Consider the following 72,089-nt stretch of genomic DNA (forward strand, 5'->3'; position numbering starts at 1 on the left):
GCAGCTGAATCTGAGGGAGGAGGTCCAAAAAGAGACAAGCCATATGGCTGATCAACAACAACTAAGCTCAGAGAAATGGTAGATTCTGGAGGGGAAGATGGGGATCTTGGCAGAGATTGACTGCCATCTTGCCTTGCCACTTGTCAGGATGCCAGGATCACCAGTACCTGACTTTGGTGAGAAAGCATCTCAGATGGTGCCTTGATCTGGACATTTTCACAGATTTGGAACTGTAAGCTTTTACCCCTACTAAATTTTCCATTATACAAGCCAACCCATTTCTGATACTTGGCATTGGCAGCCTTTGGCAAACTAAGACAGGCAGATATTGCTAAATTGACTTTAAACAATTGTATCTCAGTATGTTTTGTTCTTGAATCAACATTTAAGAAACACTCTTTGAGAGTGGGCTTTGGTTTTGAGTTATAAAGAGGGAGTAAGGGGGAGGCAAAAAAGCTGACTCATTTTCCAGAATTATACATGTTGAAGAGAGCAGCCCAGCTGAGCATACAGCTCCTGACATTTCCAGTGAACGCTGAGGGAAAAGATTCATGGCAGCATGTACTGTCCATCATGCCCTCTCTCACTTCTTAACTGACTAGAGATTGGCTCTTTTTGTTTTCTATTTCTGCCAAAGATTTACTTTTGTAGCCCACGAACTCTCGATAAGATAAGTAGAACAATATTAGGAGTATGAAATTTGGTATTGTTTTACTGAGAGTTCTAGGAAGTAGGACAAGACTAGGATATTTTGCAAAATTGAATATGACAAGATATTGAGGTTAATACCATGTTTTTCTTGGTCAACACAAAGCTCTAAAATCATAGACTTAGAGAATGTTTAAATACAGTGGCTCTTAGAGAACCAATGGAAATCTTAATTGTTTATTGAACATCTTTTCTTTGTGTTGTGCATTGTGTGGAGCTGGCCCTGCAGTGCAACACAAGAAAGACACTGGCCTTATCCATTTGAACTTTAACAGCTTAATGGGAAAGACAGCTGGTTAAGCAAGAAAGATTTGCTTACTATGCAAATACTATTTGTTTATCAAGCCTTCTCATTATCCCATCCAGTGACTGGGTAATCCTCAATGTTTAAAGTACTTTAGGTATTGAGTTAAAATTCCATTTCCTATAATATGCACATATTGCAGGGTGTTCGAGAAGTGGGAGTTCAGAAATTGTTATTATGAATACAGATTACTCTTTGGAGTAGTTGGACACTGAACAAGGAGAAAGATGAGAACTTGATATTACCACACACCTTCCCTGGAAACCTTATTTTTGTAAATTCTAAAATGGCTCATTTTTCTTTGGTTAGTTTTATTAATTTGACTTATTATCTATCAATATCTTCTACTGATAGAAGAACTTGGAGACTTTAAAGAGGCAGAGATTGAAAATTCATATTGTTCATTTTGTATGTTTGGCTTACTTGGGCAGTTCAATTTTTTGTTTGTCAGTTTTCAATCCTAACCTTAATCTCATAAGTCTTGTGGAAAATTATTCATCTTTGTGTCAGAAATCTACTGGAATGGTTGATATGCACCTACAATGCATAGCAGTATAAAAATGAAGTGGGCCATGCATGTAGCAATACTATCACTTGTTTTCTGAAGCAATGCTTTCATGACTAAGGACAGACTCATCACTTGGCATCTCATCTTAATGAACTGATATTTTTATTTCAGCTAAAAGCCAACAAATTACAGTCTGGCAACTCTGAAGATGGAGGCTCTTCAAATCAGATACTTGCAGAGCTTTTTGGACATGTGCCAAATCATCCATGACAATGGTGATTTGAAATTAACTAGGATGATTTTTACATAGCAGGACAAAGAGGAATTGGAATAAAACTATATAATTGCATAAAAATAATCAAAACAAAAACTGTGCCACTAAATTGTTAGACCTGGGAATTGTGAATCAGAAATTTTACCCCCATCATTATCCTAGTACAGTAGAGTTGGCTAAAGTTATTCCTATATCTCCAGCATGTCTAATTCTTTAAATCCATTGAATATGAAATTATAGTTAGAGAGAAAAATTTTATGGCCTCTCCTGGCATCTTGAATTTGGGGGAGGGACTAAATTTTATTTTAAGGGAGTATATGGGGAGCAGGGAGATAAGAAAGGAAAGGAGGATCTCAAAAGAATAAACAAGACAAAGTTGGGACTGGGAAAGTAAAATTTCACTCACTTTGATATTTTGTCTAGGGGCAACTTAGGTGAGAAGGAAAAGGCAGATGAGGAGGTATTGTAGAATTTTTTGAGAGGACATAACAGTTATAACCACCAGTTACTGAAAGTCTGCTCAGAGACAGTGTACTAGATATTTATATATACTAACTCAATAGGGTTATTCAATTTGGCTGTACATTAGAATCACCTTGGGCATTAGAAAAAAAATAGTGATGTCTGGGTCCTCTCCCCAGAGATTCTCATTTCATTGGTCTGGGGTTAGTCCTGAGCATCTGGATTTTTAAAACTTCCCAGGTGTTACTAATGGGCAGTAAAGTTTGGGAACCACTCAGCTCAGTTCTCCCAACAAGCTTAGAAGATAGGCACTATAATACAAAATTTAAGAATGGCATAGGTAAAATTCAAAAGTTACATTACCCAAAGTCACGTAGCTAGTAAGTGTCAAAGTAAGGATTGGAATTCTGCTCTGCTGGACTCCAGGGCCTGTGTTTTTTCACTTGCTGAACTGTCGCTTGGATGGATTAACTTGGAAGGGATGGTAGGGAAAGGAAGAAGACCCTGCCAGAGGTAAATGAGAGTTGATGATGTAGTTTTGCTACTCACTATTCATCTTTTATATTAGAAATGGATTGTACTGTGAAAACTGGCACTCCAGCAATGTAAAAATTGTTACTAACATTTTATAACTCCTCGTTCCTAAGTTAAACTGATTTTGTCAGAAGACGTTGAAGGTGAGGTTGGTTCTCCGAGTTCCTTGACAGGAAGAAAAACAAGGTTATATTGGAATTATGCTTCAAAGATTGAAATCAGTTCACTTCTGTTTTATGAATGAATTGCAGTGAATATATTTGGCATTTTATAATTTTTCTTACCATTCCCATTATCTCTTTTCTAGCTCACTTTTCAAGTGACAGAGTGATTTATTGACTGTCTTTTAAAAATTCCATTTTACTGAACAAATGGTGAATATAAAAATTCACCACTTGACCCAATACTGACTCAGATATTCAAAAAGCTTAGTTTAAAAAGAACTCATGGAAATGGAGACCAGTAAATGTTAGAATATAAGAAATGGAGAAAATTCTAAGATTCGTACTTTCAAAAAAGCAACAGGAGGCAATCTAAATGACGTTTTCTTTTAGGGTGAACAAAGGCTGGGTTTCCTTTTTATTTCTAAATTGCCTGCTTTATGACACATTTGTCTATCCTTCATTGACTTCAGTTATATTCACCTAAAGAAGCCAACACATATCAACATATTGCAAGAAACATCTCAAACATATCTCCTCTAATCCACCTGCTAAAATCCAGAGGAGGTGAGATATAGGGCTACTTAAATGTGTAAAACAAGCATACATTGAAAGAGGAAGCCTCAAACCAGCCTCAAACTAGTTAAGTGCCTACATTCTTTTAGGAATTATGCAGTTATGAAAGAGCTGATAATGACTTATAATCGCAAAAGACTGGAAATAACTCAAATGTTCTTCAACACAGGACCAGTTGAAAAACTATGAAAAACCCTTATTATCCATGCAGTATGCGTTGTATTAAATTTTTAGGTGTGATAATGATATTGTGATTATGTGAGAAAACAAGGCATATTTTTAGTAATTAATATCAAAGTACTTTGTGCTGAAATGATATGATGTCTGTGATTTGCTTTAAAATCCTTAGCTAAAACAAAACAATACTCTCTCATAAAATGACAAAAATAAAATCTCAAAAAAGGTAAACAAAGATGAAAATTTTGATAATTCTTGACTCTGAGTGATGGATATATGGAAGATTATTATACTATTCTCTCTAATTTTATGCATATTTTAAAGTATCCAAAATAGAAATATTTAAACACTATATTTAAGTATTTAGATATTTAAACTAATATATAAATACATTAATCTTTAACTATTAATATTTAATTAATATTTAATTGTTTGACTATCTAATTGTATTTACATATACAACCAGATAAGATCAAAAACTATCATTCCCTCAGGGGTATATAACCACATATTGACATTTCCTTATCTGTGTTTCAATATCCTTATATAACAAAAAGGATTGTTAGAAACATGGAAATAGGCCACTTAACATAGTGCCTAAGTTTAGCTAACGATATGTGCATGGAAATATCCCATACATCAAGATAAGTATCTATGACCTCATGGAAAAATTGGGCTACAAACTCCATAAATGGAGAATGATCTAGTTCCCATTGGTCTTAGGAGGTATTACTGTAACCTTCACTGCTTAAAGTAGCCAAGACACTGTTTAGCTGCCATGACTCACATCAGACTGGCTAGTATTCCAGCAAAGCAAGAGCTGGTTATTTTAACACTGTTACTAAGATGAGAGAGGAACATTTCAAATGTCTGAAAGTTGCCAGAAAGGACTTTTTCCCAGGTTGGCCTTAGGCAAAATTTGAGGGAAGTTATCAGTTTGTCTCTGGAAAACTCCTTTCATTCCTAAGCTGGATATTACTGAACATTTTCTACACGTCACCCTCCTATTTGTTTTCTTAATTTTTCCTCTTCCTATGGCATATATAGTGTGTGGAAGTGGGGAGATCCAGTTTTATGTCTTTTGTCAGTGCTGTTCCATAATTCCAAGTCACTCAGGACTTTTTTGTTACTTTGTGATTTGGATTGAATCATGTCCCTGATAAAGACATATTCAAGTCATAGCCCTTGATTCTGAGGATGTGAACCCATTTGTAACTAAGATCTTTGAGGATGTTATAGTTAATAGCTGGTGAGGCCAAACTGAATTAGGTGGGCCTTAATATAATATGGCTGGAGTCCTTATTAAGCAAAGGAAATTTGAATATGGGAATGAGTGACAGAAGGAAACAGATGCCATGTGATGGAAGTAGAGAAAGTTATAGATTGCTGGTAAGTCACCATCAGAATACTATGGACTTTAGAGAAAGCATAATTAAGTCCATCTTAATTATGGACTTCTAGGCCCCCAAATTGTGAGAAATTTGATTCCTATTGTTTAAGTCAACCGATCTGTAGTATTTTTTTTAGCAGTACTAGCAAACTAAGACAATTTTGGTACCAGGAGTGAGGTGCTACTGGAACAAATAATTAAAAATGTGGAGGTGGCTTTAAAATTGTGTAGAGACTGGAAGAATTTTGAGGTGCTTGATAGAAAAAGCTAGATTTCTTTGAAGAGATTGTTGGTAGAAATATGGACATTAAAGTTGTTTCCTGTGAAGACTTAGAAGGAAATGATCAAAGCATTATTGGAGGGAGTGGATGTGGCTCAAGCAATTGGGCGTCCATCAACCTCCCACATGGGATGTCCCAAGTTTGGTTCCTTGTGCCTCCTAAAGAAGACAAGCAGACATCACAACAAGCAGATGCCCCAATGAGCAGATGTTGCAAACAGCACACCACTGCAATGAGCAGATGTTGCAATAAGCAGATGCCACAACCACCAAGATGCCACAACCAGCAAATGCCAAAATGAGCAGATACCTTAATGAGCAGATGCTGCAACCACCACAACAAGCAGATGCCAAAACCAGCAGGTGCTGCAACCAGCAGATGCCACAACCACTGCAACGAGCAGGTGCCACAACCAGCAGATGCCACAACCAGCAGACAATGCAATAAGCAGATGCCACAATTGGCAGACAATGCAACCAACAGCGAGCAGAAGTGGCTCAAGCAGTTGGGACCTCACCTCCCACATGGGAATTCCCAGGTTTGGTTCCTGGTGTGTCCTAAATAAGATGAGCAGACAATGAGCAGACAGATAAGGGAGCCATCTGGGGGGTGATAAAAATAAACACACAAAAACAGTTATTAAAACTGCAAAAAAAGTGTCATTAGAAAATGGAGGAAAGGTGATCCTTGTTATAAAGTGGCAGAAAATCTGCCAAAATTGTGTTTTGATGTCTTCTGGAAGGCAGAACTTGTAAGCGATGACCTTAGATGTTTAGCTGAGATATCTAAGCAAAATGTGTAAGTGCCATCTGGTTTTTCCTTGTTGCTTACAGTAAAACGTGAGAAGGAAAGAATTAATTGAGGACTGAAATGTTAGGAATAAAGGTACCAATACTCAATAATTTGAAAATTCTCAGCCTATACAGTTAGCATGCTCTGACTCTAGGACCAAAAGCAGCTCTAAAAGTGTCCTCTTTAAATTCTCAAGAGGTTGAGTTCCAGAGAATGGGCTGTGCATAATGGTGCGTTTGAACAAATATTTGCTAAAAAGATTAGGTATATGACTCATGGAGCTAATCAACAATCTCAAAGTATGTCAGAGATGGAAATGCAATTATCTAGGAAAGATCTGTTGAAAAGCCTTTGGTCTGATGGCTTATACTCCCTTCAATTAAATGGATGACAGGCAAGGTTGTAGAGAATTTTGTATAAGCAGAAACATTGCTAGCCTGGACTAGAAGGGACAGAGACAGGATGAAATGAGGGAAGAATGATCCCAAGGGGTCTTGATCAAGTTGGGTTGATCTCACAAATGTAGTGTAAAATGGGACACTTGGTTATCTAAATAATAGAAAATGAAATTGGATTACTACTTTATGCCATTCACCATAAATAGTTTATGGTTAAATTCCTAATAGATTACATACTTAATGTGAAATTAAATTCTTGATTAATCAAATATTAACTTGAAAACTTTTTGTGAGAATATGGGAGAAATTTTTAATGATACAAGGATAATGAAGAATTTCTTAAACAAGATACATAAAGTACCAAAATAGAAGAAAAGACTGATAGATTTGACTAAATTAAAATTAGAAATGTCAATTAATGAAAACACTATAAGGAAAATGAAAGACAAAATTCAAATTGGGAGAAATATATACAACAAATAAACCAGTAAAATATTAGTATTCAGAATACATAAGAACTATATAAACCAATAAGAAAAGTATCAACTCACTAGGAAAATTCTGTATAGAATTGTACAGAAAAGGAAATACAAATATATGAAAATAAACTTATGAAAAGATGCTCAATCTCATCGGTAATCGGAAAATGCCAAGTAAGACCACAAAGAGATACTATGTTATATGTACTTGGTTGGAATAAAAAAAAGAGAAGCCTGTGACTCTTAAATGTTAGTGAAAATAAGGAGTAATGAGAGATTTTGATACCCTACTGGAGTTACCATCACTTTGGAGTGTAATTAGATATTATCTGGTACAGTTAAACATTCATATAACCTATTCATCAAGCCATTCCAAACTTAAAATACATGCTACAGAAACTGTTGCTCATGTTAGAAGATGTATATTAAATTCTATTTGCAACATTCTAATATCAAAAAAAGAAATCACATATGTAATTCATGTCTATAAGTCAGTGCTGTTAATTACTTTCACAATGTTGTGCTACCATTGCCAACTTTCATTACCAAAACTTTACGATAAACCCAAGTAGAAACTCTGTACAATTTTACGTATGTGAATGTGATTAAAAGGCGGAAATTTTAGGTTGTATATATGTTACCCGAAGAAAAATAATAAAACAGGACTGAATAACACAGTGAACCCTATTGTGGACTCTAGTTAATAGTGCAATTATAAAAATATTCTTTTATGAATTGTAAGAAATACACTACACTAATGCATGGTGTTAATAATAAGATGATATCTGGGAACTCTGTATTTTATGCCTGATTTTTCTGTAGACCTAAAGCTTCTCTAATAGAAAAGAATGAAATCAACCTAATGTTCATTGAGAAGAAAACAGATAATTTGCTGTATATTTTATATAGTGCAATAATACATAGCAGAGAAAATGAGTGAAATATATTTATATTAAAAACTTGCATCCAGCATCCATGTGGAATCTAAGCCCCCTCTTGATATAGATGTGGAGTGGACACAACCATTCTAAGGTCCACAGGGTGGAGGAATAGAGTATGGATTAGAGTGGACTTACTCATACTCTATTCATGAACTATTGTGATTAGTAATCGAAGAAAATGTGGCATTGGTGTGGAGAAAGTGGCCATGGTGGCTGCTGGGGGGAGGGAGTGGGAGGAAGAGATGAGATGTGGGGGCGTTTTCGGGACTTGGAGTTGTCCTGGGTGGTGCTGCAGGGACAGTTACTGGACATTGTATGTCTTCCCATGGCCCACTGGGTGAACTGTGGGAAAGTGTGGGCTATGACGTGGACCATTGACCATGAGGTGCAGCGATGCTCAGAGATGTATTCACCAAATGCAATGAATGTCTCATGATGATGGAGGAGGTTGTTGTTATGGGGGAGGAGTGGGGTGAGGGGGATGGGGGTATATGGGGACCTCATATTTTTTTAATGTAATATTAAAAAAATAAATAAAGACAAAAAATAGTAAAAAAAATTTTTTTTAAAGTAGAGGGGAAAAATATTTTTAAAAAACATGAAGGGGAACATGAAGATAATCTATGAACAAAGCTAGAAATTCCCTTAAAGGCCACCGCCCTGTTGATATAGGTGGGCCTCATTTGGCCAATGCAAAAATGAGACAAGTTGGTCAGTTACTCAATTCACAGTCCACGTTATATATATATATATATATATTTTTTTTTTTAAACAAATCCAAATGCTCAGAAGAATTACAGTTGCTCTTAGCGTTAAAAATCAGATGGAATTTCTCCTGGAGATGAACAACAGCCTCACAACTTTCTTACCTGTAAACAAATTTCATGAGGCTGGTCTTTCCCAGCTGTAGCTAATACAAAACCCCTGTCCCATTCCCACGGAAACATGTTCACTCGCTCTAGCCCTCCCAGGGGCTGTGGACCCTAGCAATCACACAAGCCAGGACAATGGAGCATATAAAACAACTCCTTGAGTAATGAAATTGTTCTAAAATTTTTGAGATGATGGATGTACAACATTGTGATTATACTAAAAGCCATTGATTATACACTTTTGATCAAATAGCCTGAAACACCAGCTAGTACAGTAGGGGAAGCATAGTGAGATTGAGAGGTGAGGAATTTTCTTGTTTGTTTGTCTGTTTTTTGTTTATTATTACTGAAATAATGAAAATGCTCTAATAATGATTGAAGTGATGTATGCACAACTATGTGATTATGCAAATACCATTTATTGTGCACTTTGGATGAACTGTATGCTTTGTTAAAATGTATCAATAAATGGATTTGTTTAAAAACAAAACAAAACACACAAAAAACTTATGTGACTCAGAAAAATCATATTGATGAAAAAACAAGTCACATTAGACAACCTTGAATGTGGCATCATTTTGTAATTTTTTTAAAAGATTTATTTTATTTATTTTTCTCCCCTTCCCCCCCTCCCCAGTTGTCTGTCCTCTGTGTCCATTTGCTGCATGTCCTTCTTTTTGTCCGCTTCTATTGTTGTCAGCTGCACGGGAATCTGTCTTTCTTTTGTTGTTGTTGCGTTATCTTGCTGCATCAGCTCTCCGTATGTGCGACACCATTCCTGGGCAGGCTGTGCTTTCTTTCGTGCTGGGCGGCTCTTGGGGCTCCCTTACATCAGGGACACCCCTGCATGTCAGGGCACTCCTTGCGCGCATCAGCACTGCGCATGGGCCAGCTCCACATGGGTCAAGGAGGCCCCGGGGTTTGAACCGCGGACCTCCCATGTGGTAGATGGATGCCCTATCCACTGGGCCAAGTCTGCTTCCCTATAAATTTTAAAACAAATGTTTGTATTTTATTTATCATATGTTATTACATTATTTTTAAAGCAGGTACAAGTACACAATTCAGGGTAATTATTGTCTTTGTGCGTGGTGTAGAGGTGAGCAGGTGCTGGGTGATAACATAAAGAAGAACCAGTATAAAGATTCAAGTTTCTTGGTATGTCCTAGATCTTAAGTTATGGGTTTATAATGGTTCATTTTAATATTTTATTTCAAATTTTCATATGTGGTACATATTTTTCATGTTTCAAATTTAGATAAGAAAAATAATAAATGGCCCTTGTAGAGAATTTTAAAAAGAGAGAAGTTCTAATATGTATAAAATTCATTTCCCTTACCTCATGGATAACAATTGTGCTGTCAATACCCATTAAGAAATTACATAATGATGAAAATAATCCTATTATTCCTATAACTTTTTTGAATAAGTGTACATATATAAATATAATAAATTATATAATAACATACAAATATAGATACATATATATTTGAAAAAAATGTATGACATAAACCCAGGTCCTCATAGAGTTGTTGTGAAGGTTTTATTTGTCAGCCAAAGATGTGCTAATAAAAACACCAGAAATTGGTTGGTGTTTATTTGGGGTAGAAGCTTACAGTTACCAGGCCATAAAGCATAAGTTACTTCCCTCTCCAAAGTCTATTTTCATATGTTGGAGCAAGATGGCTGCCGACATCTGCAAAGGATCAGGCTTCCTGGGTTCCTCCCTTCCAGGGTCTTCCTTCTCTCTCCTCTGTGTGCTTACTTCTTGGGGCTCCAGCTTAAGGCTTCAGCATCAAACTCCAACATCAAAAAACCCTCAACTCTGTCCTTGGCCATGCTTTTTATTTGTGAGTCCCCACACACCAAGGGATGGGGACTCAACACCCTAATGACATGGCCCAATCAAAAGCCCTAACCATAACTTAATCATGCCCAGGTACAGACCAGATTACAAACATAACCCAATATCTATTTTTGGAATTCATAACCATATCAAACTGCTACAAGGGTTAAATGAAATAATAGATGTAGAATGCTTAGAATGGTGCCCAGGACATATTAAATGTTCATTAAGTGTTAATTGCTATTTTCATTTAAACAGTCTACAGAAAAAGTTGGGGGTTCATGGATTCAGTAAGCCTTTAAAATAATTTCAGGGACAGTGGGTGTAGCTCAGTGGTTGAGGACCTGCTTCCCATGTGTGAGGTCCTGGGTTCAATCCCTGGTACCTCCTAAAACAAATAAAATAAAAATAAAAATAAAATGAACATGTCAATGTAATTGACCCTCACATAGGGAGCCCATTGATTTACCCATCTGTGGTAGGCAAAATAATGGTCCCCCAAAATGATCCATTCTAATCCTCAGAACCTATGAATATGTTAGATTACATGGCAAAGGGAATTTAGGGTTGTAGATGGAAGTAATGTACAACTTAACTACTGCTAGGTGGAAATATTATCCTAGGTTATCTAGATGAGCCCACTATAATCACAAAGGTCTTGAGAAAGTGAAGAGAAAGGCAGAAGAGAGAGAACCAGAGAAGAGAAAGATGGCAGAATGAAGACTCTGACTGAAATTGCTGGTTTTGAAGAGAAGATGGTAGAAAATAGGATTGTGAGTCCAGGAATGCAAGCAGCTTCTAGAGCTGGAAAAGGCAGGGAAATAGATTTCCCCCTAGAATCACCAGAAGGGGCACAGCCCTAGTGACACCTTGGTTTTAGCTCAGTTCTGACTTATGAACTTTAGGACTCTAAAGTAATAAATTTGCGTTGTTCTAGTAACTTACTTGGTGGAAATTTGTTGCAGAAGCAATGGGAAACTAATACACCATCCATTCTACTGATGGGAATTTTTCTTTTAGAAAAGTGATTTATTTTATTATATAAGTTGTATTAGTTTGCTATTGCTGCTATAACAAATTATCACAAATTTAATGGCTTAAATCAACACAAATTTATTCTTACAGTTCTGGATGCTTTTTGAGACAGAAATGGTCTCACAGGACTAAAAACAACATGCCAGCAGGACTATGTTCCCTCTGGAGGCTCTAGGGGAGAAGCCATTTCCTTTTCTTTCCCAGTTTCTAATTGTCACCTTCCTTCTTGGCTCATGGCCCATTCTTCTACCTTCAAAGTCACAATGGAACCTTTTCCAATCTCCCTTTCTGACACTGATCTTCCAGACACCCTCTTATAAGGACCCTTGTGATTACACTGAACCCACCCGGATAGTCCAGGATTATCTCTCCATCTCAAGATCCTTAATGTAAGCATATTTGCAAAATCCTTTTGCCATGTAAGGTAATGTTCAGAGGTTCCAAAATTAGGACATGGATATCTACTGATGGAAATTTTAACACTGGACCAATTATATGGAAATTAAGGAGTTAGTAGTAACTTTTGACAGTTACAATTTAAGAAACTATTCCTTCTGTTTATATGTAGGACTGCCTCTTCATTGCCTTATTTTCAAGAAGATTAGATCAATCTTTACTTACATATTTAATTTAGACCTGGAGAGTCTTAGATGCTCTGAAAGGACTCTCTATAAAGTACGAAGCTCTTCCATTTAGTTGTGGTTTTAACATCATGTGCCTATGCACTTATTTTAAAAAAGGCCTCTATTGAAGCCTGAAGATAAAGATATGAAAAGTTTAGAGAGGGGTGTAGTTGCTTTTAAGCTTTTATTCCACACAAGGAAAGGAGGAGAATAAAATCTTAAAACCAAATAACATGCTCTTCTTCTTTCCCTTCCCATTCCCTTCACTTCCTTCCCTTCCCGAGTGATCCAATTCTAATGCTTTCAGTTGGAGCAGAGCAAAATTTCCATTCACATGGAGTGGCAGCTAGGAGTGGGGTATTAGAGCCCACGTGGGTGAAGAGGGTGTCTACTGGGGAGAAGCCTGGCAGGTGGTGTCAGGATCTGAACTGGATAAGGAGACAGTGTATGCAGAAAGGAAGCCTGGCATATGGCGTTGGAGCCCAGGTGGGATAAAAAGGGGGTTTATGTGGAGAGTTGGTCTAGGATGGGTGATAGAACCTTACCAAGGTTAAGAGGTTATCCATGGGGAAGCGGACTTGGCCCAGTGGATAGGGCATCCATCTACCACATGGGAGGTCCGCGGTTCAAACCCCGGGCCTCCTTGACCCGTGTGGAGCTGGCCCATGCGCAGAGCTGATGCGCACAAGGAGTGCCGTGCCACGCAGGGGTGTGCCCCACGTAGGGGAGCCCCACGCACAAGGAGTGCCTCCCGTAAGGAGAGCCGCCCAGCGTGAAACAAAGTACAGACTGCCCAGGAATGGTGCCGCACACATGGAGAGCTGACACAACAAGATGACATAACAAAAAGAAATGCAGATCCGGGTGCCGCTGACAACAACAGAAGTGGACCAAAAGAACATGCAGAAAATGGACACAGAGAGCAGACAGCTGGGGCGGGGGTGGGGGGGGGGTGGGGCGGGGGAGGGGAAAGGGGAGAGAAATAAAATAAAAAATAAAAAAAATAAAAAATAGGCAGTGGACTTGGCCCAGTGGTTAGGGCATCTGTCTATCACATGGGAGGTCCGCGGTTCAAACCCCGGGCCTCCTTGACCCGTGTGGAGCTGGCCCATGCGCAGTGCTGATGCACGCAAGGAGTGCCCTGCCACGCAGGGGTGTCCCCCGCGTAGGGGAGCCCCACGCGCAAGGAGTGTGCCCCATAAGGAGAGCCACCCAGAGCGAAAGAAAGTGCACCCTGCCCAGGAATGGTGCCACCCATACGGGGAAGTGACACAACAAGATGACGCAACAAAAAGATACACAGATTCCTGTGCCGGTGACAACAACAGAAGCTGACAATGAAGAAGATGCAGCAAATAGACATAGAGAACAGACAACTGGGGTCGGAGGAAAGGGGAGAGAAATAAATAAATAAATAAATCTTTAAAAAATAAAATAAAATAAAATAAAAAATAAAAATAAAAAAAAGAGGTTATCCATGTATGGAAAAGTCCAGCACAGGATGCCAGAACCAAGCAGGGTAAGGGGTACATCCACACAAGGCCATGGCCTAGCTCAGGACAACAGAGTCTAAACAAACTGGGGAGGGCTTCCTTGAAAGGGCTGTCTTGCACAGGGTGTTGGAATTCAAGCAAGTTGAGGAAAACAATCACTAGAATCCATGAGATAAGATTGATGTAAATAAGTACATGAATTGAAAGTTACTTACATGTTTCAAAGTACCTCTCCACAAAATACTTAATAATTAGAAAAAGAAAAGAATAACCTCCTAGTAAAGAAGACTGGCAGACACATCTCACTCAAGAATCAGAGTGATCATCAGTAATGGGACAAAATCAGGCACCACTGGCTGAGAACCCTTGAAAATACAAATGTAACTTCTGCTGCAGCTACACAACCTGAATCCAATCATGTGGAAATGTCAGAAGAATCCAAATTCTACAAAACAGCTAACTTGTATTCATGAAAAATTCCAAGATTCCAAAGAAAGACTGAGGAAGGGTAAGCAGACTGAATTTTGGTTCTGAACTGGATCCTATGAGGATATTGTTGGCAACACTTGAATGGGGTCTGAGTTTTAAGAGGTGGTCAATGCCTCAGAGTTAATTTCCTGATTTTGATGATTGAATTGTGGATATTAAGAGAATGCCCTTATTTATAGGATATATGATCTGAACTATACAGTGCTGATGGGGCATCACATCAGCAATTTACTCTCAAATGGTTCAGGAAAAAATATTATACTGTACTGCAAATTTTCTCTAAGTTTGAGATTGTTACAAAGTTATTTTTTAAACGAAGCAAGTCATTATCAGTGGTCTCAGTGAGAAATTCCAGTATTTAGCTTTTTATCTGCTATTCTTAAATTTCTCCTATTTGGAGATATGTAGACTCCAAGTCATTTTGAAAAAAAAATCTGTGAGGCCCCTGGGGAGCAATTAGTCTCAATCTGGTATTCACTTTGGATGGCCACATTTTCTTCCAGAGCTGACTCAGATTGCTGACCCAATGAGTAAGAGATTCTCTCCCAGGAGACAAGTTATAAAGGGCCATCTGCCCAGGTGCACCTTTTTTTTTTTTTTTTTTTGAAGGCTTCCATTTCTGTGTTTTAAAATATCTGGATGTCAAATATGGGCATGAGGGCATTTAGGGCCATTCTCAGGCAAAATCATGAAGCTGAAGATTCTCATATTTTCAATACCACAATTTTGGGGTTTTAGTACCAATCTTCATTCCAGGGCTGCACCCTGCATTGTGCCTTGTCACCTTCTTTTTCTCTACCTACCCAACCCAGGCATCCCTATGCCTCCATATGGACAGACCCACAAACTTGCCACTGATGGTTGACATTTGGAACTTCCTGATTTTCTTTTCTTAATCAAGAGTTATTTGTAAATATAAGTTGAGGGCTTCCTGTAGCTTAGGCTTGACATTTTGTTGCTTTTTTAAAGAAACAGTTCCAGGACTAATTAGAGTAACAATTCATTATTTCTTTTTATGAATACCATCAAAGAGGATTTATTTGTACTCCTCTGCCATGCTTTTTAAAATTTCCCCCTATTCTTTGGTTTTCTACCTCTCACATATCCTGCAGCTGCTTTGAAACCTCCTTTTTCATTTCTTGCCTGCAGTTCTCCACCAAAATTCCCTACCTTTTGTTGCTCCCTTCCCAATTAGGCTCCTCATTTTTATCCCTTCCTCCTCTCCTTCCTTTTCTATTCTTTTCTCCCACTGAGATCTAGGCCCTTAGATTCATTATGACAGAAATTCCCATCTCTAACTCTTAGGTTATCCTCCTATTGATTAGACTGATCTTCATAATAAGATCCCCGTAAGAAAGGGGAGAATGTCAAGTGGACAACAACGCTTTTTTTTGAAAAAAGTAAGTGAGGCAAAGAAAACAAACTGAAATGACTTATACATGAAAGATAGCCTCCCATTACCTCAGTTTAGCAGATTTAATAAAAGAATCTTTTCTAAAGTCTCAATGGTGATTAAATTATTACTGTGTAACTCTGTCAATTAAATTGGCAAGTGATCTTTTGTAATTCCAAAATATGTTATCCTTTCTCTTATCAAACTATAAAGGGTTAAACATGTCAGTATCCCCAGGTGAAGGCGCTGAGAAATAAGTTCTGTTAGATTCCACTAGCAGAGGTATAAATTTTAGAAAATCTCTCTGAGGGATAATTGGGCAATATCTACCCAAATCCTAAAGATGTAAATAATTTTTGACCTAACAATTCCACTTTTAGGTATTTATCCAGGAATAATAAAAATGCACAAAGATTTATCCTTCAGGATGTTCATCATAATATTATTCATGTAGCTGGGTATCAGCTTAATAAGCATTGCTAATAACAGTATATTTTAATGATATAACTATAAAAATTACATATAGATTGCCCAAAATTCCAATTATAGTATGACAGTAGTTTTCTGTTTCTGGAGGTGAAGCTGTTGATTAACTTTGGAAGAACATTCTTCTCTTTTTCTCAGAGGAAAATGTTAGATTGAGACAGTTTTTGTTTTACCTAACCATGCATTTAGATTGGGCTATTATATCTCCAAAATGATGGTCTTAATTTCAATTAACTTAGACTTTGGGAATTGTATTCTTGAATATTTTAAGATCTTTATCTGGGCCGGGGAGGTCAGATCAAAGTATGAAGGTGGGATGTTTTTCCTTGAAGGAAGTTGGTATTCTCACTATCAATCAGCTGGAGGAGGAAAATGGAAAGATTTTGGATTGAAGGGGATGAGGACTTACTTCTCTAAGGGGTAGAGGTGCCATGCTGGAATCTTAAAGTCTGGAAATATCTCTAGTGTTGGGCTGATCTGCTTCCTACTTAGTGGATGTACCCACAAGAGAAAGGTAGCAAGATATTAGCTTAGATTTAGGACCTCGCAATTATAAGTAGGGCCACTGCTAGTAGGAATGTTAGTTATTCCTGTCATCTCAAAAACATTCAGAAAAGATTTGTTTAGGCTCATGGTTAAATACATATTTTGAGAGGTTAAGGGGTAGAACAGTGTTTGGGTGAAAAAAGTACTTCAACTGTGGCTGAGGGTGAAGTCAGAAGTGGAACAGAAAGAAAAGTTGGTCACATGAGGAAAAATGACTCTTATCTGGGTTATGTTTTCCAAATTTCCACAACATATCTGCATTATTTTATAATCAAGAAAATAATAATAAAAAAGCATAGTTATTTTGTGTAAAGATCCAATAATGAGTTCAACAGTGAGAATTTCAGATTGTACTGAAACTCAGAGGGAAGTTATTTTGGAAGAGCATCTGCTACTCTTTGCCTTTTATCATACAACCTTTTCTAATTATTCCAGATATGCAAGTACTTTTGCTCTTGAGAAAGCAAACCAAGTTAGTTCCACTTGTAATAATGGTGCCCACTGAGGCCCTATAAAGTAAAAGTGCTGTAAAATTAATTCAAAATAGTGACTTGCTTGTATACATTTTAGAAAAAAATACAACAAATTTTTAAGGAAAATTTGGCAGCTTTTAGCCACATTATTGTTATATTACTAATATAACGAATAAGTAGGTGATTTTTCATTAAAGTTACCACTATATCACATTTACTTTTTATTCTCACTTACACCCTCATACTTGCATCAGTGGTCTAGTTGTATCATTCAATTGGAACATTAATCTTGCTAAGAAAGCAAGGTATTTTGTACACCTAAAGATAGTTTAACTGCAAAACTTAGGTGGTTTACACCTTTTGAGTTTTTGTATTGAAATCAGTCATTGTTTAAAATGTATCATTGGGAAACGGACTTGGCCCAGTGATTAGTGCGTCTGTCTACCACACGGGAGGTCCGCGGTTCAAACCCCAGGCCTCCTTTAACCGTGTGGAGCTGGCCCATGCGCAGTGCTGATGCGTGCAAGGAGTGCTGTGCCACACAGGGGTGTCCGCAGCGTAGGGGAGCCCCACGTGCAAGGAGTGCGCCCTGTAAGGAGAGCCACCCAGCATGAAAGAAAGTGCAGCCTGCTCAGGAATGGCACTGCACACACGGAGAGCTGACACACAAGATGATGCAACAAAAAGAAACAGATTCCCGTGCCACTGACAACAACAGAAGTGGACAAAGAAGAAGACGCAGCAAATAGACACAGAGAACAGACAACTGGGGTGGGGGAATGGGAGAGAAATAAATAAATAAATAAATCTTTTAAAAAAATGTATCACTTATAGTAATTATTTCAGTTATTCATTCATACATCAAATATTTTTTTTGGTCCTATGATGAACAATAAATTCTTTGAAATATTTTGGTGCTTGTCTTCAAGGAGCTCACAGACTAGTAAAGTAGATAAGATGCACATGAAAATGAGGAATATTATAAAAGTTATAAAGTGATAAACTAGACAAGAATCACCACAGATTATGGTCGTGATAGTATGGTGAGTAGGGTGTGTAAAAAGATGGTAAGGGGAAGCAGATGTGGCTCAAGCAGTTAGGTGCCCGCCTACTCCATGGGAGGTCCCGGGTTCAGCTCCGTGTGCCTCTTAAAGAAGATGAGCAAAAGAGTGAGCTGACATGATGAGCTGGCATGGTGAGCTGATGTAACAAGATGATGCAACAAAGAGACACAAGGATGGAAACACAATGAGAGACTCAATAAACAGGGAGCTGAGGTGGTTCAAGTGATTTGGCACCTCCCTTCCACATGGGAGGTCCTGGGTTTGGTTTCTGGTGCATCTTAAAAAAGAAGACAAGCCTACAACAGACAGACACAGAGAGCAGACAGCAAGTGCAAACAACTATAAATAAATAAAAAATATAAATCTTAAAAACAAAAAGGCAGTAAGGCTATTTCTAGTGGACGGAAGAACCTGGCGAAGGAAGGAAGGTAGGAATCCCAAGGTATGAGCTAAGAACAGTGAATAGAGGCTACAGCTTATATAGAAAAACTGCTATTGGATTCTAACCACAAAGGTTTATAAAAAGTTAATGCTAGATTTGTGGTTTTCATGGTTCCTATTCCATTACAACCTCAAACCCATTAAACGTAAAAAGTAGATTTCTGTTTGACACAGTATAGTAATAAGCCAGCCATTTCAATTCATTGGGGAATGAGGTTCATTCTGTTTTATCGTCAAGACTAATTCACTCTCTCTCACAGTCATTGATGAATTCAGACACACTTTTTTATTTTTATGTATCAACTTGGCTAGGCTACAATCCCCAGTTATTCAATGAAACACTAATGTCAGTGTTGCTGTGAAGGTATTTTATGGGTGTACTCCAAATCCACAATCAACTGCCTTTAAGTAAGGGATATTATCCTAGATAATTTGGTTGGGCTTCATTCAGTCAGTTGGAAAGCCTTTAAAACAGAGCAGAGGCTTTTCGGAGAAAGAAGAAATCCCACCCATGGACTGCTGCTTTGGCATGCCCTTCCTGACAGCCTGCCCTTAGGGTTTTGACTTGCCTAGTCAGCCCCCACAATCGAGTGAGCCAAGTTCCTTTCAATAAATCTCTGAATGTGTATATATAAATATATATATCCTACTGTTCCTACTTCTCTGTTTGATCCAACACCCAACACAGAGGTCCTAATACTTCTTTCTGAAATTGCTGTTCCATGGTTTCCTTTCTCAAGCCCTTTCCTTTTCCCAGTAGTCTACAATAAGCCAAATTCTCCAAAGTCTTGTCTTTTCATTATTTCTCACTAGGTTTGGTGTAAGCATGTCTTACAGTTTCTCAGCTAACAACTCTTTAAATGTGATTTGTTTTGTGGACTTCTTACAGCAAAAAAAACTATACTTGAGTCATTCCAAACTGTGCATAGTGTATGAAGCTTCCCTCAATGGGTTTCTTATTGCTGTGTGGAATTTCACATGTTGCGGTGTCCTATACGTAAGAATTAAATTCCACCCTTTTCTTCATTTTAAGAAATTTCCTTTTGATTTTGAAAAAGTTCACTTTTTTCTATTTCATTATTCTTTATTTGCTAACAATCCTTGGGTCTAGTATGCAATATGACTGATGTCCTTTAAGAAGAGGGGAAGCTGGTCACTGAGACACACAGGGGCATGATGGTCATGTGAGGACAGAGGCAGAGATTGGAGTGATGCTGCCACAAGCCAAGGAATGCCTGGGACTACCAAAAGCTGGAAGAGACAAAGAAGGATTCTTCTCCAAAGCTTTCAGAGGGGGCATGGCTCTGCAGATGCACTGAATTCTGATATCTACACTTCAGAACTATGAGAGAACAAATTTCTATTGTTTTAAGCTACCCAGTTTGTTTTAGATGCCCCAGAGCTTGATACATATTCTTACATAGTTTTCTTTGGTAATACTAAAGGTTTAAGAGCAGAGAAGAGGATTGTGGGGTGAACTAGGATGGAGTTTCTAGCTACATTTAATTGTTGAAGTGGTTCTAGTGGTAGGTAGTAAATTAGTGTTAAGGGACTTTTTGAAAAGATTTCACAGGGTAAAATGAATTGAATAATTCCTGCCACTGCTCTTTGTCTTCTAATCTCCTGTTTTTTTCTCTGTTTTCTCAGGTAAAAAAAATCCTTGGTTACTGCTCTTGGAAGCCTCCCTGGAAGCTCCCAACCTCAGCTCATTGTATCTCTCAGGGAAGTACTAGTTCTGAAATTGGACCTCTCCATCTCCTCTTGGTTCATAAACTGAATCCGGTACCCACTCAATATTTCCTTCATACCTCTCTTTCAAGCCATAGATCCTGAACGATATAATATCCAAGTTCTTTTACCAGGCATAATATTACTTAGTCTCTTTTATAGTTTAAATCTTTTAAATTTTTCTCTAGTAATAGAATGGGAATGTATTTTTGTTTAGGAGAACATAAAGACATATTATCTTTTGAAATATTGGGCTTGTCTTTTTTTCATTCAATACAATATTTATCAATTTTGGCCATGAGAACATAATGCTCATCTCAAAGAAAGTCAATACTTTTGTGTGCCTATGAACATGAAGTGCTGTTGGATTCTAAAACTGATTCAAGTAGACAATAGAGTGACTAAGCAATGTGCTTTTGCCTCCTATTTGAAAATCTCCCACTTGTAGAAATTTGTGATTTATGAGACAACTCAAAAGGCTTATTAATCTCCCTGGTAATCAGATAATTATAGAAAAGAATGCCTTAGTCAGAACTTAACAGCAGGAATATCTGAAGTCAACTCTAGGGCAAAATCAAAGGAAACAAAACAAAACATTAAAACCTTTGAAGTAAATGTACTAAAATTCATTTTGTTGAGAACAAGAAACCCCATTGAATTAGACTTTCCTTATCCAAGGTCTTGAATTTTTATTGTTTTCGTTTTCACACTTAAATATCAATTCGCCTAGAATTTATGCTTGTATATAGTTTGTGTATCAATTTGGGTAGAATTAATAACTTTATTTATTCCCTAGCATTTATTTTTTTTCCTAGAACTTTTTATTGGAATATAATATTCATGCAGAAAAGTGAATGAATCATAAGTGTATAGTTCGAAGAATTTTCACAACTAAAGCACAACTTTGTAATAACACCAAGATCAAGGAACAGGACATTAGCAGCGCCTTAGATACCCACATTGTGACCCCTTCCTGTCACCAGATCTCCTATGGTAAACACCATCAGGACATCTAACATCATAGATTAATTTTGCCCCCTTTGAAGCATGATATACATTAAATCTTACAGGATGAATTCTTTTGTATCTGGTTCAAAAAAGGAATGGAGAAGTCTTTCTGATTTTACTAATTTTTGGAAGAGTTTATATTGCCCTGAATATTCCTTAAATATTTGGTAAAATTAACCAGAAATAGCTAGAAGATTACTCAACTTTTCCAGTTCTTGTGGCATGAATTATATTGTGTTCTTCTAGGTGCTTGTTCATTTTACATGCATTTTTTAATTTATTTACATAATGTAGGTAATAATTTCCTCATAATGTTCTGAGTTTGTTTTTATAGGATATGTAACAATGTTTCCTTTTTCATTCTTTTTTTTTTTTAATTTATTTATTTAATTCCCCTCCCCTCCCCCGGTTGTCTGTTTTCTGTGTCTTTTTGCTGCGTCTTGTTTCTTTGTCCGCTTCTGTTGTCATCAGCGGCACGGGAAGTGTGGGCGGTGCCATTCCTCGGCAGCCTGCTCCCTCCTTCATGCTGGGCGGCTCTCCTTATGGGTGCACTCCTTGCGCGTGGGGCTCCCCTACGCGGGGGACACCCCTGTGTGGCACAGCATTCCTTGCGCGCGCATCAGCACTGCACATGGGCCAGCTCCACACGGGTCAAGGAGGCCCGGGGCTTGAACCGCGGACCTCCCATGTGGTAGACGGACGCCCTAACCACTGGGCCAAAGTCTGTTTCCCTCCTTTTTCATTCTTAATATTATTTATCTGTGCTCTTTTCTCCTGGTGATTTTTGCCATGGTTTTGTCAACTTATAAGTTTGTTCAAAGATGAACTTTTGGCTTAATTGACTCTACTATTTGTGCAGTGTCTATTTTATTAATTTCTACTCTTATCTTTAGTTCCATTGCTTCTATGTTCTTTGAAATTATTTTGTTCCTCTTTTTTCTAGCCACTTCTCTGACTTTCCATCAGGTTTCATTTTCCTTTTGCTGAAGAAACATTTTTGTATTTCTTTCCCTGAGGGTTTCATGCTGATGAATTCTCTAGTTTTTTTGTTCTGTTTGTTTAAAAATTCTTGTTTTATCTCTGATTTGGATGGATATTTTACTGGGTATAAAATTTTATATTGTTCTTTCAGCATTTTGATTGAATGAATAATCTATTGATTTCTGGCTTTCATTGTGTCTCTTAAGAAGTCAACTGACAGATTCATTGTTTCTCCTTTGAAAAAAGAATTTTTTTCCCTAACTGATCTCAGCAGTTTTATTATGATATGCCAGCATGTAGTTTTCTTTGAATTTATCCTGTTTGGGGTTTAGTGTTTCTTGAAAATGTAGCTTGGATGTTTTCCATTAGTTTTTTAAAAATCCTCAGCAATTATGTTTTTAAAAATGGCATCTACTGATTTTTCTTTCTTCTTTTTTCTGGCACTTTATTTAACTTATTTTAGACCTTTTTTTACCCTACTGACCATTTCTCTAGTCCTCTATTCTCCATTTTATAGTATATGGCTCTCCTCTCTGCGTATCAGTCTGAATATTTTCATCTGATCCAACTTCCAATTAATTTCTCTTCTGTAAAACCTAACCAGTGTGTGTCTAATTTTTGGTTATTATGACATTCTCTTTTAGATTTTTCATTTTACTGTTTTAAAGTTTCTAGTTCTTTGCCAAAGTTATTAATCTTTCCTTTTATTTCCGTCAACATATTAATCATATTTGTTTTAAAATCTGTGTCTGATCACTCTATTTTCTGGGCTTCTGTTTCTATTGACTATCCTTTTTCTTTTTTCACAGCCATGTTCTCTCTCCTCTTCAATAGTTTTGTTAATTTTGATTGGATGCCAAACCCTGATTTTGATAATTTAGAAATAAATGTGACAATTGACATTATGTTCTTCCACAAGGACTCTACCAATCTCAGATCACCTTAATATAATCAGAGACTGATATAATTAAAGCTAGGCTTCAGTTCCTTTAAGGGTTGATATATTTCTTTTCACTTTTACTTTTAGGTGGTAGTCATTAAGACACTGTTTTAGTTTGCTAAAGGCTGCCAAGACAATATAGCAGAATTGGGTGAGTTTTTGCAATGGGGATTTATTAACTTGTAGGCTTACAGTGCCAAGGCTGAAAAAATGTCCAAATCTAGGCATCAGGAGAAGCTCTCTCCCTGAAGGCATGGCTCTCGGCTATCCTGGACTCCTGTCACATGGCAGGGTCCAATGGCAGAATCTGCTAACTTGTTCCTTCTCCTCTAGACTCCTTTGCTTTCAGCTTCTAGCTTTTCCTTTTGTGGCTCTCTCTTTCCAGGTTCTGTTGATTTCAGTTTCTTGCTTTCATGGCTTTCTCTTTCAGCTTTTGTGGGGTCCTCTCTGAGCTCCTGGGTCTTTTCTCTCTGTCTCTGCAATCCCCTCTCCCTGTATTCATTCCATTTATAAAGGACTCCAGTGAGAGGATTAAGCCCCATCCTGGTTCAAAACCTACTGAAGTAATCTACTCAAGAGTCATAACTGAAGTAATTTAATCAAAAGTTCCCTACATTATGTTCACACCCACAGGAATGGATCAGTCCTAAAGATACGATCTTTGCTGTGGCACGTACACTCTCAAACTACCCCAGACTTCCAATTTGAATTCTGCAGTTTACCATACCTCTTCCTCCTTGGTGGGCTCTGAACCTTGAATTCCATCCCTTTGGCTTTTGAATTGTTGATAGCTCTGTTCAACTTTGGCACACTGAATTGTTGATAGCTCTGTTCAACTTTGGCATCTCTCATCTACAACCTCCAGGATTACCAGATTCCTCTAAAGGAAAAGGGGTCCAAATGTTGGTCCAGCACTTTGGACTGCTTTTATCTCCTCCAACTTGGCCCCACAATTACTTACTTAGTTGGAAAATTATGTTGATAAGTAGGAGTAAGTCCCTTGGTTTTTGGTTTGATCAACTAGAGTTCAAAACACAAAGTTAGACAGACATAGACATAATACAAATTAGAGCACAATAAGTGAAACAGAACAGACAGACTTGCAATCAATCCTGACTTGAGTAAGTATTTTAAACCTTCCCAGTGTCAATTTTTTTTATCTAAATGAGAATAATTACAACCATATCATAGAATTGTTTTGTAGGTTAATGCAGCTAAAGTGAGTAAAGCTCTTTGTAAATGGTAACTATCATTGCTAATTGATATGTTAGAAAAAGAAGAAAGGATGAAATAGGCTGATAAAACCCTGCCTAAGGTCATGTGATACACTTTTTCATATATCTGTATTATCTCGTTATTCTATATATCTATCCTAAAAAACTTAGCAGTCATCAAATAAACCTAATAAGAATTTTAAAAATAAAAATATGATAATCTTTAATTAAACTAATTGATATGTTTAGTTTTAAACAAATGGACTCCACTTTCAAAATTTTATTCATAGTGTTTTGGCTAAAATGTTATTTAGATATTTTCATTTGGTTTGCCTTTTATGTATAAGATACAGTTGTTTCTTGGAAACTCACTTATCAGGATCCAGGATAGGAAGAACTTTGGCATCAACAGATAGAATGAAATCATATGCTACATTTTTCTCTTTTCTGTTAGTATATTAGTTATGACATTTTTGGAGGTAAGTGAAAAAACCCAACCTGACTTAGATTTTTAAAAAAAGGAGAGATATTTTTACAATGATTAAAAAGATGTCATCTAGAACCTAAGGTCAAGGATGCAACTGGGCATCAGGAATACCTGGGGGAGTGCAGTCCAGCAGAAAAATAATGTGAACCACGGATAAGGGGCTCAAATGTAATTTTAAATTTTCTAGTAGCCACATTTAAAAAGTAAAAGGGAACAGATGGAATTAACTTTAATAATATATTTTATTTAACTCGATAGATCCAAAATATTATCATTTTGGTATGTCATCAACATATAACTATTAGGAAAATATTTTATATTCTCTTTTTTGTACTAAATTTTTTCAGAGCAATTTATTTTGATGGAAACATTTTAAATTTATTTAAAGCCTGCTAAGAGTTTGATTTCAATATTTAAAAATGTTTATCTTTCTATTTATGACTATAAATCCAGATATTCTGAAAAGTGCTCCAATTCAAAACTCCATGAAATTTGGTATAAGATTTTCCCTTACATGCTGCATAGTTGAGTCCCTCTCTCTCTTTTTTTTCCCAAAGATATTTAGATTATGTAAATGTTACATAAAAATATAGGGGATTCCCATATGCCCTGCTCCCCACACCCACCACCCACATTTACTCACATTAACAATATCCTTCATTAATGTGGTACATTCATTGCAACTGATGAACACATTTTGGGACATTGCCACTAAGCCTGGATTATAGTTTACATTATAGTTTACACTCTCTCCCACACAACTCTGTTGGTTATGGCAAGATACATAATGACCTGTATCTATCATTGTAATGTCATTCAGGGCAATTCCCAAGTCCTGAAAATGCCCCCATATTACACCTGTTTTTCCCTCTCCCTGCCCTCAGAACCTCCAGTGGCTAATGCTTCCACATCAAGGATATAAGTTCTTCCATTGCTAGAATCACAATAGGTCTATAGTAGAATATCAGTAAGTCTACTGTAGTCCATAGTTCATTCCCCAATCCTGAGGATTCTGGGATGGTGATTCTCACTCCACCTCTAATTGAGAGGGGGCTTCAGTCCCATTCTGCCCATGGATGGGACTTTATTTTTGCAGTTGTAGACTCTTTCGGTTTCCTGGAATGATAGTTGTCCATCTTCACCTTCTTGTCAGTTGTCCTGGGTGAGTTCATTGAACTGGAGAGTAGGTGTTGCAACTCCGCTGAGGCTCAGAGTCATAATAACTGAAAGAATATTGAATTTCTATCCTGGGGAGTTCTGCCATATTTTCGGTCTCTCTTTCTCTGTTTCTTTGTCTCTCTCTCTCTCTCTCACACCCCTCCCCTCACAGAAACCTTAAGGACAGGAAATGGAGAGAGAACTGGGGTTGAGAGCAGTAAAATGATCCTGAATTTACATCTTCCCTGGGGGAAGTCTTCCAACTTTGTCCTTTTTTAGTTTTGTGTTGACTCTTCTGGATGTTTTGCCTTTCCTTATAAACTTTAGAATCAGTTTGTTGATATCCTGATATCCACAACTAAGTTTGCAGGAATTTTTATTGGAATTGTGTTGAATCAACTGAATTCATTGTTCATTGACTTCTAAATGAAATGTCTTCTCAAAGCATCATATAGTGAAGGTATCAAATGCAAGTGACCATAATGTACTATTTTTTTTACTTTTTAAAATGTAATTGTCTTTTTTTAAAAATAAAAGATACATAGATCACAAAAAATGTTACATTAAAAAATGTGAGAGGTTCCTATATACCACACCCCCTGCCCCACCCCACTCCTTCCACATCAATAACCTCTTTTATCATTGTGGCACATTCATTGCATTTGGTGAATACATTTTGAGGCACTGTTGCACCGCATGGATTGTAGTTTACATTGTAGATCATAATCTCTCTGGCAGGATATATAATGTCCAGCATCTGTCCCTGCAATATCATCTAGGACAACTCCAAGTCCCCAAATTGCTCCCACATCACATTTCTTCTTCCCTCTCCCTGCCCTCAGCAACTACTGTGACCAATTTCTCCACATCAATGATACAATTTCTTCCATTGCTAGTCACAATAGTTCTATAGTAGAATACCAGGAAGTCCTCTCTAATCCATATTTTATTCCTCCTTCCTGTGGACCCTGGGATGGTTATGTCCACTCCACCTCTATATTGAGAGGGGGCTTAGATCCCACATGGATGATGGATGTGATTCTCCTACTTGCAGTTGTAGGTGCTCTCAGTCCCCTGGTGTGGTGGTTGACCACCTTCACCTCCCTGTTAGCTGACCTGGGTAAGTCCAATGAACAAGAGAGTAGGAGTTGCAACTCTGTTGAGGCTCAGGGCCCAGCTGGCACATGGCCAGTCCAGAGATTCAAGTCTCCTGGGTATACACCAATCCCAGTACCAACCACAGATTCAGTAAAAGTGACAGAAGAGGCATGTGTAGAAAGAACACATCTGAGTCCAACTCAATCACACTCAGGAACACAAATTCCAAAGTAGGGCCCACTGACAAGCCCTGAACTCCAGAGCCAACTGCCATGACCATAGAACCTGTGTGTCTCTGTCGTCCTCAGGAGCACCCGTACCTGAGGTTGTATATACTTTGGCTGTTTCTGGGGTCCTGCTGAGATGTGCGTAAGTGCGACCCCTCTGATGACCTCCTGACTCTTTTTTTTTTTGAAGACTCTTAGTCATATAAACTCAGAGCAGGGACCACATCCTGGCATATGCCGAGTGCCATACTCAGTAGAAGGTCTGCATGTCAGGGAGATAAAGGCATATTTAGCGAATGATTTTAAGGAGTGCTTCTATTGACAATGAGCTTGGAAATGAATGATGTGGTGCTTGTTTCCATGGGTGAATGCCTATGTCAAATGTGCAGTCATTGACACATCTAGAGAGCACAGGACCCTCTGATTCTCTTGAATCAGGTTTGAGGTGAAGTACAGCTCTTCTTGTTCATTAGTATCAGTTGATTTTGAGCCTCCAAGGAGTGGCACAGAGTTGACACTTTCCATGTCCCCTGAATGCTTGACAGGCTGACATTTTAGAAAAGAACATAGTGGAGTGAAGAGAAGATTTGGGGAACAAGGCTCTACTCTTACTAGTTAGGTGACATTTTCAAGTTACCTCATCTCTCCAATGCTCACTTCCTCATGTGTAAAATGTGATTAATAATACATACTTTAGGAACTTGTTGAGAATGTAAATAAGGTAGCGTATGTAAAGTGCAATGCATACATATATAGAGTAGGCATTATCAATACATTTTAGTGGGTGGGAAGGTCCCTGAATTGAAACCCATGGATAAAGTATAGAAAGTTCCTCCTCTAAGATTTTTCTGGATTAAAGATTTTTTCAATATTTTCTCTCAATTAAGTTATTAGGACTAGTTTTATTGAGGATAAAAACCTAGTACTGATGTGCTACTTTGTAATTTACATTATATCAGCTAGAGATTTAAAATTATATTATTATATTTTATATGGACTCATAGGAGAGGTAAGCTATTAAAGTTAATCAATACTTGATCCTTTGCTTTATGAATAGCCTTGGTCACTATGATAACATAATAACAAGCATCTTTATGCAGCTAATAAAGTCACTGGTGGGCATTTCTTTGAAATGTCCAAAAGAGTGGAGAAACTAAAGTTTGCTGGTAGACACTCCACAATTTAGAAATACTTTGTTCACTTTTTATCTCAGGGAAATTTTCTTTCTCATGGTTTAAAACCTGAATCTTCTTGGTCACAGTTAATTCAATATCTTTACCACCAGATTAAATGTAGGTTAGACACATGTCACTAATTCATGGAATTGGTTACCACATGAAATTATAACACAGGTTTTTTCATCTTGAAAAGTGCTGGTCAAAAGAAATTTCTGAATTAATGGGAATGTCCTATAATTTTGTGTTGTCCAATAGAGCAGAAACTAGACTCATGTGGCTATTGAACAAGTAAAATATGTGTAGTGTGACTGAGAAGATAAATTTTTTATTTTGCATAATTTTAATTAAAATAAATTTAAATTTATATAGTCACATGCAGTTAGTTGCAACTGTATGCGACAACTTGACAGTATAGCCCTAGCACATCTTCAGGAAAATATGATATACAGCCATATGAGATAAACTAGCTAATGGCCTAAACATAGTAAGCTTACTTAGCACCTCACTTTATTTTTTGTTTCAATTTTAGTTTTTATTTTATGTAATTAGGAAGGTTATTCCAAATAAAAATTGACCATTGTCATGTCTGCTTTGGAGGCAAGAGAGAGGAGAAATAATTCATTTCAATGGGAAAATGTGTTTTTCAACTACTCTTTGACTTTTGTGGAGACTGGAGAAAGAAGTAGAAATAAAAGACTTAATATCCAAAGCCTTGGTCAATTCTTCTATACTGCTATAGGGTGAGATTCAGGTTAGAAAGTAATTCCTTTTAGCAGAAATATGAATAAAGTTTTTGATATTCAGAAGTAGACTCAGAGGTCGATAGTGGGTAAAGAATGAGTTAAGTTTAAACTTCCACATAAGAAGGAGGAGAAAGTCAACATTTAGGGAGCACAAAATGGAGAAAGAGAGACAAGAAGTGTGGCACTGAGAGAGGTGAGAGAAGGACAAGAATCAGGTAGCATGACTGGGGCTGTCAAGAAAGGAGCCAACAAGTAACCCCAGTATATTAAGAACAGGGATGTTTAATTTCCAGTGTTAAGCTGATGGCATTCCCCTATGTAAACCCTTCTTTTACCTTCCTGTCTTTAGCAAAGCCTACTCCATTTACAAAGCTGGTATGAATTGTTTTGGAGGAAGTGAAAGAAAAAGGACTCAATTTCCTATCTCTATCAGCATAGAGATAAGACCACACCCCTGAGAGGTGAGACTCAACTGAGAGAGCCACAGCATTCAACAAAAGCAGAAGTGCTTATGAGACTATGATCCCCGAATAAATCGTGAGGGATAAAGTGGTGAAACAATTATATTTCAATTTCAAAGAGCCAAATGATCTCCATAGACATCTAAATTCTTTAAGGAATGAAGATACTGAATATACTGTATTATCTTAATGCCTTCCCACATTTTCAGAGCAAGGGAATTCTGTGTTTAGTTCATGGAGAGGAAGTTCATGTCAAGTAGGATGTGCTATTTTCAACTAAGATTTTTTAAAGTCTTGGATCATTGTTTATATCTCAGCAATTCTGATTTATCTTTATAGTGGTCTCTTTAGTGCAAGCTGGCTATGCAAAGTATATGTGTGTGTATATATATATACACTTTGGATATACACACACACACATATACACCCATCTTAATACAGAAGTGTATGCAACTAGATATCAACAAAGATAAAACCTCTGAGCTCCAAGGTGACTAACAGAGATTAGGAAGAGCTATAATACATTTAAATTGGGGGTGGAGAATCTTGCTTGGAAAATTTAAGAGTAAATTAAAAAACAGTTTTCCTGGAAGTAAGAGAATACAGTTAGAGAGTTAGGGTTGTTTCTGGCCCTGCAATTCTGTGATTTCCAAAATCAAGCACTCCTTTATTTTAATCTAGCCAGCTGAACCTTCCTGCTGTTCCTTGACACATAAAATCAGCCATTATGGACAACACCCAGGTTTCTGGTACAGGCAACTGGAACATGAAATTACCATTTACTGAGATCGGGAACAGGGAAGATAGAGAATCTTTTGAACAAAGAACTGACATGATCAAAGGGAAGATTTAATGGGAAGATCTGTTGGCAAGAAGCAGGATGGGTGGAAGGGAAAAGTCTGGATTCAGTAAAATCAGTTAAGTTACAGCAGTGGTCTAGGGGTGAGATGACAGGACTGGAAGTAAGGTGAGAAATAGAAGGGTCCAGTGGGACAGATTAGGTGGAGTAGCAATAGACAGCCTTGGCAATTACATCAGAGAGTCCTAGAGGAGGGTATTAAATAGCTATATTAGGGGGACTGATCTGAACATCCTTAAAAGCCAAGCCAAAGAATTGGGACTTAATTCAGTAGGACAGAAAATAAAACCAAAATATTCTTGGACTTCCCCTCTCTGCTCTGTAACTCTGTTATAGAGTGTTTCACTACTTTGGTTAATTTGCTTTCTTTTTTAGCAAATGACTTTTAAAACTCAGGTTGCTACTTATAAAGTTGTCAGGGCTCAGGAAACATTTCATTTGCCAGGGCTCCTCACAATGTGTACTTCAAATACATCCTAAAGGGCTTTTGGCTAAGACCATCTGTTAGTTTTGTAGACCGGATTTCAATATGTTTGTGGCTGGACTTGTGCACATTCTGTCCTGTCTTTTGCAACTCCTCCTACAGCAAAGAAATCTTCCTCTTGGAATTTAGAAAGATGTCCAAGTCTTTTGTGTTTTATTATTTTAAAACTGGTTCTGCTTTGACTGTGCTCCCTTTGTTTTTGGATGCTTGTCTCCTGTGGTAGGCAGCCAAGTGGATGGATTCTTAGTACACTTTAATTTCCTGTATCTCAGGAGCTTTTAGAGAATTATTGGGATGATTTTAAGACAGCATTTGGGTAGGAGGGAAAGAAATATATTTCTGTCTTAGATGAGTTATCCTTTCCTTTGAGGTTCCTGCATGAGTTATGTGCATAAAGAATATTGCCTGGGAAATAAGCACTTTTTCACACTGATTCTGGTTTCCAAATCCCTATATAGGATGCCTTTGGGGTTGCCTAAATAATGTGACAATACCTTTTGTTTAACTAGTTATAGGTCTGTGGCTTACAACCAAATATCCTATTTTTTTCCTTTCCCCTATAAAATGACATGACACAGTACACAGTAATGGTTAGGTCAAACCCAGGCTGCTTTGGGTTTGAATTCTGTAATTTAAAACAGTAAGGTTGCCTTTTATTATCACTATTATTATCGAGTTTGAAGATTTCTTATTAGGGTGCAAGCCAGAGGAAGTCAGCAAGAATCAGAAAAAGCAAAACAAAACAACAGCAATGCCAGGAAAACACATGCTCTTTTACAGTACAGTCTCATGTATACTTTCTTTGTAAAGCCTCAGTCCTAGAAATCATTGCCAATTAGAGCAGGTATTCGTGACACCATTGGGGGTGGCATAAATTGTCTAAACACGGACTCATCCTTGGTGAAGACTGATGTGAGCAATGAGGGAAAAACAGTATTTGGTTTCTGTTCAAGACCTCAGTATTGGTCTATAAAACAATTTGCTGAGAAGAAATCAAGTTCCTTATCTATATGGTGATAATTCTTCCTTGTTACAGCATGGAAAGTCTTTCCATTTTGTTCTTTTATCATCATATTATTGTGGGGTCCTCCTGCAACAATATTTATCATTTGATTAACCTTAGTGATATAGAGTGAAGTCAGTAATTAACTGTGATAAAGCTTTGAGGAAATGCAAATACTATGCTGAATTAATTTTCAAAAAGACCTTTGATATAAGCATTTGATTTTTGAAAATTTTTTAACAAGGTTCCAGGATTCCCTAATGAATATTTCTACCTAAAGATTAAGAAATGGGAAAAATGATGCTATGTTAAATTAACATTATTTGATGAAAAAAATTCAGTTGAAGTGACATCACATACTTATGTTAACCTCTCTCAATGGCTATTGTATTAGTCAGTCAAAGGGGTGCTGATGCAAAATACCAGAAATCTGCTGGGTATTATAAAGGGTATTTATCTGGGGTAGGAGCTTACAGGTACCAGGCCATAAAGCCTAAGTTACTTCTCTCACCAAAGTCTATTTGGAGCAAGATGGCTGCTGATGTCTGCGAGGGTTCAGGCTTCCTGGTTCGTACATTCCTGGGGCTTGCTTTTCTCCGGGTTCAAGGTTTCTTTCTTCCTGGGGCTGACTTCTCTTTCCTTGGGGAACTTACTTCCTGGGGCTCCAGCTTAAGTCTTCAGCATCAAATTCCAACATCAAAACTCCAACATCGGAAATCCTCAACTCTGTCCTTTGCCACGCCTTTTATCTGTGAGTCCCCACCCACCAAGGTGACTCAATGCCCTAATCATAACTCAATCATGCCCAGGTACAGATCAGATTACAAACATAATCCAATATCTATTTTTGGAATTCATAATCATATCAAACTGCTACAGCTATCAAACTTTTTTTTCAATAGCAGTGGAAATCCTTTTTTGTTGATATTCAGTGAAATTCTATGAACCAAACACATAGAATATATAAAGTATATAAAAGCAGAGTTTTCTAGTTGAACTGGGGCTGGCATGGGTTTTACCTACATTGTCAGCCTAGAGACCTTTGAAGCAACTGAGGCAACTCCAAGGACTACATTCGACACAACTTATTTAACTGAATGGTTCATAATATTTTCACCACCTAAGATCCTTTATTCCAATTTTTTCTGTATAGTTTCTAAAATTTCCTACTATGCCATCAAAAATGTACTAGGGGAGTAGATGTGGGTCAAGTGGTTGATGGCCTGCTTCCCACATGGGAGGTCCCAGGTTTGAATCCTGGTGCCTCCTAAAAACAAAACAAGCAATTGAAAAAAACAACTCAGGGGAGCAGACGTTGCTCAGTGGTTGAGCACCACCTTCCCACATGTGAGGTCTGGGGTTCAATCCCTGGCCCCAGTACCTCAAAAAGGAAAAGAAAAGCACTAGGAGAAAAGTACACTAGACACTTTACATGTTATCTCCTTTAATATTTCAAAGACCTTATTAAGGGGATACAAAGGTACCCATTTCACAAGTAAAGTAAAGCACTTATGTAACTTGCCCAAAATGATGCAGAAATTGTGGATGTGGGTCCTAAACCCGGATCTTTCTCATTCCAACATCTTAGGCTACTTCATTACCATATATGGTTATACAATTCCAATTGAGAGTAAAGGGATGACTGCTTTGCACAGCATATCTCATCATGGGCAAAGGTATGCTTTCCATTAGGATTTTTAAAATATGGAGAAGAGTTGGGAATCCATGATTTTTCTTATACTGCCTGTTGATTGTCTAAACTAGCAAGGCTACTTAGTTTATAAATGAAATGGGTCAAAAGAAAAATGCTTCCAAATGTATATTGATGTATTTATTTTTAATTCTCATACCACTTAGTGTAATCCTCCATCATCACTTGAGCTAAGCCCAGGGCACTCTTACCCTTCCTGTCCTTTCAGATCTCTTCCTGTTAGTCTACCCCAAGTAAAAGTAATGTGAAATTGAGGAGTTTAGGAATTTCTTATACAGGTAATAGTTCCACTCAAAACTCTTAAGATATGAGTTCTCCTCATGTCTTGGTTTGGGCATTTGATTCTGTAACTTTCAATCAGGCCCAGGAACCAGTATGTTGTCATTTATTGCAAAATTATTTTCTTCCCCCACAAAGAGGTATTAATCGATGCTTTAGCTATCAAAGAGATCAGATTGCCAAGTAGGCGTGCAGCATTAGGTTCACTATATAGGTAATTTTAAAGGCATTTTGTTCAGTACTGAAGTTGTGTACATCTAAAACTACAATCTAAGGGTTTCTTATTGTTTGTTGTATTTGCATGGCTACTACTTCTGGTAAATAATCATGACATTGGTAAATAATCATGACATCCAAGTGTCCCCAAGTTTGTGTTTTTTTGTTTGTTATTTTACTTTTATACTTGCATTATCTGTGGTCCTAAATGGTCAAGTCATTCACAGGGTCATATTCTGAGAAGTGGTCTTTGGCCTGAGAGCTCTGAAATGAATTAGAATGAATGATGCAACTCAACATTAATGTCTCGTTCAATAATACTATAAATAATAACCTACTATATATAGTATTTAATTTATACAAGACATTGCTCTAAGTTTTACAGATATTAAACCCATTCAATTCTCAAGACAATGCTATGTGCTCACTACTGTCAGTGTAGAAATAGGCACAGAGTGTTTAAATAATTTGCCCTAGGTCAGACAGCAAGTAAGTAGGGGAACTTGAATTTGATTCCAATAAGTGTTAGTGGACTCAAAGATGTTGATTTGTTTAAAAAAGAGTACTCATTTATTTGGCTTTCTTCTTATTTTATATCTATTATTTTCTTTAGTGTGGTATTAATCAAGAGAGGATAAGCTATACTATAATATCAAACAACCACAAAATTCTCAGCTGCTTGAAGTAACAAAGGCTGATTTCTCACTTACACGTCCACCATGGGTTGTTTTGGGGGCTCTGCGCTTCACCATTTCCATTCCAGGTCCCAGGCACTATATGGTAAGTTGCAGGTCACCGCGCCATAGGGGAAAAAGAGTTGTCTCAATTGTGCAGCAGCTCTTAAAAGTTCTAACTCCCAGGGACTCCCACCACTGTTTAAAACCAGTCACATGATTGCATCTAACTTCAGGTCAGGGGCCCAGTGAGGGAGGAGAACTGGAAATACTTTGTTAACAGCACTATTGACTCTCACAGGTGCCTCGATCCATTTTTTAAGTGCGAATGATTAGTGGAAAGAAAGGAAAAAAAAGTAAAGACTTACAAGCATACATTCTTCTGACACAGTTTATAAAAATTTAAGCAGAATTATCCCAGTAGATTGCAAAGAAGCAGCTAATGAGAGAAGGTTAAATTCAACAACTATTAAACTTAGGAGAGGCTCAGCTTGCAAAATGAAAAGGATTTCTGGAACATGTTTTTTTGGCCTTCCCAACCATCTCTCTGCCAATAGTACCCATATTTGCAGGTGGCAAATTGGTGCATTCCTTAGAGTTTTAACCTACCCACTACACTGCTTTCTTTCCCAGGTGATGGTTACATATAGAATCATTGATTCACTCATTCACTTATTTATTCACTATCCCATTAATTTGTTTCAGTACTTTTTTTTTTTGAGTGTTTTGGGACTGACATTATGCTAAGCTCTAGAGAAACAAAGATATATAAAACATGAGTTGTACCCTCACAGAGATCACAACCTAAAAGACAAAAATATAATTAACTAAATATGTAATCATGGATTTTATGAGATTGGGAGAAGGGAGGAGGTTGGTAAATAAGACCATAGCAATGACCAAAACTCTATTTTACTACTTCCTAGTCACTGGGGCTAACATTGACTTCAGATTGTTGTGGAATCTGTTCTATCTTCAACATTTGCTATTCCAAGTTTTCTTGACTTGTATCTGTACCTTTAAATTTTCATTTCATTTAATTGCTCTGCAAAACAAATAGTGAAACTTTATTAGTTCTTAAGGGACAAGACATGCTTATTAGAAAATAATCTATAACCTAATGCAAAGAAATGCCAGTTTGGCTCAAGGAAGTATTTAAAGTGGCTTAGATAAAGTAACACATTATGCTCTGGGGGAATCTTTAAAAAACTTGGTAGGTTTATATATGGATATTTGTGATTTAACCATACCCAGAAAGGTGTTAATGTAAGACAAAAACCTTGCACAGCTCAGCTTGGATGCCTAAGTCAGCAGGTCTCTGCTTCCTGCCAGCTGCCCAAGCTTAACAACTGTCTCTTCTTTCCACCTGACTTGACCTCTTTGCAGTAATCCACAATTGTCGATCCCTTCCTCATTCTCTAAATACTCTCTTGCTTTGTCATCACAACTCCACACAACCCTGGTTTTCCTCCCATTTACCAGCCTTTCTCAGGTGTTGTCACCAACCTGTCCTCTACTTGACCTCTAGGCACTGAAGTCCTTCCATCCTTTCCTGTCTTGCTCTACTTTCCTGTTGCAGGTGATCTGATCCTCTTCCACATAGGCTGATGACTCCCACTTTCTGTCTCTAGTCCAATCTACTCCTCCCAGTTTGGACCGACTGGCCTCTGAGAGAAATACTTATTGATCTGTCTGTACATGGATGGATAAATTTAATTCAGCAAAGGAGATGGGAATTGTTAGGAGTTCCAATTAGGTCTTCTGATGTAAGTTACAATTTCCAATTGTTTTTTTCACCCATAAAGCTGATATTTTGATTTTCATCTACTTGACTCTTGTGTTTTATATTTTGATTTGTTCAGAAGAAACATGATGGAAAGGGAGTATAATTAATTATCATTCTAAAAACTCAATAGAATTCACATGATACTGGGGAGTTACAACGAAATAAATTAAATTTCTACAAATCAAGATTGCTCTTTACCCTTGCTAAATTACTTAGAGACTGTAGAGAAACATGTCTCTGGCCCAGGGGTAGAAATAGGAGTGTGGGAGTTGAGCTAATAGAATCTATAATGCTACAAGGGTAATGTATGTCACCTTTAAAGTAGAAGAAACTGAATCTACAATGGTTCAAGTAGCTGCCCAAGTGGTTGAGCTGGTATTCACTTCCCAATTTGACTGACTTCCATATATCCTTGATGTTTTCACCAAACCCAGGTTAGTCTCAATAACTGTGTGCTAGACCCATGAACTTTTAAAGGCATTAATAAGCAAGTAAAATGTAGCTGTTTATAGTCTAATGATCTTATGTGTATTAGTGTGGGTATGCTTATACTGTTGTGTCTATAGATGAATGTGGGGTTGTGTGTCTATTTCTTCACTCACACTTTAATATTTTTATTTTAAGAAGTTTTATTTCTAAAGAAAAGTTGAAAGACTAGTACAATATACATATATAATATCACTTACCTAGATAAACCAGTTATTAATATTTTATTACATTTGCTTTATCTATGTATGTGCATATAAATTTTTGCTGAATATTCTGAAAGTTATAGACAATAAGGTCTTTCAATCCGAAGAATCTCAGCAATCACTTGCTAAGGATAAGGACATTCTCTTACATGACCACAATGCCACATCATATCTAATTTTAACATTAATTCAATAATATTATTTCATGTACATGCTGTGTTCAGATTTTTCATTGGGAATGTTTTGAAAGAATGGAAACTTGAGTTTCTCATCTTATGGTGCATAAATTTATATTCTGGACAATGACTACCAGATAACTGTTAACTCCATATCTAAAATGTCCCAGGACATCATGGATAAAGAAACATTTGACTAGATATTTCTACTGCACAGTAAGGAAAGCACAGGTAGAGGAACCATTACAGTAGCTAAATCCTGAGTAGGACATTTGCAAGGAGAATTAACATTCAAAAGGTGGAAGATGACATTCAAGTTTTTAACAATTAGGAACTGAGACAGTAGCATTGCTTGAGGTAGGCAAAACTTTGTCAACTTTGTTTTAGCTCCTGGCATTTATTCCTTCCTTTACTCCACAAATGCCAGCACTGTGTTAGATCCTGGTGATACAGAAATTTATGGCATAATTCCAGTCTTTGAGAACCTCAGACTACTGATGAAAACATGTAAATAAATAATAACAGATGCATTCCTGCACAGAACTATCTGAAATCCCAGTAAAGGAGTCCAAAAGGAATAAACTGGTAACATTGAAAAGAATATGCACAGACTCCCAATGGCTAAAAGATTCTAACAAAATTTTGGATGGTGGAAAGCAAATGAGAACATGCAATAGGACAAAAGAGCTCAGAACACCATAGCTTGGTGTATTTTCTGAGCATATATAGAGGAGACAGGAGTTCTTTGAAACCATGGAGAAGCTTAGGCAAGAGGAAGCACATGTAGTGAAGGAGTAGAATGGAAGGAGGGCATGAAAGGTGGAAGGATCAAAGGGAATCTGCATATGACATTATAGCACCAGCCTGTGCCGCCATCTCCACTCCCTCCCTTTCTCAAAGTGCACACAATTAGGCTTATGTTATGGACTGAATTGTGTTGCCCCAAAAGATATGTTCACGTTTAAGTCCCAGTTCCATGAATGTGACCCTTTTGGAAATAAGCTCTTTGAAGATGTTATTAGTTAAGATAAGGTCAAACAGTGTGGTCCCTAATTCAATATGGCTTGTGCCCTCATAAGAAGAAGAAATTTGGACACAGGCACACAAACACACACAGATGGCCATGTGACAGAGACAAAGACTGGGTTATCCCATAAGCCAAAGAATGCCATGGATTGCTAGCAAGTCCCTACCAGAACCCTACAGACTTCACAGTAAGCGTGGCCTTGTCAACACCTTGATTTTAGTCTTCTAGTAACAGTTAGGAAATACATTTCTGTTGTTTTAAGCCACTCAGTTTGTGGACCTTTGTTATGGCAGCCCTAGCAAATTAAGGCAGCTTATCCCATGAAAACAAACCCATGAAAACAAACCCATGAAAACAAACCCATGAAAACAAACAAAACAAAGCAGAACAAAACAATGTACCTGCTCTAAAGAACTTGAATGAACTAGGAAAAATCTAAGGCCTCTAGTCATTAAAATTCTCCTTTCTTAAATCTGAGGGCTCCTGGCCTACTGCTGGTTTTTTAATCACCCCAAAGTAAAGGCTACAGGATGAAAGTATGCAGAGGGCAGATTGCCCTACCCAGTCATACTCATAGTCATGCATGCACCTGTGAGGATTCAACAGGGTATCCATAAACAGTGGGTGCTTTCATGAAAGTGGTGGACAATGGGGTACCTACACTCAACAATGACTGCAAGAAAGGCTAATTTGGGAACAGAAGAAGAGAGTTCTGAAAAAGCTTGACCATATGATAATGACTTTCTTTGGATAAAAAAATGCTTATCAATTCTTCAGATTTTGTTTCCTTCAGGGTCCCCAATAAGTAAAATCCAGGGGAGGGAATATAGTAGATGCTTTCTGCAATTTTCAGAACTTGAATGTGCAGCCACTGGAATGTGGCAAAGAATATTGAAAGACCTGCCCTCACCCCTTCTCCCTTCCTTCTCTCACCATGATTCAACTTCTTCCTGCATATACTTAGCTAAAGTGTGAGGGCTTAGGGCAAAGATGAAGTCCTACTCTTCTAGGGTGGTAGCTGAAATTTCATTGAGAAAGCCACAAAGAAGTGTTCTTACTTAATTTCCTTTTAAAAGGTTTTAGTGCAGGGGTCCTTAACCTTTTTTGTTCCACAGACCCCTTTGCCAGACAGGGGAAAACCATGGACCCTTTACTAAGTCCACACTATACTGTGTATTATTTAATAAGTATATCACACCTGCACCAATGCATCCCCGCAAGAATAATGTTTTTTTAAAAATTTCAATTCAAGCTATGGACCCCTTGTTAAGAACCCTGGTTTAGTGTATGAATATAGAATTGGAATATGCCCAGAAAAAAAAAAATCCAGATCCCATGAACTAGAGATATTCATTATTGAGATTTTCTTGTCTCCTTTTAGCCTCCATTTCAGTGCCCCAATGAATTCTATATATGATATATATGCATATATGCTTACTGTATATAGAGTATGATCCTAGTTGAATTATATATGGTATGAGATTTTGGATACTTATTTTCTCATGTACTATTATTCTGTCAACACTTTCTAATGTCACTGAAATTCACTGAAAGTGTCGTTTTTAAAGACTGCATAGTATTTCCTAATATGAGTTTATCCTATTGATTTAATCATTCCTTTTCATATACCTTCCTCTCATTTTGTCATTATTCTAAACACTTCAGAGATGTAGCCAATTCTATCTTGATTGGGTTACTCTTAGGCTGATAGTCAAAGCACCAAACCAGCATGTCCTGAGAAGAGACAGGATGTGAAATTTCTCACCTAAAGAAATCAGAAGATTTCAGAGACTCTTCCCTTCAAGAATCAGTTAGGAGACTGACTGTCATTATCGTGTTAGTCCTGTTAAGATTGTTAAGGGATTTGTTGAGATCACACAACTAATTAATGGAAGAGGAGCAATTTGAACCCAAATGGCTCTCATACCAGAAGCCACACTTTGCCCACTGTTGTGCATGGACTTTTACGACTTATATGATTCTACTTGTTAAATTCCTTGGGCCTCCCAAATATTATGGGCTTTGTGACATAAGACCCATTTTAGAATTGTAGTCAGGATGCTGTGCTTCACCAGTGGTATAAAACAGAATTATATCACTTTTATTTTTCAAATTACATGAGTTAAATCAAGTCCTCTTCTCACAATCTTCGATATTCCTTCCTTCTCCTGGGATTTTACTCTTATCCATGCTCACCCACAGAGCACCCCTAGGTGCACACACATGGGCGACTCGAGGCTTTTTCAGTTAAAGTGTCAATAACCTTGCAGAGAGAATATCAGGAGTCTAGTGGTCTTCAGCTGCCTTTGTAGCTGTTGATGCCACATGGTGTCACTGTTGAAACACAAGGAGACCAGCTGTCCTGGTACTGTCTCCTTTGTCCCCAGAACTGGGCAAGAGCCTCCAAACCTTACTAACCTCCTCCCGCCCAAGCTACCTGGTGACTTGGAAGTCTAAAACAATCAATCCCTGACTGTACTCTGGCACAGCTCCTCCATTTAGACCCCTCTTACCACGGAGAAGAGCCCACCATCATTCATTACACCACTTGTCTCAGGTATGCAAACTTAGCCATAGAATCTCAGACTTTATATACCAGTGATATTTGTTCAAATACGCTACTCAATAACCCAGCTTCTTGAGTTTAGACATGTAGTGTGTGTGACCTGCTAAGGATAGCTTATCTATTTTTGTCTTCCTTCAGCCCCCTCCCACCCCCTTAACCCCCAATACCCTACTAAAATCATTTTTCTCTGGAGGTTGTGGGAGTGTGGCTCACTATTCTGGGATGAATGGAGAATGGAAGATATTTCCTCTGACCCTACTCTGACCGAAGGGATAAAGCTTTAATTTTTTAAGGTCTGGATCTTCCTTGGGGAGGAGAAAGGGGGCTTTATTTGTGTATCAAAAGTCCAGGCTGTTCCTTTTGGGCAGTTCAGTACTCTTTTAAAGGAAAGAGCTGCCATTTCAGAGGATGAAAAGAGCAGCAGCGCAACTCTGCAGATCCCCAAATGCTGAGGGAACGGGGAAGGTGGGTGTGGGTTTTGTCATAGGCAGATAACAGTCTGGCACAGCATTGCCCAGGCTTCAGGGAACAGCTGTGTGTATTAACCCATGTGCGATGGTTGGGGATCCCTGTGTGGGGTATCCTGAATCAAACAGAGCTGAGGAAGTGGAGACACCAGCTTTCAAAGGACCTAAAACTGGCAAAAGCTAGCAGCTGGTGACTGCAGCCAGCAGATGGTGACTACTTTGTTGAGATGGGGAGGTCAGGTTGGAAGATCAGAGGGAGAAGGGGACAATAGCACTTATGGAAGCTGAGAGGCACCAGGGCTCTTCCCTTTTTCAGAGTGGGCATTTGGTGGAAGTCACTTTGGGGACAAGTAAGATATTAAGTGTCTTTGATTTATGCATGGGAGAATGGGAGAATTTTCAAGTTTTAAGAGTGGACTTCCTGCCAATATGGCATTTGGATGCCAAGAAAGATTAAATTTAATTTGGAGACATTAAAGCAATGTGAGAGTGCTTGTTCTCTAGTATTGCATAATCGTTCATAGAATTACCCACATGCACACCGCTACCTGTGCAGGGTTCAAGCATTGCATCAGGTTGATCACGGTAAGGCAGTTTCAGTCATGCACCATCTCGTGGAACCAGAGTCTCATCTGTTCAACCAAAGCATTTCTGCCTCTCAAGGATAAGAGAAACTCTTTCCTTTCTCAGATCAGTCCCACCTTCAGTCCCTTGAATAGGAGTGATTTTGTTCGGAAGAAATCTAAACCTGGTTATGTACAATAATTAAGTTATATCAAAATTTTACTTTGTTATATTCAGGTACTGTTGTTATATTCAGATGATTGCCATATGGAAACAAGATTATTTCTATTGAATAGCAGCCCCTTCCCTGGCCCCTGGTCATGAATACATTTCTTGGGAACCAATGATAGAATATTACTAGCATTTATCCAGAGATCATTTGAAAATGACCAAATGAAGTGAAGGTGTAAGGCATTTTGCTATGCTCTATGATGGCGACCTCTCCCACCCCCCTTTCCCTTCTAAAACTAGTATGGGTATTTATTTCCCATTTCCCCTGGGCATATTTGGGGTGAGTTTCTCTTTATCCTTCATAGACCAATGCTCGCAGAAGATTCTTATAGATTGGCTGGTACATTTTTCCCATTTATGTTTCACTCACTTATTTTCTGAGATAATTCTTGGATGTTCTTATTGTATTCACCCTGCACATTAGAGACTTGCTCAGGCTCTATTCCCTTTGGCTGGAAGGGAGCTTAGATTTAGGGATGGGTTTACATTGGACTTGGTCTCTGATTTTCAGACCCTTTAGGAGAATGCCCCATTTCATTTTTGTTGGGCCTTCTGACATTGTGGATGTTTGCTTTGATCCTCCTGTCTCTGTTTTCAATGCACTATATCGCTAATACTTCAACTCATTACCTCCCTAGTTGACAATGCCTGAATATTCCAATGATGTTTTACAAGAAGCATGAAGGTACAGTGCTTGGCTTGCTAGCAGTTAAGGGCTCCTTCTTTCACAGGAGCTTTAAAATCTTTAGCATCATCAAAGCATGAAGGATTTTCCTGATGGACTGAAAGGGAGTAGAGAATAGACACCTATATATTTTTTTATCTAGAGTGTTCAGATTACATGGAATTCATGCAGTCTTGTGCAGCTCTGCTCACAGTTAAGAATCATTGGTAACTTTCAAAATGGGCCAAAATAAAGAAGCAGACATCCCAGGACAAGTGAAACTGTGAGCAGGGGACACACCAAGGAAGATTCAGACCTGTCCTGCTCAGTGCTTATTCCCCCAAGTAGTCATTACTAATCCATTGTGAGTAATTAGTATGCATAGTAAATTATATGCCATTCACAGTATCAACTATAGATTCAGTCATTCTCAATCAATCCTTTTGTCATCTTGGCAAAATACTTTCTGTCTGTCAGAATGGAAGAGGCAAGCCCTATCATCCTCACTTGGCACCTCATCTATCTTCCTCCAAGACTTCTCATCATTGATTACCTCTCTTTTGTGTCTTCATCTCCTTGCTCTGACCTGGTCTCTTGCCACTCAGCTTTTAAACACATTCTAGTCTCTTTTGTCATAATAAGCTTTCTATCACTTGCCAAATAATCTTTGCATCCTGAGAGTAGTACTCCTCATCTCTAGCTCAACCCTGGGCCAGAACCTAGAGGAATGACCCTGTCCCGTTGCCTGCCAAATACTGCATGTGACCTGAGGAACCAGTTGCAATATCAGCAATGAAAACAGTTGGGACTATAATGCAATGCTGAAGTCCAAAGCCATCTACCACTAAAAGACAATCAGGACTAATCCCTCCATGCCTTGATTCTCTGTTTACTTCAATCATCCCCAGAAATTAAACCTCTGCAGACACCAGAAGTCTCTTTTTTCTCTTTTGCATTATATCCCCTAATCTGTCCTAATCCACAACCTTCCCCTCCATCCCAAACCCTGTCACTGTGCCCTTTGGAATTCCTGCTCTGTGACTGGCCAACTTGCCTCCATCCCCAAACCGTCTCCTCCCCATTCGTTCCACCCTTGGCCTCTAACAGAAACCTAGCTGGTCTTTGAGGACAATGCTTCCTTGTAGCCCTTCAATTGGAGGCATTTTTTTTTCTCGTGCATCTCCTATTGAGAGCTAAGTGGTAGGATAGGTGTCCTCCTTACATCTCATTACTACTTCTGGATCTTTATCTCTTTTTTTTCCCCCCTTCAAAATCCCATGCTCATACCATCTGATTTGATCATGTTATCAGTTTGAATCCCAGCAAGGAAATAGATGGCACACTTAAAGTAAGAAAATTAAAAGGATTTTAAAAAGAGAGCATTACAAAGATACAAGTAGAGTGGAAAAACCACAAGGAATAGTGCTGGGCTAATAAGATGGGCCCAATAGAGCTAGTAACATGGTCCTTTCAAGAGAAGGTATAGTTATCAGAACCAAGAAGGAGATACTCATGTAGGATTGGCTGCCTTGAGCCATAGTACCCTTAGGCCAGGGGAAACCACCAGCCCCAGGACAATTCTGCAGTGTGGGAAACTGGGGACCTCCCTTCCTCCAGTTCCCTGAGGGGCTTTCTACTGACCACATCCTACCAGAAGCCAGAGCATAAGGAAGCCCCTTGAGCTTTTCCATACGGGAAATCTTCTAGGGCACAGAGCAAGGTATAGAACAGATATGCTAGGCATCTGTAGATGCCATCCACGGTATTCATTCTCTCCTCTATCTCACAGCTGTTGTCTACTGACCTCCTGGACTTTCTCCTCATTCACCAAAAGTCTCTTGGCTATGGCATTCCTCTTCTCTGGACTTATACCATCCTTCCCAGTGACCTCAACATCCCAGTAACGTGCCATCAAAAGTGCTGACCTGTGAGTTATTGAAGCAATATTTTCTCAATGATCCTTTCTTCCACTCCGCCTCAGCAATCCATTCCCACAATCTACCCAGAACTTGCTATTTGTGGAAACTCTACCACCTTTGAAATGTTTAATTCATCCCAATCATTTCCCACCTCCTTTCCTAACAGCTCATGGGCTCAAACAATCCTTCAAAAAATCTTAAAACAGATCAAATTGCCTGATTTATTTACTCTAACAATTTTTTTTCACACTGTAACAATGCCATCTTGGTCTCACTTTTCTCCTTGTCCAACTCAGAACCCAATAGCTCATCATTATTATTAAGTCCTTGAAATTTCCTTAACCATCTTCTCTCTCCTTCCATCATTTTCCTTGGAAAATCCCTGTTTGTGATGACTTAACTATCCAACCATGTGCTCCTTGCTTGCATACAGACAGCTGAACATTGCAGGAAGAAAGTAATGCAGCCAGGCAGACTGGGTTACCTTTAAATAAATCATGTAAAATTACAAGGGAGCACTCAACCGTGACTGACAACTCAACTAAATTTGTCTTGTAGATTGTTTTCTCACTTTGAGTTAACTATATTGCACCTCTTCCTTTCTCCACAGACTTCACATTCCCCTGCCCTTTATTGTCATCCTACTTTTAACCTTGCCTCTTGTTTCACTTAAACGTTGAAATTATCAGCTAGGAATTTTCCATCTTTTCACTTCCAAATTCAGAAACCTACCTGTATCTAATCCCATATCTTTCTTCCCTCCAGGGAGAGGGAGATAATCTTATGAAATGTAAAAACATCCACTTTTCTTCATTTGGACTCTGGATACCATCTCTTTTTTGCCTTCTCACCCTTTATTATTATTATTTTTAATTATTTCCCCACCTTTAAGCATTACTTTTCACTCTTTTAACTAGACCATTTCCATAGGAATATAAACAATTATTGGTACCTCCTAACTGAAGGTACTAGAGTCACCTTTTTGACATGACACTTCCATCCACTATCACCTCTTCCTCATTTCTACCGTTTTGGTTTGTTTCTTTCCACTCCTTTGATTTTCCTCCAACCCAAAGGGCAGATTTTTCTCAGGCTCCTTTGCTGGAATCCCCTGCTCTATCCAACCTCTAATTGATGGCGCTTCCCAGGAAATTAATTTTAGGGTGTTCATTCTTCAGAGATCTCAAACCCATTCACTTAAATGCAAACTGTGTGCTAACAATATATTTTACTTTTCAGATTAGGCTATGATATGGGGACAGGAGAGAGAGGAGGCATACATAAACTTAAAACCTGGAGGAAAAAAATTGTGACTTTGATCTCCTGCCCACTTCTTGACATTTTATCTTTCCCTATCCCAAAGGAGCCTTTGAGAATGGGAAGTCTTTATTATAAAGCTCCAACCATCTTCCTAGAGCAAACAGTTTGCATTCCTGATTAGTTAATCTTCATGGCCTAGGCCACAGAGGGCAGAAACAGGTTTCATGTTCTGCCACCTCTTCTATCCACATTTATGGCAGCAACATGGCAATACTGTTTCCCACTTAATTAGAACATGGCACCATTATCCTTCCCCAAAGAGCTGTCAAGACATTCACTTTCAATTTATTTGATGTGCAACAGCTGATGAACCTAATTTGCTTTCCTTGGCCTAGGCCATTTCCCAAATTTAATGATCCTTTCTCTAAAAAATCCTACTTTTCCAATCTGGAGAAATGATAAAACCCCTTTTAATGGTGTGAACCATTCCATGTAGTATCTCTAACATCTATATCAACCAACCGCTCTTATTTGATTTCTAATGTTATTCATCTCTAAATCTTTTCCTTCCTGAGGACCTAAATTCATAGTTTATTTATAAAAACTTACAGTCCTTTTCATCAGAAAAGTGGTCGACTCTACCTTAGTTTAGATGTACGAGGGTCACTTATCACAGGTCGTATCACACCACTAAAAGCAGTGGATCCAAATAACCTAAGCTACACAAAAGTACAGAATATTGCTTGCTCTGTTGAATTCCTGAGAGAAACTATCATTCCCTTCCTTGATGCAGAAACATGGAGTTTGAAGCAAAAAGCCCAATCTGCTACTTTTCTTTTGGGTTATCAAAAATATTTCTAGAAATGGACTCTTGAAAATAACTTTTTTCATTTATTACCTGAGATTTTCTTTGCAACTACAAAAGGAATACTTTTAGCAGGCATAGTATTTGATGAGCTCATCAATCTCAGTCAGTGTCCAAGGAAAAATCATGAAGCTCTGTCCTCCTACAATAAGAACACGTTTCTCTCCTTGATTCAATCCCCATCTCCATGCGTAAAATGGGCTTGTTTTAAAGTTACCTCCTGATTGTTTGGATATTTGATTTAATAATCATTGACTTCCTTATATTCTAAGCACTTTATGTATCAGAATAAAGATATTTGGGAATCCATATGCTAAGATAATCACGTTGTTGTCAAATCCTTACCTGGAATAAATCTGGGGAGGATTACTTTCCCTGTGTCAGATATCAAGGATGTGGCTCATTGAATCAAACAAGAAATCTGTCCACCTTTACTTAAAAAAAAACAAATTGTTATTGCTGAATGACAGTTTAGGAGAAAAATCCTTCCTAATTGAGGATTAATGTTATATATAGATTACTCAGTGCCTACTTCTTCCCTATCTTCTAATGGTACGGAAATATTAGATTTCCTGTTCATCTTAACCTTTAACATGTCAGACCTAAATTTCTCTCTATCAATAGTCTAACTGGTAAAATTAAGGAATTAAATTGCTTCAATCTCTTAATCTTTAAGAAAAAATACAGTTCTTCAACAGCTCCACTTTCATTAGCACTCTAAAGAAGCCTCCCTACTTATCTGCTGCCAGAGATTATTGACAAGTGAACCCATCTAGACAGTGCCTTGTCTGGGAAAATGTGGGCCTTGTCTTTTTCAGCTTCCAGCAGGAGCTGTGAAGTGGCTGAGAGGAAAAAATAGAAAAAAAAAATTCTGACTTACTGAGCAAGCCATCATATAAAATAGAATATTCCCAGAAGAGACCATAAAAATAGAAAATTTCCAAATTGCTTATGTTTAAATTCTCTTATTGAAAACATAAACTCTAGGTTAATAGATACTAATGGGAGATGTTATATCCCAACATCTATTAGCTTTATTAAGCTGGATAAGAGAAAAATAAAGCCAATAGATGTTGGGATAAATATTTCTCAGGTATGGCTTCAGAAAAAGAGGATGTAAAGGGAAAAAGGACATTTTTATTCTTGGGAAGCTAATTTTTATGCAGTGCCAGGCCAACTACTTCAAACTCTTTAAAAGCTGGGCCTCACTCAGACCAGGCATTATAACATTTCCAGGCATAACTCATCTGATTAAGCATCTCAGATTGAATAAATCTCCAGTATCTTTTTTTTTTTAATTTTTTTATTTTTTATTGACTTTGTAATAATATTACATTAAAAATATATATGTGAGGTCCCATTCAACCCCACCCCCCCACCCCCCCTCTCCCCCCCCCCCCAACAACACTCGTTCCCATCATCATGACACATCCATTGGATTTGGTAAGTACATCTTTGGGCACCTCTGCACCTCATATACATTGGTTCACATCATGGCCCATACTCTCCTCTATTCCATCATGTAGGCCCTGTGAGGATTTACAATGTCCGGTGATTACCTCTGAAGCACCATCCAGGGCAGCTCCATGTCCCGAAGACGCCTCCACCTCTCATCTCTTCCTGCCTTTCCCCATACCCTTTGTCCATTATGTCCACTTTTCCCAATCCAATGCCACCTCTTCTATGTGGACACTGGATTGGTTGTGTCCATTGCACCTTTATGTCAAGAGGAGGCTCAGATTCCACCTGGATGCTGGATGCAATCCTCCCATTTTCAGTTGTAATCACTCTAGGCTCCATGGTGTGGTGGTTGTCCTTCTTCACCTCCATCTTAGCTGAGTGTGGTAAGTCCAATAAATCAGATTGTAGGTGCTGGAGTCTGTTGAGGCTCAGGATCTGGCTATCACATTGTCAGTCCAGAGATTCAAATCCCCTAAATATATCTTAAACCCCAACATTAACTGCACCTCCAGCACATTAGCATGAAAGTCTTATGAAGGGAGATCCCATCTGAGTCCAGATTCATCACACATAAACACCATTTCCAAAGAGGGGCCATCTGCCCTGGTAGTTAACCCCATCGGCCATGACCATAACTCCCATGGGTCTCTTTAGCCCTCAAAGGAACCAATATCTGGGGGTTGTATCTGCTTTATCTGTCTCTCTGACTCTGCTCAGTTGTGCATGAGGGCAAACCTTCTGCCAGCCTCCAGACTCTTTTTTAGAAACTCGTAGCCATATAAACTCATTTCTCCTTTCCATTTCCCCCTTACTTTAGGTCAAACAGCATTTTAAAGTCATGGTATTTTATGTAGACATGGATATTCTGCTGATCCGCATTGAACCTTCCGTATAAGGTCATTTTCCAGTTGCATCATCAGTTGGTAGTTGATAGTGGTCCCTCGTTGCCAGGGAGGCTCATCCCCGGGTGTCATGTCCCACGCTGGGGGGAAGGCATTGCATTTACATGCTGAGTTTGGCTTCGAGACTGGCCACATTTGAGTAACATGAAGGCTGACAGAAGGAAATTCCCAGGCACAAAGTTGCTCTAGGCCTTGTTATTATTTTGGGTTTATCAGCTCACAAGCATAGTCATTAGTATCAGGGGCTCACTGTTGAACCCTCACTCCCTCCCGGTCCCCACCACTGTACCTGGGAGACTGTCGCTGCTCCCCTAGGGACCACGACAGAGCACCACTGGCCGGGAACCCAGTACCCCCCCTACTGTGGTTTTTAATTGTTGCCACTATGAGTATATCCAAACATTACCATGCACCCTGGACATATGTTCTGTACAGCTCCCTGTCAGTCATATATCATCTGTCATTGGTATCCCATACCAGTATCCCTCCATTGCCATTGTTGAAACACTCTGTGATCCAGAACTCCCCGAAATTTGAAGCCCAATATAATGTCATGGTCCCTTACTAGGGAATGGCATATAGCGATGAGTTTAAAGGATAGATAAAGAACTTGGATAAAGTTAGATAAAGAACTTAGATAAAGAATGTTGACTTGAAAAAATTCCACATCCTATTTTTTTCTTTTTTTTCTTTTTTTTTTTCCCCCCCCCCCCTAATTATTCAGCTTTTCTTCACAGGAGTCCTAGACCACAGCAATGTATATATATAATATACAGCACTCCCACACATCCACCAGAAAACCTTTTCCCTTCCACAGTGATACTCTTACGCCCTATTCATATCATATTTACTTAAAGTGATGTACAGAGTCTGAGACATTAGCTTTCTAACAAGGTGACATCTGTGTTTACATTATGGTGCATACTTTAGGATACACAGTTCTTTACATTTTTAGTTATCCTATGTTTTACATTATGGTTTACATTATCAGTCTGTCATCTCCTATATGTTATGGTGTAATATTACATGTTTTATATCCATCCTTGTGTACTCTCAAGAAACTCCTCTCTTACCCCCCATTTACTTTGGTTCCACACATTTAACGTCCATTTTCCCTTCCACCTTGGTGCCCTCAGTGATAGCCAACCTCCGTTTCCTGAGGAGCCACTTCCAGAGATAGATGGAATAGTGTTCAGGGCCTAACTTGCTCAACTGCCCCAATGCCCTGGGAGCCACCCTTTCTCTCGAGGGATACAGTTCCCTCTATTGGATGGCATTAGTCCTCCCCAGGATGTGGGTCCACCCCCACTCTCACTACTTGGGTTTCTACCCCATGGTGTCACCCACTCTGGCAGAATGAGCATTTAGACATTCCCCAGGAGCCCGTCCTGCATCAGACCCTCCCCTCCGAGCATTCTAAACAGGTAACCCTCTTTATTATATTTTGATATGATTTTCTCGGCATTTTACTCTCCACCAACACCTGACCCTCTCCTGGTTCGTATGCTACCCCTCCCTCCCCCCACTTTTGGGCAACGTTACCCACCCGTCCCTCCCCAGCCACCCTCAAACCCGCAAAGCCCCAAGCAAAGGCAACCCCTTGCCCCCCTTTTATCTCTTCTTTGTGTTCATACTTACCACCATCTCGTCTTAAATTCCACCCCTGCAGACATCGGCTCATATCCTTCCTCCACCCTCCGATTTCCTGCAAGCCTATCGTTCAGTCTCTTGCTATCTAGGGCAGCTTGTTTATTTCATATCATTGAGGTCATGTAGTATTTGTCCTTCAATGTCTGGGTTGCTTCACTCAACATAAGGTTCTCAAGATTCATCCATGTTATCACATGTATTTGTAGTGTGTTTGTTCTTACAGCCGAGTAGTATTCCATTGTGTGTATATACCACATTTTATTGATCCACTCGTCTGTTGATGGGCATTTGGGTTGATTCCAACTTTTGGCAATAGTGAACAATGCTGCTATGAACATTGGTGTACATATATTGGTTTGTGTTCTTGTTTTCAGTTCTGCTGGGTATATTCCCAGCAGTGGTATTGCTGGGTCATATGGCAAATCTATGGCTAGTTTTTTGAGAAACCGCCATACTGTTCTCCAGAATGGTTGGATCCTTCTGCATTCCCACCAGCAGTGGATGAGTGTTCCCCTTCCTTCACATCCTCTCCAGCACTTCTATTCTTCTGTTTTTTTCATAGCTGCCAATCTTATGGGTGTAAGATGGTATCTCATTGTGGTTTTGATTTGCATTTCCCTGATAGCTAGAGATTTGGAACATTTTTTCATGTGCTTTCTTGCCATTTGTATTTCTTCTTCGGAGAAGTGTCTGTTTAAGTCTTTTTCCCATTTTTTAAATGGATTGTTTATCTTTTTATTTTCAAGATGTAGGAGTTCTTTATATATGCAAGTTATAAGTTTCTTATCAGATATATGATTGCCAAATATTTTCTCCCACTGTGTGGGCTCCCTTTTTACTTTCTTGACAAACTCCTTTGAGGTGCAGAAGGCTTTAATTTTGAGGAAGTCCCATTTATCTATTAGTTCTTTTGCTGCTCGTGCTTTTGGTGAGATATTCATAAATCCATTACCTATTACAAGGTCCTGTAGATGTTTCCCTACACTGCTTTCTAAGGTTTTTATGGTCTTGGCTTTTATATTTAGGTCTTTGATCCATCTTGAGTTGATCTTTGTATAAGGTGTGAGATGGTAATCCTCTTTCATTCTTCTACATATGGCTATCCAGTTCTCCAGACACCATTTGTTGAATAGGCCACTCTCTCCCAGTTGAGAGGGTTTGGTGGCTTTATCGAATATTATGTGGTTGTATATGTGAGGTTCTATATCAGAGCTTTCAATTCGATTCCATTGGTCTATATGTCTCTCCTTATGCCAATACCATGCTGTTTTCACCACCGTAGCTTTATAGTATGTTTTGAAGTCAGGTAGTGTGATTCCTCCAATTTCGTTTTTCTTTTTCAGTATGTCTTTGGCTATTCGGGGTCTCTTTCCTTTCCAAATAAATTTCATAGTTAGTTTTTCTAGTTCCTTAAAGAAGGCTGCATTGATTTTTATTGGGATTGCATTGAATGTGTAGATCAATTTTGGTAGGATAGACATCTTAATAATGTTCAGTCTTCCTATCCATGAACAAGGAATAGTCTTCCATTTATTTAGGTCTTCTTTGATTTCCTTGAACAATCTTGTATAGTTCTCAGTGTATAAGTTCTTTACCTCTTTAGTTAAATTTATTCCTAAGTATTTGATTTTTTTATTTACTATTGTGAATGGTATTTGTTTCTTGATTTCCTCCTGATCTTGCTCATTATTGGTGTACAGAAATGCTACTGATTTTTGCGCATTGATCTTATAACCTGCGACTTTACTAAACTCATTTATGAGTTCTAGAATCTTCGTTGTAGATCTCTCAGGGTTTTCTATGTATAGGATCATGTCATCTGCAAATAATGAAATTTTGACTTCTTCCTTTCCAATTTGAATGCCTTTTATTTCTGGTTCTTGCCTCAGTGCTCGAGCAAGTACTTCTAAGACAATGTTAAATAGGAGCGGCGACAGTGGGCATCCTTGTCTTGTTCCTGAGTTTAGAGGGAAGGAGTCTAGGATTTCTCCATTGTAAACAATATTGGCTTTAGGTTTTTCATATATACTCTTTATCATGTTCAAAAAATTTCCTTGTATTCCAATCATTTGGAGTGTTTTTATCAGGAAAGGGTGCTGTATTTTGTCAAATGCTTTTTCTGCATCAATAGATATAATCATGTGATTTTTTTCCTTCAATCTGTTTATATGGTGTATTACGTTGATTGATTTTCTTATGTTGAACCATCCTTGCATACCTGGGATGAATCCCACTTGGTCGTGGTGTATAATTCGTTTAATGTGTTGTTGAATACGATTAGCAAGTATTTTGTTAAGTATTTTTGCGTCTAGGTTCATTAGAGAAATTGGTCTGTAATTTTCCTTTCTTGTGATGTCTTTGTTTGGCTTTGGTACTAGGGTAATGTTGGCATCATAGAAGGAGTTGGGTAATGTTCTTTCTGTTTCGATGGTTTGGAATAGTTTCAGCAGGATTGGTGTCAGTTCTTTCCGGAATGTTTTATAGAATTCACCTGTGAAGCCATCTGGCCCTGGGCTCTTCTTAGTTGGGAGATTTTTAATAACTGATTCTATCTCTCTGCTTGTGATTGGTTTGTTAAGATCATCAATTTCTTCTTTTGTCAATATGGGCTGTTTATGTGTTTCTAGGAATTTGTCCATTTCCTCTAGATTGTCATTTTTGTTGGAATATAGTTTTTCAAAATATCCTCTTATGATAGTCTTTATTTCTGTGGGGTCAGTGGTGATATCGCCTTTCTCATTTCTTATTTTGTGTATTTGCATCTTCTCTCTTTTTTTCTTTGTTAGTGTTGCTAAAGGTTTGTCAATTTTGTTAATCTTCTCAAAAAACCAGCTCTTGGTCTTGTTTATCTGTTCAAGTGCTTTCTTATTTTCTATTTCATTTAGTTCTGCTCTTATCTTTGTTATTTCCTTCCTTCTTCTTCCTGTTGGGTTACTTTGTTGTTGTTTTTCTAATTCCTTCAAATGTGCAGTTAGTTCTTCAATTTTTGCTCTTTCTTCTTTTTTGATATATGAATTTATGGCTATAAACTTCCCTCTCAGTACTGCTTTTGCTGCATCCCATAAATTTTGGTATGTTGTGTTATCATTATCATTTGTTTCAAGGTAGTCATTGATTTCTTTTGAGATTTCCTCTTTGACCCACTGTTTTTCTAAGAGTGTGTTGTTTAATTTCCAAATCGTGGTGTGAAATCTGGGCTTCTTTCCCTTGCAAATCTCCAGCTTGACTCCACTGTGGTCAGAGATAATGTTTTGTATGATTTCAATCTTTCTGAATTCGTTCAGCCTTTCTTTGTGGCCTAGCATATGATCTATCTTGGAGAATGATCCATGTGCGCTTGAGAAAAATGTATATCCTGCTGTGTTTGGGTGTAGCGATCTATATATGTCTATTAGATCGAGCTCCTCTAATATACTATTCAGATGTTTTGTGTCTTTGGTGATTCTCTTTTGAGATGTTCTGTCCAGAATTGATAGTGGTGTATTAAAATCCCCCACTATAATTGTAGATGTATCTATTCTTTCACTTAGTTTTTCCAGCGTTTGCCTGACGTATTTAGAGGCACCCTTGTTAGGGGCATAGATATTTATGATTGTTCGATCTTCTTGACAGATTTTCCCTTTGACTAAAATGTAGTATCCTTCTTTGTCTCTCACAATTGTTTCACATTTAAAGTCTATTTTGTCTGATATTAATATAGCTACTCCTGCCTTTTTTTGGTTATTGTTAGCTTGTATGATTGTTTTCCAGCCTTTCACTTTCAATCTCCATGCGTCTCTGGGTCTAAGATGTGTCTCTTGTAGACAGCATATGGATGGGTCATATTTCCTTATCCAGTGTCCCAGTCTGAATCTTTTGATAGGTGAGTTTAATCCATTGACATTCAGTGTTATTACTATCAAGGAATTATTTGTGTTAGCCATATTTTGATTGGATTTGTGTTTGTCATATTTTGTTTGTATATTTTTTTTTGTCTTTTTTGTTGTTGTTGTTGGTCTTATACTCTCCTCCAACTTTGCCTTTCCTGTTTTTTCCTTTCTTCCTGCAGAACTCCCTTTAGAATTTCTTGAAGGGGAGGTTTCTTGTTGGTATACTCTTTCAGTTTCTGTTTGTCTGCGAATATTTTGAACTCTCCATCATGTTTGAATGCTAGTTTAGCTGGATAGAGTATTCTTGGTTGGAAATTTTTTTCCTTTAGTACCTTGACTATATCATACCACTGTCTTCTTGCCTCCATGGTTTCAGAAGAGAAATCAGCACTTAATCTAATTGAGCTTCCCTTGTATGTGATGGTTTTCTTTTCTCTTGCTGCTTTTAGGATCTTCTCTTTGTCTTGAGCATTGGATAATTTGACAAGTATATGTCTTGGGGTGGGCCTGTTGGGGTTTATGACTTGTGGAGTGCGCTGTGCTTCTTGGATATGTACATCTGTCTCTTTCAGTAGATTTGGGAAGTTTTCAGTCATTATTTCCTGCAACACTCTTTCTGACCCCTTTCCCTTCTCTTCACCTTCTGGAATGCCTATAATACGTATGTTTGAGCGTTTTGCATTGTCATTCAGGTCCCTAAATCCTAATTGGATTTTTTCTATCTTCTTATTGACCCCTTCTACTATCTGTTTGATTTCTGATGTACTGTCTTCCACATCACTAATTCTCTGCTCTGTCTCTTCTAGTCTGCTGATATTTGCTGCAAGTGTATTTTTGATTTCTTGAACTGTGGTGTTCATTCCCATCATATCTGTTATGTTTTTGCGTATGTCTGCAATTTCCCCTCCAAGTGATGTCTTCATGTTGTTAACCTCTTTCATTACTGCATCAAATTTGTCGGTGATAAATGTTCTGAGATCTTTCATTGCTTGTGCCAAGTTTTGCTCCCCTTCGTGATTATTGGTTTGTTGATTGGATTCAGCCATGTTTTCCTGATTATTGGTTTGGTTCGTAGATTTTTGTTGCTTTCTGGTCATCTCTTTATTTTGACGAATTTAATCAGTTCCTTAGCTTCTTTGTCTGCTCTTGGAGGTTAATTAGTTGTTATTTTTGCACAGGTGTTATATCTTCTCTTTGTCACTTTTTTCTTCTTATTCTAGTTACTTGTTGTTGGTTAAGTTCACTTTAGAGGAAAGTATTAGTGTTGGGGAAAGGCAATTGTGTAAGCAAGGGAAAAGTGTAAAGTTGTATTGGTGATGTATGTTAATAAAGCAGGAATATGAGATCTGGAAGGATGGAGGTTAGATTCATGTAGATTGTATAGAGTTATAGCTGTAGGTAGAGTACCTTTTATGAAGTTGATGACTGAATTTGGGAGGAATATGGTATGAACTACACAGCTATTGTTTTCATGAGAGAGGGAAAAAGAAAAGAAAGGTAATAGTTTCAAGAGTGGATAATAGACAGAAAACAGAACAAAGGTATTAGAAATTAAGAGTTAGACACTTTGTGGATCAAAGAACGGGAGGTGGGGGGTGGAATATAGGAGAGACAGTAGATGATAGTGGATATCAAGATGCAGGGGAAGGGGGATAGTGTAGGTAGCCTAAATCAGTTCACACAGAAATGAGGCAGTGGAGGATGGGAAAACCCAGCAAATGTGAGGTGTTCCCTGTAGCACCTATTGTATACTTGAATTAAAGTAAAAATAAGTGGAAGATGAGGGACAAGAGGGAAAGAGAAAACCGAAAAAAAAAACAAAAAAAAAAACAAACAAACAAACTAATTATAATAGAGAAAAAAGAAAGGCAAGAAGAAAGGAAGAAAGAAAAAGAGGATGGGCAAACGGTGGGGAACGGATAGGGAGAAGAGAGATACAGGTACACACGTGTCACAATTGCAACACTATCTAAAACAACAACTTCCCCCCGCTTTGCCCTAAAACCCCCCCGTCTGTCTGCCCAAATGGGTCTGCAAGCACCTCCCTTCCCACAAACCCCCAATAGGCCGCCCAGGGCCCACGAACTCCCCAGTACTGCAGATGCTCAAAAAAAAAAAAAAAAAAAAAAAAAAAAAAAAAAAAATTTAAGTAAAATTAAAAAAAAAAAAAAAAAAAACAAACAAACAAACAAAAAAAACCAAAAAAAACAGAAACCCCTCCGCAGGCCCGGCTCCGCCCGCCGCGGAGGCTTAGACCGGCTCTGCCCGGCTCCTCACGCCGCCTTGGCCTGGCCTGGCTCCGCCCAGCTCCGCTCGCTACAGCGGCCCAGCCGGCTCCGGCATCCACCTCCCGCCACCGCGGCCTGGACCGGCCCTGCCCGGCTCCGTACCCGCCGCGGCCTGACCCGGGCCCGCCCGGCTCCAAGCGCTACCGCGGCCCGCAGCCGGGGCCTGCACCGGCCCCGCCCGGCTCCAAGCGCTACCGCGGCCCGCAGCCGGGGCCTGCACCGGCCCCGCCCGGCTCCAAGCGCTACCGCGGCCCGCAGCCGGGGCCTGCACCGGCCCCGCCCGGCTCCAAACGCTACCGCGGCCCGGCCCGGCCTGGCTCAGCCCCACCGAGCGGGGCTAGATGCCTCGTCTCCGCCTACCCAAGAAGGGAATCCTCTGCAGGTAGCTGGGATCTCCGTGTATATTTCACAGACGAATCCTCTCTGTTACCTTCCCTCCAAATCGATGTCCAGACACCTCCGGACCAGCAAAAATCCCGAAACAATCCGGTCCCAAAGAGTCTCCAACGCCGCCCAGCCGATTCCCTGCAGAAGACTCTAACAGGGATGTTCACTCAGCCGCCATCTTGCCCCCTCTCTCTCCAGTATCTTTTACCATCAGAATTGCATAAAGCCTGTTCTGATTGGTGTGTTCCTACTCTAGCCAAATTGTTTATTTCAAACACTTAAATTGTAATCTATCTCATTTTCTAAAACAGTTGTTATCTACTCCCTTATACCTACAGTTCCAATACTTTGTTAACAATCACAGAATATTATGTTTTAATTTTTAAATAACATAGATTAGATTGTAATTTAATATTTTCTTAGAAATTTTGGAAAAGGCAGATAGGTGTGAAGAAATACTTTTTAAAAAATCTATGGTGTAGAGGTGTCTCATTTTTGTTTTAATTTGTGTTTCAATAATGACAATTGATGTTGAGCATCTTTTCACGTGCTTGTTTGCCATCTGTATACTTTCTCTGGTGAAATGTTTGTTTGGATTTTTTATCCATTTTGTAATTGGGTTTTGTTTTCTGTTAAATTTTGAGTGTTCTTTGCTTATTAAAGATTCAAGACTAGTCTCAGAAAAAAAAAATCTATGATTCCAATCCAGGCATAAACACTATATTATACCACAGTATATTGCATCAAAATCTTTTTACTAATTATATACATTTTATGTACACACAATCATATATACATATATATTTTTATATAATTGGATCATTTTAGGTGCTGTCTTGTGTATTATTTTTTTTCACTACCCTGAATTTTCCCATTTACAATAATGAGCATTTTCCCATGTTATTTATTCTTTGAAAACTTGGTCTTCAGTAACAGCAATGATTTGTTTAATTACTCCTCTGATTTTGGACACAAATTAACAATTTCTCTTTTTTTTTGTTTTATAAAACAATGCAAGGAACATCCTTGTTTATAAAATCATACTTTGTGTCACACTTCTAATTATTTTTTTAGGCTAAATTCCAAGTCAAAGCATAAGATACAGAAAAATAAGACACAAAGAAAAGAGAAAGTTGGGATAACAGAGCAAGGAAATCCAGAAAACTAATTGTCATTTTTTAATATTACATGATAATGTGAGAAGAGGGAATTTTGAATGTTTGAAAAGAAATTAGTAAGACAGTTCCTTTTAAAAGTTGAGGAAAATGTAATTCATATAAATGATGAATAAAAAAGTATTGCAGTAAATCCCATGCTTTATTTACAAATAAAGTTTATAATAACATCTGTATAAGCAATCATGGTCTTGAAAGACCCACTTCCTATTTATTTTTCAAAAAAGGGGATCTTAGTGAATTGGCTAGAGGTAGAAATTGTACAAAATGAGACTGGAACATTTTGACATGCCAGATAGCAAGGAAGCTATAAAAGACCACTAGGTTCATGTCAGAATCAAGAGTCAATTCAAAGAGGCTATTATTGGCCATTGATGAGAGAATGAATTTTAATAAGAATAGAAATTGCAAAGGATCAAAATCTCTTAAACACATTTAAATCCTTGAGTTCATAATGACTTTATAAATAAATGTGTATGTGTGTGTGTATATATATGTATATGTTTTTGTATGTGGGTGTTTATGTGTGTATCTATAGCTATGTATATATACCATAATGATAATGGTTTTGTCAAAGCCTTACCTAGATGAAATCTGGGAAATGTTACTTCTTCCTGTTTCACATCTAAAGGGTCAGGCTCATTAGATTCAAATAACATTTATTTATAAACACGAACTAGTATTACTGAATGGCAGTTTAGGAGAAAAATTCTTTCTAACTCAAGGATCAATTCAAGGATCTAATTCAAGGATCAATGGTGACAATCCCTTCTTCATTCCTAATGGTATGTGTGTGTATGCTTGTATATGTGTGCTTTTTCCATTTATTTCCAGGGTTCAGAGTATATCCATTTTGTTAGCTTTATATATATTATTTCTCCCTCTCCTTCTTCTCTCTCTTTCAGTCATTTATTCTACCTATTCTATATCACCTTTACTCCTCAGTAACCAAATAGTAGATAAAGGAGTATATCCTCTTATGAAATTATTCCAGCTAGAAAACAAGATGATAGAATTAAAATACCCCTACTTGGTAAACCCCAGTGAATTAAAGGATTGAGGTATTGAGCATCAAAGGTTGCTAACATCAAAAAAAGGAAACCAGACATAATGCACCTCTTGATGAATGAACACACTACTATAGGCTTGTCAAACTTAAGTCTGATCAAGACTAGGATCCAGCTGCCAATTTGCAGGAAATACAGAGGAACATGTTGAACTGAAGAATGATTGTGCACTTAGGAAAATCTAGACAGGAGACCACAGATCAAGAGGAGCAGGTTCTTCAAACAGATGAATTATAAGGAATGGAAAAGACAGATTAAAAGAAACGTAAACGATATCAGTATTTAAAAACTGGTAAGGTTAAACTATAGCACCTAAGAGTGCACACTAGGATGATTAGAAAATAAAGAAATAATGCAATAAAGAGAATACTACAAAAGCCAGGACAGTACTTATTTTTGGAGGGAGGGAACGGTGCATTGTTGGACACATTCAGGGACTTCTGGGAAAACTGGCATATTTTCTTTCTCAATTTATGAAGTAGTTAAAAGTGTGTCTACCTCATAATAATTCAAGAAGCTGTTGCAGTTAATCAGCAAGTAACATTAAAATATACTTTCATAAAGTTGTTCATAATTTTCTCTTTTTATTCTTCTAATGTCTGCAAGATCTGCGGTGATAGCCCCTTCTTCATTCTTAATGGTGTATGTGTACATGCATGTGTGTGTTTGTGTGATCTCTTCATTTATTTTTTGGGGGGTATAAGGCAGAGTTTATCATTTTGTTAGTTTTTTCAAAACTTTGTTGTTCCTTTTTAGTGTATGTTTGTGTTTCATATTATTGGTTTCTTTTCTTTGTTCTCCCAAATTATTTCAATTGAACTTGCTATTATTTTACAAAGTTTTGATTAATGATTAGATCATTGAATTTTCTTGATCCTTAATCCATAATTGGATTGAATTATGTACCCCAAATTAGAAATGTTCATAACCCTAATCCATGTTCCTGGTGTTCCACTGATGGTGAAAGAGGACCTTTGAAGATATTAGCTACAGTGTGGCGAACTGAATAAGATAGGTCCTAATATGGATAGTGGAGGGCTCTATGAGGAAAAGGACACAAGGAGAACCCAGAAGTCAATAGGAACCCAGAAGACAAAGAAGACATTGCCAGGGATGGGAAAGCCAAGGAGGCCCAGGGACTGTCTGCAAAGAGCACCAGAATGCTGCATACAGTCTTTGGGAGAAAGCAAGCCCTGCCAATATCTAGAGTTTGGACTTCAAGCCTCAAAACCTTGAACCAATAAATTCCCATTGTTTATGCCAACCCATTGCCTGGTATTTGTGATAGCACCTCAGGCAAACTAAGATACTTCTTATAAGCAATTTATAAACATTTTATATACAGTTTAGATTGGAAATTTCTTTGAAATTATTCCTTTACCTGCACCCCATAGATTTCAATATATAACACTTTTAGTTGCTAAAAGCTGCTGGGAGCAATATTCCAGAAATGGATTGGCTTTTACAATGGGAATTTATTAGGTTAAAAGCTTATAGTTCTGAGGCCATGGAAGTATCCAAATCAAGTCATCATCAGGAGATTCTTTTCCCTGAGCTGAAGCTGTGGGCAATCAGGCACATGGCAGGGTACAATGGCAGTGTCAGCTCTTCTCTTCTTTCTTCTCCTGCCCTTGCTTTCAGCTTCTGAGTAAAATGGCTTCCTTTCAGCTTCTGGGTTCCTCTCTGTTTCTGCAGACTTCTCTGTGTCTGTGCTTTTTATTTCACCATTTATAAAGGACACCAGTAAAAAGATTAAGACCCTGGTCAAGCAATCTAATCAAAGGCCCTTAACTAAGTAATTTAATCAAGAGTCTCATTTACAATAGGTTCACACACACAGAATTGGATTAACTCTAAGGACATGATTGTCTGGGGCCCGCTGAGCTTCAAACTGTCACATATCTTTATTATCATTCAGTTGAATATTTTAAATTTCCACTGAGATTTCTACCTTCACCATAGGTCACATACGTGTATGTGTGTTTTTAAATTCTATGTATGGGAAATCCACTTCTTTTTATTGCAATTTCTTTCTAGTTTAATTGGGCTGTCACCAGAGAACATACTGTGTACAATTTAATATCTTTAAAATTTAAGATTTGCTTTGCATCCCAGCATATGGTAAAATTTTGTAAATATTTCATTCTTGTTTGAAAAGAAATATATTCTTCATTTTTGCATGAAGGGACTATATATTTATATATCTATATCATTAGTTAACATTAATTATGCTGCTCAAATCTTCAGTCTGCTTATTGATATTGTCTGTGTGTTCTGTTGACAAAATTAATATCTCCCATTATGATTGTGTACATCTCTATTTTTCCTTGTAGATCTGCACATTTTAAAATATTTTGAAACCACAGTAACATGTGCATACAAGTTTAAATTTGTTTTATTTTTCTGATAAATGGAATCTTTTGTCACTGTGAAGTAAAGCTTTCTTTTGCTTAGTGTTCACATGTTGTATATTTATTTTTTAAACTTTTTCTTTCTTATTTCTTATGCTGCAAGCATGTCTCTTGTGAACAGCCTACAGTTTTTCTAATTTAAAAGTTTGTCTTTTTTGGAATCGTTTCATCTATTTGCATTTCATGGTATTACTAACATGTTTGGGTTAAAATTCACCATCTTATGTATATTGTTTGTTCAACCTATTTTAAGTCCCCCTCCCCCTTTTCTTGCTCTTTTTTGGATCAGTTATTTTTATGATAACATTTTACTACTATTTTGGAAACTATGTTCTATTTTTATTATTTCATTGTTACTCTAGAAATTTCAACTTGCTTTCCTAAATTATCAAAGTCCAATTTTTTTTTCGAAGTCTAATGTTAATTGTTACTTTTATTCTTCTCAAAGGAAATGTAAGGCTCTGTGAAAACTTTACCTCTTTGTTGGCTGCCAATTAAAATACTATTGCTATTGTGTATTTTGTTTCTCTCTTTATAGAAAATAAACCCCACAAGACATTGTTATTATGTTTTAGTCAGTGTTCATTTAAATTAACTTTCACACGTTTGTCATTATTTGTTCTTCATTTCTTCTAGCATATCTGACCTTCTATTATGTGGTCATTTCCCTTTTCCTGAAGAATATTCTTTATTGCTTCCTTTAACATAGTTTCTGTGGATGGAGAATTCATAAAATCCTTTATGATTTTAGCCCTATCTTTGTCTCTCTCTGTAGCATGTTGGACAATTTTTCCCCCCTTCATGTGTCTGTTAAGTCTGATTTGATTTGCTCTTAAAATTCTCCATTCAGTTCTTAATTTCACTTGACTCTTTTAATGCTATAATCCCACATATTTACTTATATTCTTATTTCCTATGTTACTTTTCATAATTTCCAATTGGTCGCTGAAATTATCAAACTTAGTTTTATTCCCTTCATTGATAATAAGTATACTTATTTTACTGTGCTAGATTCTAATATTCTTTTTTTTAATTGTTGTACTATTTTTTATAACTTTATTTCAAATTCTGAAAAAAATAACAAAAATACAGCTCAACAAGTTATGGAAACATTTCTCCTAAAAAGTTCTTTCTCATCTTTATCTAATCTAATTGCAAATTCTAACTCAGTTGTTCCTCCAGTGTTCAGAAAGATACAGAGATTAAATAACATAATTATGCCATATTAATTAAAAAATAATGAAGAGAAAAACTGCTTTATCATATTCAGATTTCACAAAACCAAACTCCTGTCTTTTTTTTTTTACCCTAAGCATTAATATAGTATCAACCTTGCTTTTGCTAGAAAATCATTACAAGATTCTAATATTCTTTACCAATATCTAGTTCTACATCCTGCCTTGAGATTGTGCATCTCTACCCTGTTGAACTCAGGTGTGTGTGACCATATGACTGATTAGGTAATGAGAGGGGAGCAGAAGTCATGTATGTGATTTCTAGGCAGAAGCTTTTAAAGCCAATACCTACTGTACCATGGTCTCCTTTCCTTTTGTTGTGCTTATCATTAATGTTTTAGAGAGTGCCTTCTCTCTCAACCTGGAACTGAGGGTAAGGACAATAAAGATGAGGATTAGTGTCACCAACCCACTTGTGATATAGAACATGAGAAAGAAATAAACATTTGTTGTTTTAAGCCACTGGCATTCTAAGATTGTTTATTACTGCAGTGTAATCAGACACATCTGACTGAAAAAGAAATTGGACCAGTATTGGAATGCAATTGTAGCAAACACACATTGCATTGCTTTATGGCATAGTCATTAGCTGGCAAGGAAGCTGATAATGGGGGTTGGAAGAATGACAATTCACGTTACGCAGTGACAAATTTCTTGGCAACATTTTTTCTTGTTAACTCAGAAGGCGCCTATAAATTTGTAGCTTTATGGAAAAACAAATCTTTTTTTTTATTTTTTTTATTGACTTTGTAATAATATTACATTAAAAATATATATATATGTGAGGTCCCATTCAACCCCACCCCCCCACCCCCCCCTCTCCTCCCCCCAACAACACTCGTTCCCATCATCATGACACATCCATTGGATTTGGTAAGTACATCTTTGGGCACCTCTGCACCTCATAGACAATGGTCCACATCATGGCCCATACTCTCCTCCATTCCATCCAGTGGGCCCTGTGAGGATTTACAATGTCCGGTGATTACCTCTGAGGCACCATCCAGGGCAGCTCCATGTCCCAAAGACGCCTCCACCTCTCATCTCTTCCTGCCTTTCCCCATACCCATCAGCCACCATGTCCACTTTTCCCAATCCAATGCCACCTCTTCTATGTGGACATTGGATTGGTTGTGTCCATTGCACCTCTATGTCAAGAGGAGGCTCAGATTCCACATGGATGCTGGAAAAACAAATCTTTAGTAACATGTTTGCTGTCGTTGGCTACATTTGAAAGTTTATTATAAGAAAGAGACAAAGCAGAACAAAATTGTTTGATTTGCAAATAAGATTGAAAAGAATATGGACAGTCCATAAATTTAGAGACTTGTAGAACTGGAAAGAGTACTGCTTCTCAAACCCAAATATTAAAAGATGAAATTGAGAAATTCTTTGAATGTAAAGGATTGATTAAGGTAAGAATCAAATAAAGAGTATGTTTGTCACACCCATTGATAAAATTTCTTTACAGCTTAAGATTTTCCCAGTAAGTCCTTTTAGTTGGATAAAATCTTTCAAGAAAAAGAGACATATTTCGCTCACCCACTAATGCCTGATAAGCACACGCTACCTGTACTTACACTGTATGTGGGGCAAGGGATAAGAAAAGTGATTGGAATAAAATGGATAATAAATGCCTTAATTTTTGGAAGAACTGTACTGGTCAAAGAACCAGCAGCTTGGACTAAAAAGACCCTGTAACTGACACTTTTAAAATGTCACTCAGGCACCCACATTTCTACCAGCAGAAAGCTGGCTAAGACTGCTCATCCCTCAAGGTAGGTTTATGTTTCAAAGCTCTCTCAGGTTTTGGCCATGAATGATAATGGAAAAAAAGGAGCACTTCTCAGAGAGTTGAGCCAAGGGCCATGGAAAGCAGTGGACTGGGGAGCTATTCCCAGAGTGGAGCAAATCCCACCTCTAGAATATAAGTCCTTCCAGACATGTGCTCACTAAGATTTTGAGATAGGTATTTATGAATGACTTCTGTGTGTGTCATATTTTCCCTCTTTTCCTCTAGGATAGGGTACTGATAGACATTTGGAAATGATAGGGGCAGATACCTTGTCTCTTTAGTTCCTAAGTCTCCAGATCAAGAAGATCCACATCTAGACCTGGTGTAAAGACACTGGTGGATTACTCAGAGACAATGGACTTTGAGCAGGGGCAGGATGGGACTTTTGCATGGTTCCTTTGGGGAAGGGTTGAGTGTTCTCTGCTTTGAGAAGAGAGAGGAATATTTATATAATTCAATGTCCTTGTTATCCCTGAAGTCAATAGGTCAGTGCCAGATCCCCTGAGATCAATTCCTCCATCCCTTTTAATGACTTTGTAAGCACCTAATTGCCAATATTAAATTCTTTTTCTGCTTAATTTACCACGAGTGGTTTCTCTTCCATGAACACGGACTGATACAATCATTGTTTCCTGTGAGTTTAAATATAATCTTTACTTACATGGTCATTTGAAAGCTATGATGGAAATCTCTTCTTTTGTCTTCAAAGACCAATGCATTCTTCTTTAGAAACCTCTTCCCCACTTCAACCATGTAGTTTGAATGAGTGCTCCATGTAATTATATATCTTATACCCTGGCCACCTTTAATTGACCTTTGTATGGTCAACTGTCCTAAGCTGAATCAATTAGAGAATTTACCTGGAATTTCTGAATTTAGGTCTGGAGAACAAGTCTCAAGCACTCTCTCTTTGTGAAGCTGTGAGCTATAAGAACAGGGAGCTCCCAGCAGATATTTTTTCCAACCTGTGCAGGAAGTTGCTCTGAGAGAATAAAGCTAACACACAAGAGTAAAGCAACGAGAATAGAAAACTATTTTCCTTTCACCCTTGAGAATCAGTGAACTTCTTGTTCTAATACTAATGAATTAATAGAGTTAGAGATGGTATCCTGTCACCGAAAAAGTCTTGAATACGTAAAAAAAATTCAGATCACATGAAACTGCTCAGTAGCAATGGCTAGTCCCTGGTTGGCTAATATGGATGCTAGAGCTTTAGCAAAAAGGGTTTATAAAGTTATAGAGATTACCGTAGAGAAGTATGGACTGATCTTTCACATTACTCAGGAAAAGCAGACTCATATCTTTTGCTGCTTCTTCTATTTAACCTTTGTTAACAAACATTTCTAATTAAAGGCTGGTAAAATTTAACAGTTAATACAAATGGCACAGTATATCACATCTACTCCAACACATGGCAGTGAAGGATAAAATAGAAAAAAAAAAACAAACAGGAAGGCAAAATTACCTAGTCAGGGTCAAAATCAAGATTGATATTTTCATGGACCAGAAGGAGTATAGAAACTCACAGGAGTATAGAAGCCACAGGGGAGTTCAGATCAGGCAGAAGCAGCTGGGAATTTGGTTCTTGATGCGTACCAGCCTGGAGGTCGGGGGTGGGCCAGGGCTCCCCATTTTGTCCAAGGAAGCTGAAACATAATTATGCTTACTACCACTTGGGCAGTTATGAGCCTAAGAAGAGAAGATAAAGAGAAATCCTCATGGCTGGGACCTGCTTTCGGGAATTGTATCTACAATATCCCAAGTACCACTGCAGATAGTGAGCACCAGCAATGCCATAATAAGCTGTTTAGGACGGTGATCCTGGAGAGTGCTGGATGAAGGCAACCATTAGGCAGGGCAGGGGAGGGGAGGGAAGAGAGAGAAGGAATGAAAACTAAGCAAACATGCTCCTGCCCACTTCCTAAAACCAAATTCCAAAACACATTTAAAATAAATGATAGGAAAGACCACTAAAAATCAACAATCAGAATAGGAACTCAATCCAATTAAATTTACTTCATAGAACAATCTAACAGAGACATTAAACCAAGTATGTTTAAGATGCTTACAGAGAGAAACAGAAGCATAATGTGTATTAGATATGAATAAGAAATCATGAGCCAAAGAAATAAGTTAAGAAGGAGGGATCAATATTTCTGTATTAGAATTTCCAGGAAAAGAGAAAGAAATAAGTTAAGAAGGGATCGATATTTTTGCATTAGAATTTCCAGGAAAAGACAATGGCAAAAGGCAAAGAATAAATATCTGAAGAGATAATAACTGAGAATTTGGGAATTGAAGAAGAGTACACACTAAATTGGATGTAGGTTCAATAAAGATAACTCCACACATAATCTCACCGTGGTGAATCTGTAGAATATCAAAGAAAAAGTAAAAAAATCCTTAGTTACCAGAAAGTAAAAATAAATTACCTGCAATAGAAACAGTTAAGTTGTTAGCAGACTTCTTATCAACAACAATAAAGGCTAGAAAACAACGGGGTAATATTTTTTAAGTATTTAGAGAAAAAAAGTGTCAGTCTGAAATTCTATATGTGGGCAAACCATGATTCAAGAGTGAGAACAAAGCAAATACTAAGAGGATTTGTGTTTCACTCTCATTCACTGAAATAATTATTAGGGCATAGTATACTTTAGTACTTCAGTACTCAGAAAGATCAATGAACTCAGAGGGACGATGTGAGATACAAAAACAATGCTGAGGGAAGTGAACGTGGCAGAGCGTCTGTCTACCATATGGAGGGTCCAGGGTTCGATCCCCAGGGCCTCCTGACCTGTGTGGTAAGTTGGCCCATGCACAGTACTGCCATGTGCAAGGAGTGCCATGCAATGCAGGGGCACCCCCGAGTAGGGGTGCTCCACGTACAAGGTGTGTACCCTGCAAGGAGAGCCGCCCCACGTGTAAAAAGCACAGCCCACCCAGGAGTGGGACTGATGCAGCAAGATGATGCAACGAAAAAGAGACAGAGATTCCCAGTGCCGCCAAATAATGCAAGAGAATGAAGAAGAACACACGGTAAATGGACACAGAGAGCAGACAATAGGGGGGAAGGGGAGAGAAATAAATAAAAAAATAAATCTTAAAAAAAAAAAAAACCAACCAAAAAGCAAAACAATGCTGAGCACAGAGATTGATAAAATATATCAGCAAGTAAGTATTGACCATCACTATTTTTGATAAGCTAAAACTTTTCAAACAGTAGGAAGACTGGGAAGGAGAAAGGTATTTTCCAATGGGCCATTAAACTGTGTTGAAGTCCTTGTGATAAGGAGGGAGATACTGAATAACCATTGAATCTGTTAGAAAAGCTTCAAGTTGAATATTGTCTGGATATCTTCCATGTTCCTTCATCCTTCCCCTTACCCCACCCACATTTTCTCTTTTCTGCCACGCTGTACCCTAGAAGGTGAACCTTCTGGCTTCTGAGTGGTTTGGCCAATGGTGACCTCAGCAGGAGATCAGAGGGAAGTAGGAGAGCCAGACCAGATACACCACTTCTTTGTCTCCAGGCTTGTTCAGTTTTCAGTCTTCTCCCTGCTTTTCCCTCCTGAACCTAGAATGTAGTAAAGCCCCTGCTGCTACTTGTCTTGGGGTATAGCACCATCACCTACATTTCTACACACCCTCTTGTCCACACCTTTCTGAATAATCCTTTTATTATAATCTCCTCAGATTACCCAATTTGAGTGTGCTGAGATCCTGAGTGATGCAAGTATTAATATATATGTTAAAAATAAATAAAATAAACTTTAAAACAAGAGAAAAACTATCTTTGTATAGGAAGAAAGGATAAAAGAATGTATACACTTTACAAATTTAAAAATCTAACAATAGGGAAGCAGATTTGGCTCAACTGATAGAGCATCTGACTACCACATAGGAGGTCCAGGGTTCAAACCTAGGGCATCATGGTCCATGTGGTGAGCTGGCCCATGTGCAGTGCTGATGCACGCAAGGAGTGCTGTGCCATGCCGGGGTGTCCCCCACATAGGGGAGCCCCAAATGCAAGGAGTGCATCCCTCAAGGAGAGCCACTACATGCGACAAAAGCACAGCCTGCCCAGGGGTGTTGCTGCATACACGGAGAGCTGACGCAGCAAGATGAAATAACAACAACAACAACAAAAGAGATGCAGTATCCCGGTGCCACAGACAAGGATACATGCAGACACAGAAGAGCATGCAGTGACACAGAAGAACATGCAGGGAATGGACATGGAGAGCAGAAAATGGGGGGGGGAAGAAATAAATAAAAAATAAATCTTAAAAAAAAATCCAACAGTAAGCAGCATAAAAAAAAAAGAAAAAGATAGAGAAACCAAAATAACATGGTGGAAATAATTCTAAATATATCAATATCTTGATTTATGTGTATAAATAAATTCTTATAATTAAAAGACAAGGATAATACTCAATAAAAATAAAATCCTGGCTATGTACAATAAAGATATACTTAAAATAATATCACACAGAGAGGTTATAAATAAGGAAAATAAGGTTAAAAATAGATTACGCAAGTACTAACCAAAATAAATGGGCCAGTGTAGTCATACTAATATAGACAAAATAACATTTAAAGCAAAAAGCCTTATTTACTAAGGAGGAATTAGTACTCTATATTATTATAAAAGAAAAATCCAACAAGAAGCTATAAAAATCATGGTCCTGTATATACCTAAATTTGAGTTTAATTAAATATATATTGAAGCTTGATCTAAAATATATTTATTAAGAAGGACGCATATACTGTTTTCAAGTACACCTAGGGTCATTACAAAAACAAACCAAATTTTTAAATAACGGGAATGCTAAATGATAATAAGCATGAATGAGCCATCAATTCATACAACCATGAGGAGGAATCTCACAGATAGTGTTGAATGAAAGAAAGCAGTGAAAGAGTTTATACTGAATGATACAGGAAAAACTAATAAAATGATGTAAATCAGAATAGTGGTTATCTTTGAGGGTGGGTAGTGACTGGAGGAGGTTTGGAGGGCATTCCTGGGTGAGGTTAGTGTTCTGTTTCTTGACAAGGGTGAGGTGTGAAAATTCACTGAACTTTACATTATGATTTGTGTTATACGTCAATGAAAAGTATATTTAAAGAAAGCTAACCAATGTATCAAGCTCCGATGGAAGACTCAACACACCATGTTCGCTGAATACAACACATTTAAATAAGGATAACAGTAAAAAGAAAATAATACAATAGCCAATAATAGAAATTATAAAAGATAGAAAGATAATTAGAAGATAGAACTTATAATTATTATGAATAATAGTTTAAACAGAAAATGCACTAGGATTTTTTCACAAATTAGTCTAATTTCAGGTATACATACATAGCACTGGGGAATGAAAAGGGTTAATGAAGCATTTTACTCATGACTTGTTGGTTAACTTGCATATTTTCTATAACTGCAATGCAAATGGAGGTGGGGGAAGAGGACAATAGATATGATTTGTTGGACTTGGAAACACTGTTTGAAAGCCAAACCTCGTTAGAGTTTGCCTCATTGGAGTTTGGTGGAAATGGTCCAAACTTTTCTACATCCCTAAAACCAGTGTTTTTAAAGAAAAATTCACAAAGCCCTTTCTGCAGGTAGCCCTATGTCTCTTAGATTATTTTTTGAAGATGACAAAAATGAATGGCCAATTCAGTTGGCAAAAATGAAGCTCAAATTGTAGTGTTTATGTTTGTACATATCCAGGTTACATGTTAGAGAGAGAGGGAGAGAAAGAGAGATTAAAAGAGTTAACAGAGATGGTGTGAATTTTTAAATCTTCACTGGTTGGTCTCATGTAGACAAAGCTAGAGTATAGAGGCTCAGAAACAGATTTTATAACATTCTCAGAGGCTGGCCAAATCTAATGACTTAACTGGCTAAGTGCCAGAGATAAAATTTGCAGGCATTCATGATATAGAGTTGCAAATATTTAAAAAATAAATAGAACTATTAATCCTCAAATAATTAGTTACAGTCCAGTGGTCTCTGCTTTTAGTTGAATGCCATTAACTGATTTTTTATGTTTGGGATAGATATTCTTCATGTGCAGAAGATGACATACAGTAAGCTGGAAAAATACGCTGCTTGACAATAGACTCTGGTAAAAGGAATTTTAATTTGTTCAGTGAACAGCACTCAGTTTTTAAGCAATGCCAAGTAAATTTTTTAATATATTATCAGGCACATTATTTGAACTCAGAGGCTTATCTTCAAGAGCGAATTTTTGCAAATTAAGCAGAAATATTTTATTTAAGTCATTGTTTGCTAATACCTGAGTACCTTAATGTGCAGAGAAACCCTTTGAAAGCCAAATATTTACTTATTTTCAGAGTAATAGTATATTACTTGGAGTACCATCCTTGGAGTTTAACCTTGTATGGAGTCTCTGCTCTAAGGAGATATATGA

The sequence above is a fragment of the Dasypus novemcinctus genome, chromosome 15, assembly GCF_030445035.2.
Source record: "Dasypus novemcinctus isolate mDasNov1 chromosome 15, mDasNov1.1.hap2, whole genome shotgun sequence".
Classification (NCBI taxonomy): Eukaryota; Metazoa; Chordata; class Mammalia; order Cingulata; family Dasypodidae; genus Dasypus; species Dasypus novemcinctus.